The sequence below is a fragment of the Eschscholzia californica genome, unplaced genomic scaffold (assembly GCF_041429995.1).
Source record: "Eschscholzia californica isolate CP2 unplaced genomic scaffold, dmEscCali1.0.p SCAF_3, whole genome shotgun sequence".
Lineage (NCBI taxonomy): Eukaryota > Viridiplantae > Streptophyta > Magnoliopsida > Ranunculales > Papaveraceae > Eschscholzia > Eschscholzia californica.
Window position 1 is genome coordinate 28,091,085 of NW_028238420.1, and position 72,089 is coordinate 28,163,173.

Consider the following 72,089-nt stretch of genomic DNA (forward strand, 5'->3'; position numbering starts at 1 on the left):
TATAATATTAGTCTTCATGCTGCTCATTAAGTCTTTAGCTGGAATCGTGGAATGCTGAACCATGAGAGAATTGAGAAGTTTTGAGACTCATTTGTGGGTCCTGATTGTGGAGAGAATATAGGAAGAAAATATATCTTAAGTGGACCGAATTGATAGGTGGTCCTGAATGTGGAAGTAAGTTCTAAACTTAACTATTGTGACTATTTTATACTGCATTTGGAGAGAATGGTTTTGTCCATGCCATACCACAATGTCTTGCTTATTAGTTAATCTATATCCATTTCGGCTACGGAACCGTTATAATCTTACTGTTCCTCCAGAAAGATTGATTCAAATTCATGATTACGTCTAAGAGTACTAATTGCTATAGTTGTTTTTTTATTTTGATATAATTGCTATAGTTGTTGTTTGGTGAACTTTGAATCAAACTCAATGTTAAGCCATTCGATACTAAGATATGTGTTGTTTCTTTTTCATTGTAGGGATTGAAATCGATGACGAAAAGTATGAATTTTGAAGAAAGGAGTTTTGCTATATATATATGAATCCTTTGTGAATGATTTTGATGTTGGACGGTTGAAGAAAGGAGTTTTGTTATATATATGAATGCTTTGTGAATGATTTTGATGTTGGACGGTTGAAGAAAGGAGTTTTGTTATATATATGAATGCTTTAGGTTATTTTGTTATGAATTTCTTTCGAATTTATGTTTATCAGGTAATTGTTCATTATGTTGCTGCAGTTTATGGATCACATACTGCAGCAACGGGTGACAAAAATCGATTTTTAAAAACAGTTAAGAAAATTATTGCCGACGGTATAAATTCCGTCGACAAAATTGGTGGCGACGGCTAACAGGAGTCGGCAGAATAAGGGCAGCTATAAAGGGCGCAAAAAAAATTTGGCGCAAAAATCTATTGCCGACAGTGATTTTAAAAGGAAACACCGTCGGCAATAAAAATTAGTTACGAATCCCTACGAATCCTGCCGACGACAGGGAGAAGTTATGATTCCGTCGGTAATATAAGGACCGACAACCTCTGTACCGTCGGCAGTGTCGTCGGCAGTATTATTGCCTACCGCTTTAAAGCCGACACTCTTTCGCCGTCGGCAAAGTATACTGCCGACGGTATTTCTAATGTTACCGACAGTTTTTAGCCGTCGGCAATGTCCTTCATTTTTGTAGTGATTGGAAAGTAGATTACCAAAATTATTAAAAACATAATAAGTGGCGTTGTCTGGACCTTCACCCCCTGTATGAGGACTTGATCCCTGAATCGGGGTCTGCGTGGAAGACGAACAATCAAAACCGAAAGAACCCATTTCACGCCCCAAGTGTTTGGCCGAAAAAGGAACTTTGAAATTATCCAGGTACTTCGGTCCCATAACCCTAAGAACAAGGATCTTTTATTCCTCAGAAAAATTATGTTTCAACCGATCATTAAAAGCAAGAACGGTAAGGAAAAACTTAATGGTGTGACCTAAACGTCCACAAGACATGCAAAACTTAGGTAGTTTCTCCAATCGAATTTCAATACATATTAATTCAGATTTCGATAATTTAAAAAAAAAAATAGAGTTATTTCATTCTTGACCCCCTACTTTGTGACCAACTTCCTTTTTGGCCCTCCATTTTTTATAAATTCAAATTAGACCCCCTTTTTTTATGTAAATGCCATAATTACCCTTCCTATAAATATCTTTTCAAAATAAAATAGAATATGTTTTAAAAGATTAAAGACACCTGATTACTCCTCCATTTCATCACCTCTCTCATCCACATCCTCTCGCCACCTCATCATCTTCTCCAGTGAAAGTGGTCTGCCGACCAATTTTTCCGGCGATTTTTAAACTTTTTTTTTTTTTAATCTCCCTCCCTCTCTAATACTCAATTATGAGATAACAAGATCATTTGTAATTCAAAATACAAGGTTCAAATGAATAGATCTACCTCCAAATTGAAAAAGTGTAATTCTCGCTTCATCATAAGAAGACGAATAGATGACAGTTGACATTACAGAAGAAAAATAGGCATATCACCTTAAAACTGAAACAAATCATTACAAGAAGTAAGTTGGTGAATAGAAATCACATAAAATTTAAAATCAAAACACATACGCAAGAAACAACAACCAAATAGTCGTTGAAATATGAAATCAACCAAAACCTATTGGTGTAATCTGAATTAAGAGAGACAAAATTAGATCTTAAGAAGAAGAAGAAAATTCATACCTTGGTGTGAAAGTAGCGGAGAAATCTAGAGAAAGAAAGAGGAGTGAGAAACTAATAAGTAGCTGAGATGATGAAGAGCTCGTCTCATTTTGAAGTTGAAAAGAGAAAATCTTCCCTAACATACCTAAACTCATGATATCCATCATCTTCTTCATCCTCATGAGTTGTTCTCCTGATGGCAAGTGCTCGTCTCCTCGTAATATCAGCATCCTTATCAACATTATTCCTCCAAGCAGTAACTATCGGCCACCATTTCCGACCTTGACTACTAATCACAAGTTCTTGCTTTTCATCATCATCCTTACTTGATTTTTCATCCATTGAAATGCAGCGATTCCTATTTCGTCCCTGGAATGGAAGAAGGAAGAGCAGAATAAACGCATTAATAAACATAACTACTGACGTGATCAAAACTACTGTATTTGTTCTTGATGTTGCAGAAATTGCCTCCATCACTCCTACTACTTCAAATCGAAGATAACTTCCTCAAGATGAACTCGAACTTAATTCGATTCAAAATTGGCGTTTTTCCTGACAATTTGATACAAAATTGGTTGAACTAAGTAACCAAGACGAAAAATTGAAAGAAACTTTGTTGATTTTGGTTGATTGAAAGATCAGTAACAGTTGATTATGATTATGTATATAAAATGGGTTAAAATTAAGGTTTTTTTGGTTGAAGGACGCGCCCCTTTTCTCTCTCTAGCATCGTTCACTCCATAGAGATGGAGTTTTAAAAAAGAAGAAAAAGAAAGTCGGGAAAACGGGTTGGTTTTCCTCCTTTCCGAACTCAAATCTGTTGAACCAGACCTCCGGAGTGTTTAGAGAGAGAGGAGAGAAATTTTTTTTTTGAATGTCGCCGGTCAGAAAAATTTTCGGTCGGCGACCTCGTCGGAGAAGAGAGAGGTGAGGTGGAGAGATGTTTTTAATTTTTTTTATTTTGAAAATATATTTAGTGGAAGGGTAATTATGGCATTTATCTTAAAAAAGGGAGCCAAGTTTAAATTTATGAAAAATAGGGGCCCAATAAGGAAGCTGGTTACAAAGTAGGGGGCCAAAAAAACATAACTCAAAAAACTATTAAGTAGAGGAGCGGTGAGAGAAAACTCTATTTTGAACCTTCCAAACAAACTCCATTTGGACACAATAAACATTTGTTCGACTGACAAGCGCGCAATAAACTCGAAAGTCGATTGACAGTGGTGTTGTTGAGATGACCTAGTGGGATTCATGAAACTGGGTCAAAAAACTCTCCGACTCAAGAGTGCGATCCCCTGGTGAAACATTTGTTCGACACGCCTGGAGGAATGTTAATTGCTCTTGAACAACCGAAGGAGAACTCTCCAAAGCCAAATTTAATTTAGTAGTTGTCATAAACTTAAGTAGGAAAACATTATCTTTGAATTCTGTTAATGAGAATTTGTTCGGACCATGAATGACCCTCGACAATCGCATCATAATTTGACCAATATCTATCCTCTTAGTACTTTGAATCCACACAACTCTTGTTTTAATAACATGGACTTCAGAAATCAAGTCGTTACCATCAACTTTGTTTGGAGGTCGGCCCTCTGTAGTGAGATAGGCAAATTGCCGTAGAAAAAAAAGACTTGGTGATGCCATAAGGAACGAAATAGCAAATGCAAGAAGAAAAGCATAAATAAATTGAGAACGAAATGAGACCTAATCTCGTGAATCAAAATCCCCTAAACGGAAATAAAGGAAAACAGACTAAAAGAGTCTGAATTGGTGCGCATGTTGATGGGAGAGAAAAAGCATGTTGGTGGGAGAGAATACGTAAAAGAATTCAAACAATAGAGAGGGTAGACATCAACATGGTATAAGGATAGCAACTAAAAGCGAAAAATTATATGCACATATGCAGGGTCAGATTCAGGATTTCGACGTAAAGTGTACATCAACGATTACAAACACAATTGACCTTACTAGAGTTCATGTTATAGACCTCCCTTCTCTGCTCTAAGACCGAAGCAGAGCTCTTAGCAGAACTAGTTCGGAATGCTCGTTCGTAGTCTTGGTCAATTAGTTGATTTCCTGATTCGGTCAAAGCTGGCAAATATTTGGCTCAACACCTGTGAAATTTTTCGAGCCAATATCCCACGTAACAAACAGATCTTGCGATATAAATCCATTCTTAAGTAAATGTGAATTAATTCTTGTACATATAATTTTTGTACAAACCACCCTTGGGCTATAAATCCATCCCACAAAATGGGCAGAAGATCATGGCTTGGGAAAAAACAAGATAAAGGAGCATGGGAACAGTTCCGAGATTGCTACAAAAAAATGAAAAAGGTAGGGGATTAGTTCCAAACTATATATTTAGCAAATAAACCCGTTAGCCATTTTTTTACATGTGCAACAGTGCAAGTGTATGTGAAATAACGTATTACGAACAACTATTTAGGTTGTTGAATAGTTCATAATTTGTTATGAAAAATACGAGATATCTAGAAAGATAAAGAAAATCTTACAAATGAATATGATCGTTTCGATTAAAAGGGAACCATTTTCTGTGAAACTACATACCAAAAGAGATATCCAATTAAGATTGCTTCTGTAATACTTTAAAAGGAAAACTGAATTATCCGAAGTAAAATAATAATTTAGTTTTGTACGTGTAACAATTATGTTTCAAGAGAGAGAAACTACACATGAAGCTTAACCGATGGCGATATGCTTGATTTCTTTCTCGATACGATCTCTCTCTAGCTGGAACGACATTAGTGATGAAATAATAATGATAAAATCTTACCTATAATGGATAATCGAAACATTGAAAGCTAGCCAACTTGGAATGGAGCACAGATATATTGTGATACATCGAAATAATTTTCTGCTTATAACCTATTATGAACTATATTATGTTTTACTTTTTTTTTCTGAAATACATTATGTTGTACTTCACAATATATTTTTTTTTTTTTTTTTACATAACTCATTATGGCGTGAAACAAAACAGAGTTATTTCTTTTTGGCCCTTTGTTTTTCGTAAATTCCAAACTGACCCTTTTTTGTTAACACCGTCAGTTAAGTTTAAAGGTTAATTTTTTTGTTTCCATAATTGCCCTTCTTATAAAAGTGATAATTTCAATTCAAAATTGGCCCCCTTTTGATATGGATCAATTCCCAAAAAATTTCAACCATTTTAGACCAAACTAGGGGCCAAAACGGAATTCACTTTGAAAACACTAAAGACGCCTCATCTTTCCCTTTCTCTCATCCATTTCATCATCTCTCTCATCCACATCATCAAAACCAGCCACCTCGTCATCTTCTCCGTCGAAGGTCGTCGGCTGGCCAAATTTTCCGGCGACCTTCAAACTTTTAAAAAAAGAAATCTTAAACTTTCTCTCTCTTCTTCATCTTTCTCTCACTTGTTCTTTCATCTCTCTCTCTTCTTCTTTCTCTCTATCTCTCTTTCTCTTTCCATCCCTTCTTTCTGTTCTCTCTCTCTAGACCTCCGACTAAGTGGAGTCTTCGCCGGAGGTCTGGTTCACTAGACCAAAGAAGGTATGGTTTGCTGGTTCACCTGACCTTCTTTGGTTTGGTGAACCCGACCCCCGGCGAATACTCCACTTCGTCGGAGGTCTAGAGAAAGAGAGAAAGAAGAAGAAAGAAAAAGATGAAGAAGAGAGAGATGGAAGAACAAAAGAGGGAAAGATGAAGAAGAGAGAGAAATTTAAGATTTAAAGTTTGAAGGTCGCCGGAATATTTGGCCGGTCGGCGATCTTCGACGGAGAAGATGATGAGGTGGCTGGTTTTGATGATGTGGATGAGAGAGGTGATGAAATGGATGAGAGAGAAAGAAAGATGAGGTGTATTTAGTGTTTTTAAAGTGAATTCCATTTTGGCTCCCTACTTTGGTCTAAGATGGTCGAAACTTTCTGGGAATTGATCCATATAAAAAGGGGGTCAATTTTGAATTAAAATTATCACTTTTATAAGAAGGGCAACTATGGAAACAAAAAAATTAACCTTTAAAATTAAATGACGGTGTTAACAAAAGGAGGCCCATTTTGAATTTACAAAAACAGGGAGCCAAAAAGGAAGCTGATCACAAAGTAGCGGGCCAAAAAAAAATAACTCAACAAAAAGTTAGTTCACGAATAAAATGATTTTGTATTCGAATCGAAGAACAAATAAGATTTTGTCACACTATGATGGTTCAACATAATATACCATTATGAAAATTCACGAAAATTAGAAATTTCACAGAAAAAATTGTTGGGTACTTGGGTGGTCTTGGGCCTCTCTCACTCCAAAAGCTAGCTCAAGAGGTAAGACTTCTCCCACACTTGTTAACACACCCTGCCCCTTCCACAACCAATGTGGGATTAACCTAACAAAAATAATATACCGGTCTGAAAAAATTGATTTTAGACCTCGTCATGAAAAAATGATAATTTAAAATTGGATTTTTGAGTCAACGGTCCAAAATCTGGGGGGTAAACCCAAAAAAAATTCACTCTTGCCCAAAAATTAGTTGCAGGTCCAAATGTCAGTTTTTTTTTTATCCTCCTCTTGCCCTTGGATGGGACATGCTGACGTTTTCCTGAAAAAAACTGACTGGTAAATAAAATAATTTACCAGTACACGAAAAATTCAAATTTTCAAAATTTTTTAGAAATTTGAAATTTTCAAACGAAATTTCAAATTCCCGCCCAGCAAACCATCTCTTCCCCGTAAATAAAATAATTTCCCGTACACAAAAAATTCTAATTTTCAATTTTTTTGAAATTTCAAATTTCCGTCTAAAATTTCAAATTTTTTTGGACGAAATTTCAAATTCCCGCCCAGCAAAAGCGTCTAGTACAGAAAAAAATTTCCAGTAAATAAAATAATTTTCCGGTCACAAAATCTTTTTTTTGAAATTTTCAAACGAAATTTCAAATTCCCGCCCAAATTTTCCAAAAAATTTCAAATTCCAGCCCAATAAAAGTGTCTAGTACAGAAAAAAATTTCTAGTAAATAAAAAAATTTCGCTTGTCGGGAATTTTTCGGTGGCAGTTCCGTAAATTTCTGAACAGTACAGATTCTGATGGACGGATTGTCAGATTCTTTTTCAGAAAAAAATCGTTTCCCGAGAAATTTCGATGGCAATTTTGTAATTTTCAGTGGCAATTTTGTAATTTTCGATGGCATGAACGGTAAATACTTTATTTTCCAAGGACCCTTTACGTAATTTTGAACCCTAAACTGACACATTGGACCTCTCTTTCATTTTTAGGCAACCGTGGGTGAGATTTTCATTTTGGGCCCCTTTTTGGACCAAGGGCCCAATCCCCCTTTAAAATTAGATTATTATAGCATCTCCAATGCAAAACTCAAAAAAAATCTCTACTCGTCCTATTTGTCAAGTTCCAATTGAGATTCTCACTCCTAGATGTCGAAAATAGAGATCTTTAATTCTTGTATGTCTCCAATGCAACACTCTAAACTCTTTTATTTTACTTATGTGTCATGGTTATTTTCGTAAAAAAATAATTAGTTATTTTGAAAATATACGAAGACTTGATTTCTGTTGGATGAAATTTAAATATTTATGAGTTGGACAATTAGAGATATCTCAAGAGGACACTCTGAAAATAGAGTGTCCTCTTGAGATATCTTTATTCCACTCTCGACACATCATCTTTGAGATCTTAGTTGAGTTTTGCATTGGAGATGATTTTTTAAGAAAAACTCAGAAAGTCTTAGGTGGCACTCCGAGTTTGTAAGATTGAGTTTTGCATTGGAGATGCTCTTAGTCCTCTTTTTCATTTTTTTTTTTTCGAAAGGAGTCCTCTTTTTCATTGATTTTAGAGTTAATTCCTATTTGGCCCTCTACTTTGTGACCAGCTTCTTATTTGGCCCCCTTTTTTCTGTAAATTCAAATATGGCCCCCTTTTGTTAACACTGTCAGTTAAGTTTAGTAGTTAACTCTTCTGTTTCCATTATTGCCCTTGTAATAAAAGAGATTTTGGAAATTCAGATTTGGCCCACTTTTGATATGGGTCAATTAAAAAAAAATCAATAATTTTGGACAAAATTAAGGGGCCAAAATAGAATTCAATCTAAAAACACTTAAGATACCTCATCCTTCCCTCTCTCTCATCCACATCATCAAAACCAGACACCTCATCATCTTCTCCGATGAAGGTCGCCGGCCGGCCAATATTCCCGGCGACCTTCAAACTCAAAAAAAAAAAAAAAATTATCTCTCTTCTTCTTCTCTCCTTTCTTTTCTCTCTCTTCTTTCTTCTCTCTCTCTTTCTTCTCTCTCTCTCTCTCTATGCTCTCTCTCTCTCTCTCTATTCTCTCTATCTCCGGCGAAGGGGAGTTCCCCTTTGCCGGAGGGTCTGGTTTTCCAGACCTTCAAGGTCTGGTCGACCAGACCTTCCCGGTCTGGAAAACCAGACCCTCCGGCGAAGGGGAACTCCCCTTCGCCGGAGATAGATAGAAATAGAGAGAGAGAGAGAGAATATATAGATAGAGAGAGAAGAAAGATAAAGAGAGAAGAAAGAAGAGAGAGAAAAGAAAGGAGAGAAGAAGAAGAGAATAGAGAGAGAGTGAATTTTTTTTTTTTTAGTTTGAAGGTCGCCGGAAATATTGGCCGGCCGGCGACCTTCACCGGAGAAGATGATGAGGTGTCTAGTTTTGATGATGTGGATGAGAGAGAGGGAAGGATGAGGTATCCTAAGTGTTTAGATTGAATTCTATTTTGGCCACTTAATTTTATCCAAAATGATTGATTTTTTTTTAATTGACCCATATTAAAAAGGGGCCAAATCTGAATTTCCAAAATCTCTTTTATTACAAGGGCAATAATGGAAACAAAAGAGTTAACTACTAAACTTAACTGACGGTGTTAACAAAAGGGGGTCATATTTGAATTTACAGAAAAAAGGGGGCCAAATAGGAAGCTGGTCACAAAGTAGGGGGCCAAATAGGAATTAACTCTTGATTTTATTATCCTCATAACTCATGAAAAAGGGATCCAACAACAAAAGTGATGGGGTTTTTCTGGATAACAAAAATGGATCGAGAACAAAAAAAAATCCTACACATAATTGCAGATATCAGATTTCATCTTGTTACCATCATGTACACGGATAGTCCAGATTTTCATTAGGGTTTTGATCGAAACAGATTGAATGTTAGATTGATCTAGAAGATTGCAGATCTACTCGTTTCTGCTTCTTGGATAATTTCCGGTGATGAGACAGTTTTTATTATGGTGGTGGCGGTTTTCCGGTTATGAAGGCGGTTTTCCGACGACGGTTTTTCCGACGACGGTTTTCCGGTGGCAATGGCGGTTTTCCGGCGAAAGTGATGGAGATGTTTGATTAGTATTTTCTTAATTTGTATTATCAGTTTTTGTCTGCTTCTTAGTTTTATTATTTCGTTTTTGTCAGACCTTTAGGGTCTCCTTTCACGGATCTTTAGGATCCTTTTGTCAGACCTTTAGGGTTTCTTTTCTCGGATCTTTAGGGTCTTTTGCGTCTGTGTCTAGTCCAATTTCTTTCCCTGGAAGGCATTTGTAGTTACATGTAAGTAACTAGAAATAGGTATCCAGAAGCAAGAAATAACAATTATCATCCTGTATCATTGTGATTTTATCACTTATTTATGGATATATGTTTCCCTTACATTCAAAAAAAAAAAAAAAACTCATGAAAAAGGGCTATTTAGTTAGAACAACTTTTACTTCATGCGGTTCCCGCCAAATCACTTGTTCGTTTGACACGTTTCACTGTATTTCTCCGATCCCTGCCACGCACCTCTCTCTCTCTCTCGTCATGTTTTTCTCTCCCTCTTTCTTTGCCATATTACTTTCAGAGTTTCCTAATCAGTTGAACTTCTCTATCAAAGTTACTTCATGGAGGTCCCTATAGGGTTTCTAGCGAAGCTTTGGAGCTTCATATCCTTTCTCCCATTTTTTCTCTTGTTATTAATTCTTGGAGTTTTAAAAGGTAATCAAATCTAACCACCGTGAATTTTGTTTTTAATCTGAATTTAATCATTCATAGATTATAATTTCTTCTTCAAATATCAACCGTTCAATGTATGATTATCATCTCTGAAACTGGTTTCAGTCGGTTCTAGGTTTACAAGAACCACCCAATTCTTATGTTTTAACCTAACTTTGTTTATCTCACCACCAAACTCAATCTTAAAATTAGGTCATTCTTTATCACTAATGTTATGACGAAGAACAAGTTAACCCGAGAGCAAATAGATTTGCGTGGTTCGGTTTATTAGACCTGCTTCAGGGGGAGCCGGGTTGAATATCGACCCATATTCAACGCACTTTCAACAAACCTAGTGTTAGAATGAAGAACAGACCTAGTGTGAGAATAGTCCCACATGGGATAAGTGTGAGAATGAAGAACAGACCTAGTGTGAGAATAGTCCCACATGGGATAAGTGTGAGAATGAAGAACAGACCTAGTGTGAGAATAGTCCCACATGGGATAAGACCTATCCAATAAATCCAGTAACTAAGACTATAATGTCTACGTCCTCTCCACTCATTGCCAATTGGTTTTTTTAGTTGGATTTACAACTTAGATATTCCGTCAATTGTTCAGTTTTGATACATCACTTTCACTTCAAAGTTTAGATTCAAATATGATAATGTGTACATGAGTGATGAAATTGTCTTCTTCTTTTTTTGTTTGCAGCGATATTGTTCGGTCCGATTGTTACTATCATTATCTTTGCTGGGAATTCAGCTGTAATAATTGGATTATGGCCTGCACATTTCATTTGGACTTACTACTGTGTAACCAAGTATAAAATTCTCTTCATATCTTTACCCTTTTTTGAACTGAAATTTATTGCTTTTTGATATCCCTTTTTGTGTTATCAGAGCCAAGAGGCTTGGCCTCACCTTAAAGATTCTTGTATTGGTGGTTTTGCCTTTACCTTTGGTACTCTGGCCAGTTCTTGGAGTTTCTGGAAGTCTTCTTGTCGGTGTCGGATACGGGTTTTTTACTCCCTTGATTGCAACTTTTGAGGCCTCTGGAGAACATTTCAAGGATAAAGTTATCCATTATTTTGTGGTAAGCTTCTTTCGTATATATACTATGGGGAGAAACTTCATAAAGGAAATAGATTACTGCACAATATTAGCAGAAGATACCCATCTTTTTGCAAGAATGTCTGCGCTAGGCGGTCTAGGCTGAACCCTTGAACTTATTTATCGAGAGTCAATATGCATAAACCATTGTTACCTGCAATATGAATTTTAAGTGCCTATGACCAAAATGATTCAGATATAACGCTCGTTGTCTCCTTGTATTGATGGTTGAACTTGGGGGTAATAAGTTTACTCAGAAAACCACAACTATAAATATTTTCAGGATGGCACCTGGAGCACAGTTAAAGGTGGATGCACGGTTGTGGAAGACTTTGTTGATGTTTGCTTCCATTCCTACTTCTCGTTCATGGATGAACTGAGTGATCAAATAGCCGAGGATGAAAAACCGATGGATATCAAGTATAGAGCTAGTTTTCAGATCGTTTTGCAAGTTAAATGAACTACGAGTTAAGCACAATTAGCTTTTCGTGCTTATCCCATTTGTTTCTCTTTGAAGGTTATTGATGCTGCCAGCTTGTTTGTTGGTGAGCCTACTTGCAATTCCTATAGATGTTCTACTGATTACGGCTGTTGCATTATGGAAAAGCCCTTACATGTTGTTTAAAGGATGGAAGAGACTACTGGAGGACTTGATCGGAAGAGCAGGACCATTTTTGGAGACGGTATGCGTCCCCTTTGCTGCTCTTGCAATCTTATTGTGGCCACTAGCAGTACTGGCAGGTGTGATAAGTGCTTTCGTGAGCAGCTTCTTTCTAGGGTTTTATGCCGGAGTTATTGTCCACCAGGTTCGTAGCACGTAGATTTCCATTTGAAGCTTCTCAATAGATTCCATTGAGACATAATGAGTTCAAGTAGGCATATATCCATCTGAACCCTCAAATTCATATTTTCTTACCAGGAAAATTCTCTATGGATGGGACTCTCTTACATTGTATCAGTGGTTTCACTATTCGATGAATATACGAATGACCTTCTTTATTTCAGGGAAGGATCTTGCCTTCCCAGGTAACATCTTGGTTCTCCGTTCTTTTTTTCAGTTGCTAAAACATTTCTTACATCCCAAGTGATCCTAGTAACCTAAACCATTTTTCAATAACTCACAACCCCATTGTGCCACATCAGTATCCACATTTCCATCCGTGGGACGGTTGAGATGTGATCTAGCATGGTCCAGGACTCCAAGCAGTTAAACTGTTAAGGTTTTTCTGTCAGAAGCATGGATCTTACATACAGATAGATTACTTGGGTTTAGAACCCTTTGTGGTCTGGCACATCACACGTTGAATCCCTGATTGCCCTCATCTAATTAACGTGTGATCTTCAGAATTCATCTTCCATGTCTATTTCTATTTCACGATTTCAAAGATGTTTGTTAGTTTAATGCTGAGTTACAATCTTATGACAGCCAGGCCGAAATACCGTAGAAACATGATAGTTAGTTCCAGTCTCCATGGGAGAACAATGTCTATTGAGAAAGAAAGCATTCATCAAAATAACGAGAGACTGATATCGTATGGTTCAAAGTTAGTTTCTGAAAAATCCAAGTTGAAGTGGGCTATCCAACAGTTAAGACCTATGCAGGTACAAAGCTTCAAAATTGAAGAATTCTTCTAACAAGTAATGTGTTTGTGAAATCTCACTGGATTCTGTTATAGGTATGGGACTGGTTATTCCGATCTTGTGACGTAAACGGTAGGATTCTCCTCCGTGAAGGTTTGATTGATGTTAAAGACTTGGAAGAATGCATTTTGAAGGGTAATTGCAAAAAGTTGGGAATCAAGCTACCTGCTTGGTGTATTTTGCAGTGTTTACTTCAATCAGTAAAGTCTAATTCAGCTGGATTGCTTATATGTAAGTTTTACTTCAACGGTTTAACTTATACGTTTTTGCATTTGTTCTTAGTATTTGAGGTAGTCTGAATTAACTATGTCTATGCCGATCCATGTTGAATTGATTTTCTAGCTGATGACATGGAGATGACCAGATTTAATGGTCCAAAAGATAGAGTGTTTGAATGGTTTATTGGACCATTACTGATTATGAAGGAGCAGATAAAAGGGCTAGAATTGAACGAGAATGAAGAGGCCTGCTTGAGGAACTTGATTATGATCTGCAACAACGATAGACCACAAGACTGGGACCACACTGGATTTCCATCTGATGATAGCGTCAGGAGAGCACAGTTGCAAGCTATAATTAGAAGGTATTTCAGATGATTATTTCGTTCTATAAGTATTACTGCTCCAAGTCTCTTAGCCGTGTACGATAGGTATGAGATTGACCCACATGAACAAAGAGCATCCTCATATTCAAGGTCCTCTTCCCATTGGTTTTGAGTTGAATGACCACAAACTTAATATGGTATCAGAGCTAGGCCTGTAGGAATAGTCCCACATGGACAGGGAATACTCTTACAACCAAGAATGTAATATCGAGGTCGTCTACTGGTTTTCCCGAACTGAATAATAGTTTTATGCATTTTCCTTATTAAATGCCTTCACCAGGGGCGTGGGTGAGGGGGTGCGGGAGGTGCGGTCGCACCGGGCCTCCCTCACCAAAGGGGCCCCATATTCTGAAAAGTTTATACATCGCAGTATGTTTAAGGAGAAACAGCGTATAAGTGACATCAAATTGATTTGGCTCAGTTGGTTCATTCCTTGCATAAGACCATACAGGTCGCGTGGTCGAGACCTCTAAGCCACTTTTTTTCTTTTCTTTTACGAGGAGGCAAGGAGTTCATTTCTATGATGTTTTAAGGCAACGATATTATTTGATATTGTTTCGTAGCCCCCAACCAATAACTTCTAAATAGTTAGTAAGTACTCTGGATGACTTATTTTTGTTATCTCATAAGTCAAATATGAAGCTAAATATAAAAGAACAAAATCAAACATTTGACGTTTCAATTTTTCTTCCTCTCCATTCTCTAATCTTTCTTTCTCTTTTACTCCTCCTTTAATTTAACAGGTTCAAAATTTTCTTTACAAAATTAATGTTGTTTTCTTTTGTTTTTATATTAATCTTTAAACAAAAATAATTAATGCCTATTTTTGATGAAAATTCTGTAATTATATGTTTAGTTTGTTGTATGGATGCATTTATATTAATGTTTATAGTTTTGGGTGTATGATATTTTTATTGGCTTATTGCGATATAAAGGGCCCCGATTAAAACTTCGCACCGGGCCTCCAAATATTCAGCCACGCCACTGGCCTTCACCTCTGGTCGATACAACAGGGAGCATACTTCGTTGATATCAATCCTTTAAAATGGGTCACTGATCTTGTTTGAATTGCCTTGCAAGATGTAGAATCTTTCATCTTTTCTCTAGTGTGAAAAGTTCTACTATCTAGTGATATAGAGAACTTGTTTCTTAATTATTAAGGTTTCACTAGGGCTCAGCTTGAATTTCCTTTAGTGACTGATTGGTGTTCCTTTTTATGGAAGATTACAGGGAATAGTAGCTTCCATGACCAGAATACCAACATTTCGACGGCGTTTCAAGAACTTGGTGAAAGTTCTGTACATAGAGGCAGTTAAAAATACAGCTTCAGAAATAGATGGAGGAAGATCAAGATCAATTCCCAATTCTATTAGATCTGTTTTGGCAAATCAAGAAGCACAAGGAAAGCGAGAAGGTGAAGCAGCACAAGTTGTTGCAATAGACGACCAGAATAACGGTAGCAACATTGTGTGAGTGTGTGGGGTTTCTATGAGTAAGGTTCAATTACAGCTTATAATCTTGAACTTCAGCTATAGCTTTTTAGTGTGTTATTATAGTTAGAGATAGTCCCTTCTCTGTTGAGAAATTTGTGTTTTTTCGACAAAAGTATGTAGTTAGTGTACCCAAGTACCTTTGTGCTGTAGCCAGGACCGACAATCCCAGGCTTCAATGGAGTTTCTTCATGAACGAGACTAGCTGCAAACATTCCTACGGTTTCGATCAATTTAAAATTTACCGCATTTGTGTACTTCTCTGCTGATGCTCGACGTTAATGAAAATGTGTGATCTTGTCAATAGTATAATTGTAATTTAAGGTCACTTTACGAATGTTTCGAAAAACCATTCTTGCATGTCTCAAACCCTAAGAAAACACAATAGCCACTAGTCGATCGACGATCAGCAGGGTCACCTGTCCAATCAACATCTGTATATGCTGAGAAAGATAATTGCAATGATGATGTTGGTTGGAGAAGAATACCGTATGTAGAGGTTTGATGGAGATAACGAAGAAAACGTTTGACCATAGTAAAATGAGCCTCAATTGGTTCATGCATAAACTGACAAACCTTATTAACAGCGTATGGTAACTCGGGTCGAGTGAATGTGAGATATTGTAAGCCCCCAACTAAACTGCAATAGATAGTGGGATCAGCTAGTCTTGGACTTTGTTGATTCAATGAGAGCATTAGTGTTGATAGGGGTCCCAACAGGTTTGGCTCTTTGCACATTTGCATTTATTAGTAACTCTTCTATGTATCGCTCTTGAGAAAGAAAAAGACCATTAGGAACACGAGTAACTTCAATACCCAAAAAAAATGAGAGGTTGCCGATATCCTTTATGGTAAACTCCTTCTAAAGAAGAGAGACAATATTTGAAATACAAATAGAAGTTTAAGTTGTCAAAATAATATCATCAACATAAACTAAAGACTTAAGAAGATCGTCAAATAAAAAGTGATGTATCTGATTTTAAAATAAGCAAATCCAATACTTTGAAGAAAAACACTTAGGCGGTGATACCAAGCCCGAGGTGTCTGTTTAAGGCCATAAAGTGAGCGATGGAGTTTGCACACATGGTAGGGATAACATGAGTCAACATATCTCGGTGGTTGTTTCATAAAGACATCCTCTTCTAAAAATTCATGTAAGAATGTGATGTGAAATCGCCACATTTATGTGGTGTCTTCTAGTATTCTAAGCGGAATCTCAGACATCTTATGTCTAGCACTAGTATTCCCAGGATCTCATGCGTAAGAAAACTAGTTGCATAAATACCTTTATCGCTAATTTTCCCTCGAACCTTTCCAATTTTTTTTTTTTTATGAGAGCGAACCTTTCCAATTGCTTTTGAGAAGACCAAGAGCTCCAATTGTAGCTCCTTTACTTGGGACACCGAGCAATCACCTTGATCTCCCACCTTGTTGCTAGCTAGAGGTGGTTAGATGAAGAACATCTTCTTCTTTGACTAGATAGATAGTCGGTAGGGGTGGCAATGGGTACCCGTTTACCCGAGAACCGAACCGACCCCGAGTCTTAATGGGTAGGTACTGGGTATAGGTTTTAGATCCATTAAGGAAATCGGGTCTTAAATGGGTATACCCGAAAGGACCCGACTAGGAGGAGGGTCCTTATCGGGTATATCCGCCGGGTACCCGAAGGGTAATGGGTACCCGAGATAATACGAAAAAATACCCTAGATTATATAGTATTCTTGTACGTCAGGGTTTTTCTCACCAAGTTACCAACTCACCAAGTTATGAAATTTCTCAAATCCTCTTTTCCTTGGTTGAAAACTAATTTATAAAATACAAAAGTGAGCGAGTTAATATAACATAAAGGTTCATTTCTTCTTTCTTGATTCTCCTAATCTCTAATCTCTTATACTCATCAACTATTGTACCCGAGATATTTGCTTATTTAAGGATCTATGTCGTTTATGATATTTCTTTTCACTAGATTCATGCAAATTCTTCTACTTTAAGAAATATTTGATATACTTTTGTGAATACCCAATGGGTACCCGATACCCGATGGGTACCCGAGAATTTTAAAGGTTCCGGTTCTGGATCCTTTGATTGAGGTACCGGTACCGGAACCGTCAAGAACCGAAACCGTTACGATTTATAGGTTCCGGTTCTGGATAGTTAAATACCCGAACCGGAACCGACCCGTTGACACCCCTAATAGTCGGGAATTTTCTCTCTTTCTTTCTCTACTTGATGTTGTAGAGGTTAAAAGCTTCTTGAGAATTTTCCACACCTTATTCAAGTCCCAAAGAGACATTATATAGAACCCCAAGTTAGAGTCTCACCCTAATTAGGTTTCCCAAAAAGTCCTTTTGAATAAGATTAAGGAAATAGTCAAAAATAGAAACTACTTTCTATTTTCTCTCTTTCCTCTATTGTGGCTGCCCCATGCATACCTTTATGGACTTATCTGGCCGACCCCTTATGGGCAACCTATTATGCATGGTCGGCCCTCTCTTGGGCCCAAACCATCCCTTTGGTGTCTCGACCAAAAATCCCTCCATTCGGGTCTTTTGTACTATCTTGGTCTAAACTTCTTTTAGGCCTTTTGGACATATCTTATGGGTCTCCCCATATATATATGCCTTATCCCTCTATTCATATCTTCCGATCAAGTTGACACTCTTTGTGTAACCCGTTGTAGGATCCGGACGAAGTTAGTCGCGAATCACTTCGTGATTCGACGATCGTAGTTGGTTTCTAGCTAAACACTACGATCCCTAAATCATCCGGACTTGATGATCTTCCTCATCCATTGCCCTATCTAAAAAATTGCTTGCATTGCATCCTTGGTCGAAGGACGTCTCCTTCAGACTCCCATTTGTACTTAGAACAAGTGCAATGCTCGATTCCCATGTCACTTAGTGTCCCATCTGATACATCACGTCATTCAGATTTTCTTGATTCCGAGTACAACTGTTAATACAAATCAAATTAGCATTTAATCTATTTAAGCGCAGCCATCCATTTTCAGTTGTTACTCATCAAGTGGCCTGAAGACACTTTGTCCTAATTTAATTAGGAGGGCATGATCCATTCTTGTACTCTCACTCAACTTCATGTCTATCTTGTCATTCCTGGTGTTCGCTTTTATAACCTACTTTTACGACGTGGCGTTTGGCAAAACTGAAGTCAAACATTCCTTACATAAGATGAGCGGAGCACTCATGATTTGAGGATCTCTCCAATCTTGTCAATGGGAGGTATTTGACGTTCATCACTTTAATGTACTCTCATTTGTGGTTTATTCAGTGTATAATCTCTATTACACACCCACGTAGTCGAGTCAAATACACTATTCTTATAGCCCATGAAACTGCGCTATCTCGTCGACCTCACATGTTAGTCTTCATAAGTCATTGTTGTCCATGCAATGACCTGGACTAGTGAGATGATAATGAAATAATTCCAAGTTCACTTAATAGGGTTTCATTCATCATATCACTTTTCTGATAAGCCTATTCGGAATATTTCTTTATCAATGGACTGTCTTTTAAATACTAAACCAAATTTAAGTGACAAAATAAAACTCTTTTATTTTAGATATCGAATGTAACTTATTAGGTACATAAACTCCTTTATGAATCCCAATTACATTTGTTGTCATTCCCCAATCCTTTTTATACCAATGTCCCTCATGTGCGAGTTGTGTTTGGATTGAGGTAACGATTTAGTAAACGGATCAGCTACGTTGTCATCCGTATTAGACTTTGCAAATGACTACATCTTTTCTTTATGTGATTTCCTTAATCACGTGGTACTTCCTTTAGATATGTTTGGATTTCTGGTGTGCTCTAGGTTCCTTGGCTTGAGCGATTGCTTCATTGTTGTCACAATACAGAGCTATTCCTTCCTCTAAGCCAGGTACGACACCAAGTTCCATTATGAACTTCTTAATCCAAACTCCTTCCTTGGCTGCTTTCGAAGCTGCTAGGTATTCTGCTTCAATGGTAGAGTCTGCAACAGTGCTCTATTTGGAACTCTTCCAGCTTACTGCTCCTCCATTCAGATAGAAGACGTAACCAGACTGTGATCTGAAATCGTCTTTATCTGTCTGAAAGCTTGCATCCACATGGCCTACAACCGTGAGTGTTTCTTCCTCGCCGTACACCAAGAAGTGATCCTTAGTCCTTCTCAGGTACTTTAGAATATTCTTGGTAGCGGTTTAGTGTGATGCGTCTGGATTCGATTGGTGACGACTACACATGCTCAAGGCATACGAGACGTCTGGGCGAGTAGTTAGATTTATTGATGAGACTAAAGATATGATTGGTAATTTGGTTGGATTCCCGTGTCAGGAAGTCAGTCATAAATGTATACTGATGGATCGGGTCTAGAAACATAAGGTGTTGATTAAATTTGTCATCAAAGCGCTGTTTCCAACAGTCTTGAGCTTTGTGATATGGTTTGTCACAAAATTCACAAACAATAGGAGATCGAGTCATCTTTTTGTTGAAGAGATAATGAATTGAAGTTACCATTTTTTAGATGAGTAGATTGACCATTGGATGTTTGATTTGTTTTCCCATATCGTGCTACATGACCCTGTGGATGAGAAGGTACACTATTTTGTGCTTCTATACGAAACTCAAAAGTTAGCAAAAATGGTTCAAAATCTACCAAAGAGTAAGCCTGCATAGTAGTTGTTAGAGAATCAACAATAGGATCATAAGCAGTATCTAAACCATCAAGTATACAATGTTGAAGTTCAACATTTGAAATTGCATAATCAGATGTTGCTAGAGTGTCAGCCAATTGTTTTGCATGGTTGAGATACTCCCTCATAGAACGAGATCATTTTTTGATACCTTAAAGTTCAGGTTTGATGTGAAGCGAATTGGCTTGTGATTTGGATGCAAAAAGTTGATCGAGTGTCTTCCAAACTTCAGCTGAAGATTGGCAATGAACAACTTGTGATAAAATTGGATCAGAGAGTGATGCCAAAAGCATGCTTAGAAGAATCTTATCTTGTCGATTCCACGAAATATAAGATGGATTTACAGATCCATCCATTGAAAATTTAGTAAGAGTCTTGTTATTAGTGATAAAAACTTCAAGATTGTAAATGCATTAATTGAGCACGCCATAAGAAAAAATATGAACGATTGAGTTTAACCGTAACATTAGAAGTTGGTAAACTAATTTCGAGATTTGAATTGGTTATAGGTGAAAAAGTAAATTGATTAATGATTCCAACAATGGATCGTTTGGCTCTGAAGATACCATGTTAAGAATACAATTTGGGGGTTTTCTCGATGAGAAACCCAGAACAAATTGATTTGAATTTATAGATAATTCTTTGTAGTACAACATGAAAACATTACAAAGATAAAATAGTATACAAGGTAAATATATCTAGTATAATGGTAACTATTTCAAACCAGCATATTCTCCACATCTAGATCATAACAAATCTTGTAATAGAGAATATTTCAAATCTGTATATTCTCCTTATAAAAATGATTGTAATATAATTTATTCAATCAACATTAAGATTTTCGTTGATTGAATCAATCAAATCGTTCCTAATAACAAAGTTAACACTAGAGAAACAATGGTTATAAGTCATGTTTAAATACAATCTTAATCTATAAAAGTAATCCATTGTTTTGTTTACAACTACACAAAAGAGTTGTGATAAAAGACTTGTTATTCATCAACGAGCGACCGCTGTACCTTCTCGTGGAAGATAACAAATCCGAAAAAGTATATTATATTCTCGATTTCGGTGCAAAAGATATAAGTGGTTGAGTGTTAGGTTCAGTGGGTGGTTGTAAATGAAATTAATATTTAACATTGAAACATGAAGACATTAACCGCACGTACCTTAAGATGATGAAGACTTTATATAATGTTATTTATATATCTTTAAAAATATATTAATCTCTATTGTATTTATGAAAGATATATTGCAATATTGAGAATATTGAGAAGATATTTTAATTAGTCTGCCTACTAAATAAAGTGAATGTGAGACTTTATATATTTTAGTTGTAATCAACAATGATTATTGAATAAGAATTATCTTTTATCTCTAATTCTATCATGGTATTTGAAGCATAAAAATTTCAACAAGTAAATTTTCTCATACATGTTATAGAACAAAAAAGGTTACTGTTCAGTACTGACACACGTACCATACATTTGAGTTAATAAGGGTTCTGAAAACTCATGTCGTAGATTACAAATATGAGTATAAATCTATCCTCTTAAGTTAAAGCATCAACAAGATTCAAGAATTAAAGCATAGCAGATAAACTCAATTGGTTTACTATTGATTATTAGGATAGGTTGGTGTATTTGATATCCTTACAAAAATTCAAAAACTAGACTTGTTAACTCATTATGGTCCAGCTCTTTTCAGCCTTAAGATTTTCTAAGCTGAGTTGATAAACATGAAAATAATTTATATTACTTCTCCAAGCTTTCCCAATACTACTTAATGTATCTTATTCATCGAAATTGAAAATTCAGAATTTCTACCGAGAATATTGTTTTCGACTTCTCACACTAAACATGTATATATAGTCAGATTGATATAGAAAGCATATTTCCTACCACGACCTAACTCGGCCATATAGAAAGTGCAAACCAACTCGAACCACATAATCATATTGAGAAGTGAGAAATTAACATCTAATAATACACTTAATATGACATGTAGTCAACTGGTGGATCTTTCAGACATTTTCTCCAACAAGTATTGAACATTAATGACATATGTTGTTAACTATATCAAAACTTACCATAATCACCAAAAAGGAAACAATTTACATGGGTGTATGTAACTTCAACAAAGCAAGAGTTCTGGTTAGGGCCTTGGATCATCAATTTTTCATTAAGTCAGTAACGTGGCAATTGTGGAGATGAGAACCATATTAGCATTATTTTCAATAGTTTTTATTGTGTTAAACATAGTAATAGGCATAATAGGATTGAACACCGAAATTTTCCCCACCAATTAGGTTTATGAACTTGATTGTAGCTTTAGTACGAAGGAATTAGTTAGGTTTTGAAATACTGATGGTTAATCCAACAATTTTTTCAAAATATAAAACACAAACTGAAGTGGAGGATCGAAACACAGACATTCTTCAATTCTGGATGTATGATTGAGGGGGATTCAGCATAATAACTCATACCTGCTTTGATTTGTAATAATTGAATGACGGATGTTCAATACCTGATCATCAATTAAAGGCTTCAATTCTGAAATCTTTCTCTTTCATTTTCCTGAATTGTTTCTTCCATATCTAATATCTAATTGGTTACAATTTCTCTCTAATCTTTATGTGGTTATGAGAGTTGTGACGGGAATTTGAGTATGGTTTTTTTTTTTTTGCATTTTCCAATGTGTCTGAGCTTTAAGAAGACGGTGAATTTTATGGTCTCCTACCCTTTCAGAAACAATTAAAATCGTGAAAGCTTGGGTGCAACTGCAGAATTTCGTAATGAAAATTGTCAATATGAGATTCGAGGCGTCAAATCGTTTGGGATTTGCTGGAGGCATGCCCTACTTCTAGAGACAATTTCTAATGTCAAAAAACGTCAGCCCCGGTTATCAGTCAAAAAATAGAGACTCGATGTTGAATCATGTCTGATTTTCCGTCTGAATGAATAATACTGTTCCTTCAACTCCCGCTCTTGCTCCTGGAAACCTGAGGAAAACCTGCAAAGAGTTCGGAAACATCTCTGACCCTTAAGACAATCAGATTGCCCTTTCCAGATAAAGTATTAAGTATTGATTGATCTCTTGGGAATGTACCGTGTTGAAGGTGATGAAATGCCCTTTTATAAGCTTATTTGGACCGACTGTGATAGATGGTAAGATTGAGGCGGTTCGGATCCAACTTATTGTACTGAAATTACTATTTTGTAGTTAGGGTTTCCTTTTGAGTTTATCTCGTATTAGGGGTGTCAACGGGTCGGTTCCGGTTCGGGTATTTAACTATCCAGAACCGGAACCTATAAATCGTAACGGTTTCGGTTCTTGACGGTTCCGGTACCGGTACCTCAATCAAAGGATCCAGAACCGGAACCTTTAAAATTCTCGGGTACCCATCGGGTATCGGGTACCCATTGGGTATTCACAAAAGTATATCAAATATTTCTTAAAGTAGAAGAATTTGCATGAATCTAGTGAAAAGAAATATCATAAACGACATAGATCCTTAAATAAGCAAATATCTCGGGTACAATAGTTGATGAGTATAAGAGATTAGAGATTAGGAGAATCAAGAAAGAAGAAATGAACCTTTATGTTATATTAACTCGCTCACTTTTGTATTTTATAAATTAGTTTTCAACCAAGGAAAAGAGGATTTGAGAAATTTCATAACTTGGTGAGTTGGTAACTTGGTGAGAAAAACCCTGACGTACAAGAATACTATATAATCTAGGGTATTTTTTCGTATTATCTCGGGTACCCATTACCCTTCGGGTACCCGGCGGATATACCCGATAAGGACCCTCCTCCTAGTCGGGTCCTTTCGGGTATACCCATTTAAGACCCGATTTCCTTAATGGATCTAAAACCTATACCCAGTACCTACCCATTAAGACTCGGGGTCGGTTCGGTTCTCGGGTAAACGGGTACCCATTGCCACCCCTATCTCGTATCTAGAATAATTAAAAGTTCCTCTGTTTGAGGATCATTCTTAGATATCCTGCTGAGATGATAGATCTTTTGGGAGATGTTTCCTCCTTTGAGACTCTTCAAGCCTAGGTTAACCAAACACTTAAGATTGTTGCCAACTGAGATCTTTAGGAAGATTCGGGATTAAGTCGATAAGTGTGCGACGCGCTTCCGTCTTCCCATATTTAGGGAGTAAGGTATCGGCCTGACTGACGTGGACCCCCTACACTTCTTGCGAATCCCAGAGCGGACCTAGTTGTGTTTGAGGTGGGGAAGGGTTGGAGCTCCTTAGATGATCTCGCCGGCCTCCCGATTTCGGGCTTAGGTGGTCGACCTCTTCGAGCTCAACTGTCTTGTTGCCTTAAGATGGGTTGCCCCGTTGAGCTTTTGGTATTTTCTTAACTTCTTGGCGTCAGTCAACGAGTGGCCTTTTATGTATAATCAACTTGGACACGGGTTGACCCGTTTTATTCTTGATCTTTTGTTGACTTACTGACTTGGTCAGTTGATGACCAATATATAGATCATCAATTTATATTCAACATATGACATCCTTAATATATCTTGAGATTGACATTACAAGGATTGACAGAGTAAACTAGTGATCTCCATAATCAATTTCATTGGATACAGTATAAAGATATTCAAACATCGTCATACTTTCATAGGTTACCTCTTCTTTAGATATTTCAGACAAAATATTTACATCCTCTATAATACCCAATAGAACCACACATTTTGTACTAAACATTTTTTATCAAGTTTGAAACTGATTTCAAATGTGAACTCCACCTAGTATCTCCTCCGTTGTAAAGTACCAATTTTGTTTAATCTTGTTTCCATCTCAAGTTCAATAACAGAGATCAAATGTTCAATTTCAACAGCTTGAGCATTTTTCAATTCATCATTGTGTTTACAAGAAATTCTAACAATTATTAATATGGACAATAGAAGATAGTTTGGTAAAAAAAATCAATTGGTATAGTTTCTTTTGAAGTTGTAACTAATGGTAATTGCAAACAATGTGCTAAACAATGAACATAATAAGCAAATGGACAATCTTTCAAAATTAAAGTGTGAAACTAATTCAACTCACCTCGCATATTACTTACACAGCCACATCTTTGGCTCGAATATTTTGTTTCAAGATTATGATGCGATAATACCCAACATATTTCTTTTTCAATGTCAGTGCATCGGTATTAGATACGTGAACAGTCCCAAAAAAATAACTTTACTATTGTTCACAAATCTTAACCTTGTACTCAGTTGCTCCTTTTCTGACTCATCAAGAGATTCATCAAATATAGTCCAAAATATTGTTTCTCGATTTCATCTCGAATAGCTCGCTTAACTTTAGTTGCAAAAACGTGTAAAAAAATGGATAAATGGTGAGGTGTAAGAATCATTTTGGAGCTTTATCTAACACAACTTCTGAGAATTTGCCAACAACCCTTGGTTGGGGTGGTAAAAGGTATAATCTTCCACCTTAGAAGTCAGGGGTTCGAGGCACACGCTGAACAATTAAAAAAAAACTTCAGAGAATTATCATTATATTCAGTTAATATATATTTACCATATGAAGAAAATTTCCATAATGTATTGATCATTCACTTTCACCTCTAAAAGCAGGACCTTGAAACACTAATCAACGGATTGTCCATTGATGTTTTGAGCCTTAACTGACTTCCTACCATTTGATGAGCGATATAATTATGAATTACTTGTTGTATGTGTTGAGATTTATTTATTAATTCCACCAAAGACCGCATAAAAACTTTATAACAAGAGAGTGAATCTTTCTCAACATGATTAAAAATGCACAGTTTTGTCCATCTCTAACTTTTTTTCACTTCTTAAATCCATCAATAGTGAAAGTTTTTTGTCCAGAACTCCATGATGGCTTGTTAAATAGATAACATAGTAGACAAAAGGTTGCATCTTTGAAGGAAAATATTCTAACCATAACGGAAACAATTTAAACCACGAATATTGAAAACTACATCGATGACTGGCATGTCCAGATTTTGGATAGCTTGAGAGTAGAGGTTGGTATGAATCGGCTTTGTTATAGGCTCTCCCAACTTAATCTTATTGGTTAATATTATATTATATTCTCATATTTGGGGATGTATCCCTAAGTCACACTCTAAGCATCAATGTCAACCACATTGACTTCAATTATTGCCCCATCAATATGTCTTCTTTAAAAAATTGATTGTAGGAGATTTTTTAGGCTGTAAATTAAGAAAATGGCATACGAATGCCACACATAATAATAGTACAAAGTAAGTTAATAAGTAGACTAATAAAATAAGGGCTACCTTTTTCGATGCCACTTTTGGATCGTCATTAGTAGTTCGACTGCTCCTGCTAGCCATTTGAATTGTACCTACTTAAAATACATTTATTGACATTAGTTGAAATGTTTACTTACATAAATATACTAGGTTTGCGCCGCGTCCTACGGACGCGACATTCCCTCTTGGCTTCGCCGGTAAATCCCATTTTATGTGAAGGAAGTACACATAAAAAATATTAACAGGAAAGATTTGATATGTTTTTTTTTTAATAAAATTTTTGTGGTTGAGAGAGAGAAAGCATGAGAGAATTTTAATTTTAAGTCAAATAATTTGGGAGTGGAGAGAGAAATTAGGAAGGTATGAGAGAGTGGGTTAGTCATTTTCTCCCACGATTTTCTACTGTAAAGTGGAGAAAATTGGTAGTTTCTAAGATGTAATCCGTGGGAGAAAAAAAAGAGGGAGAGAAATATGTGGGTAGTGGTTATTCTAACCAATTTTGACTGATTTACATAGATACCCTTCTTTTTTTAGTCTATTTACATAAAAAGATTTTAAATCATCCGTCGGATGTGTTCCCAACCGAATCTCAAAAATAAAATGGACAGTCAGACTTATCCCCTGGATAACCGACTGAGCTGTTTTAATATAATAGATATAATTATGTAATTAACTTGTAATTGCAGAGAAGAGAGAGGGAGAGAGATATCAAAGATACAAACGAAAAGGGAATATAGAGATCGGGGGAGAAATACTATTTCTTAAATAAACTTACTAGGTCTCGAATTACAATTTGATAGACAATCGGTTTTGGTTAATGAGATATCAAAGTTTAGATGACCTGAATTGACTTCTCTTTACAATCGAAATCAATATAAGTTAACAAATAGAAAAGCAATTAAAACTTGAAATGAACGAAACTTAGAATTAGAAATAAATGGGTGGCGGAACTTAAGGCCATACAAATTGCAACTTAAAATAATAGAAACTTCAAATAAAAGCAATTAAAACTTAAAATAATAGAAACTTGAATTCTGGGATGTGGAAGTTAAAAAGTTAGATTAGGTCATTGTGTGGTAGGAATTTAAGTTGGGCTTAAGTTTTGGGGTAGATTTAGGCGGAGGGGGGATAAAGTTTAAAGGATATAGGGGACATGGACTATTAGGTCATTGCCTGGCAGGTCATGACACCTCTTGGCCCTTACATAGATACGTTGCTGACCACACATCGTTTTACCTTCGTTATACGACTGAAATTTAACTTGGAATCTCTCAGCCATAGACGATACATATAACCGTTCATTACATATACTAGCAATCTCATATCATTTTAGATGTATGGTACACATTAATTTTAAACATATTACAACCCTAACATATATACATGTTCAATGCATTCCCTAGAGTGGTAAGCTAGTCATGTATGATTTGTAACCGTAATAACTCATCTTCAAGTGGAAAGTGACAATCTCAATCTCATATCACATCTCAGGGATCATAAACATGATATTCAATGGCAATCTAGAAATCACATGGATAACATCAGGCTTATCTGCAGACGCTTCTCCGAGATTCAATTTCTTTTCAGCCCCCGATCCACAAATACATTAGCGGACCAGCTTGCCAAATGGGGTAGAAGTCATAAAGAGAGGCGCATTTGGAACTCCAGAGCGGATCTGAGGAGCGACCTGAAGTTGTAGTTCTTTGTTCTTTTGTTTTGTCAACAAAAAAAAAAAAAAATACTCAATAATCACATGAACGTGGCCACATCACTTCTCATAGAATATTAGCTATCCGTTGCATACTCAATGTATGTAGTTCATGATATCATTATTAGTCGTTACAGTAAGTGTCTTGTGTATTAAATCTATATGTAAGTATTTTTGGATTAACATCAGTTTTTGACTAATTTCACATACATATAATTAGTTTGCAGCAACCAGGTTATCTCATGCGAGTTTCAATACGTTATTTAGATTAGTCATGGTAGTTGAAGGTTATCATCCTGCGCCTTGAAATCAACTATAATCATTATACCTAGTTATCATGATATAAATTGGGTCTAATAACATATTTAGCAACAATCTAGCGTACCTTAATCTGCACAGTTATTCGATGGTTTGGCTACATACAAAGTATTCTACATCAAAACAGACAAAATTTTAATGACGCAAATGCAAACTAGCACTTTGACTTTTTAACCTTCTCTAACCTGATATTTAAGTTTGTCTCCAATTGAATTCTGACCTTGGACTCCCACTTCATTAATCTCTCACTTTTAGACTTTTCGCCCATTCCCTATATTTGGTTGGGCTGTCTATCATTTAATCTATGCTTTTACTTAGACATAGTTGGAGTTTTTCACTTTTTAGAGCAAGTCTAACGTAGGGGCTCGGGCTCCCAATTTCGAGAGCTCTTGAATTTTTTCAAGGAAGATTTGTAGTTTAGACTCCCTTTTTTATAATTGACTTGTTGTTAGGACCCCATTTTTCCAGGGTTGCACTTTGGACTCTCTTTTTCCAAAATAAAGTTAAATATAACATTCCCAAAACATATGAAAGAGGAAAAAAAAAATACTATTATGCCCTCTACTTGAGCTAACTCAACCTAAGTAGTTAACCCCATTGAGTTAACCTTCCTTCTTCTTCTATAAGATTGAAACTTTGGAAGAAAATATTTCTGGGTCTGGTTGGATTTAAGTTGGTTAACTTTGAAAAAAATCCCCTTTCTGTTCTATACATATAAAGTACAAACAATACCCTCAAGCATCACTCATCCCAATCCTCTTTATCAGTACAATGTTTGTTATTTACTTCTTTTCTCACTCTAAACGATCTTTCACCATGATCAATCTTCACCCCTACTCATGTTCATCATCACAATCATCAAGTAAATTTCCATTAACATTCATTTTCCTCAATCAAAACCCAAATTACTACTTGCAATGATCTTCTTTACCAGACTGCTCCCAATAGATTTTGTATGTGCAGAATGTTCATGTGATCCAAAAGACAATCAAGGAAAAATAAAAATGAAGCTATGAAGTATAAATTGGGAGCATTAGGATCAATTTTGATATCAAGTTTAAGAGGGCTTGAAAGAGGATCCATGAGGGCTTTTTCTTCTAGGTTTACAACAATGATGTCAACAATTGGTACATTAATGGTGGATACATTTGCTAGCAGTTATTTTAAAAGATCACATTTTTGTAAGACTTTACCTGAAAATATAGATGACGAAGAAGAAAGTGGTGAACAAGTTGGTGATCATGTTCGCGTTACTCATGGCACTCGTGGTCATGGATCTTCTTCTAAGTTCCTCTGATCTCATCCGCTACAGAGTTATTTCATTTTCATCTCTGGGTAATTCATTCTTTTTTCCTTTTCTTAGGAGGTAGATTAATTTGATATGATTTTTAATTGTTTCAATACTTCTTATGTTAATTATATTAATGGTTAGCAGAATGAATTTGGGTTATTGTTTGTGTGTGTGAGTTGTTAAATAGAGGAAGAAGATGAGTTAAATAAATTAGTGGGAGGGGGGGGGGTCGGGGGGCCAAACTGTAATATTACGTCCAATGAAGAATAAGAGGAGAGCAAAGCGCCAATGGCGCGCGAAGCGCATGCGGAACGGGCACGGAGAAAAATCAGTGTGGAGGAGAAGCAGCCGAGCTCATTCCCTTCGCTTCCTGGGCCAAAGCAGTGCAGTGTTTCCTGGCCAAATCAAGGATTTGGGGCTTCTTGCTACGCTACATATATATATAAATCCATTTAATTTTTTAGTCATCTATATGAATCGAAAGATAGATCCATCCATCTATCCTATCCGATTTTTATTTGGATATCTAAAAAATAATCGATTTCATTCAACGTTTGATTCAAAGAACTGCGCTTAGCCCCCCCGCTCATGAAACGGCTCTGCTGCAATGGATGGCAGAGGGTCCGTAGTACCCGAAGCACTGGAGTGATCCAGTAGCCGGGAAGGGGCCTAGAAGTGCCTACTACTACACCACACTACACTTGGCTCTACACATTTACAGAGCTAACCCCTGTCCAGTGTCTGGCAGAGCTAAGGGGGGCTTCAATCCTTACTCCTTATCCCCATCTCAGCCCAGGCTAACTATGTAAGGGTAAAGTGACAATTTTTTTAAGTATAACTTTACAGACAAAATATTCTTGGATGATTCCGTCAAAAGGGAGTCCAAACAACAAGTCAATTATATGAAAGTTGGTCTAAACAACAAATCTCCCTTTTTTTCAACTTCTATGTTGGGCTCCCAATAGGGACTCCAAAATCCAAATTATGCGCATGTGTGAAACTTTGATTTCAATTTGTAACTATAAATTATTAGTTCCAAATATAAAATCTAAATTTGATATTATTTTTGGAGAGAGAGTTTTTTTTCAAAAGAGAAGTCTCGAATGGTAACATTTGTAGTTGGGAACCCCTCAGCCTGGGTTCCTAGTCCCATGGAGAGCCCACCCCCCTGGACTCACCCGATTGAAAGGGGCGCGGGTTGGGTTCCCAAATTCAAATTGGGGAGCCCAGCCAACCCTACTTAGGATGTGCTCGTAGCCAAACTTAATAGTAAGTTCTAAACCATGAATTTATTTATAGTTTATCATAATGGAATTGCCAAAATTGGAATCTTTGTTAACTCATTAGCCTGGTCAGAAAAAAGAAAAAAAAGTCTATCAAATTGGCCCCGGGACCCCGAACCACTTTAATTCAAAGGGGGAGTAGGAGGAAGGTTGCTTTAGTAACTTCCCAATTAGAAGGATCTAGAACCCTAAAAACCCCTACAAATATAAACTTCGCCTTCCCTAATGATGCCTCTCAAACCCTAGCAGTCTCCGTCATTAGTTTCTCTCTCTTTCCATCTCTCGTTTTTTCTTCATAGACGAGATTTAGCTTGCGAGATCTTAATCAATGGCGTCCGATACTGAAACCTTTGCCTTCCAGGCTGAGATTAACCAGCTTTTGAGTTTGATCATCAATACTTTCTACAGTAACAAGGAGATCTTTCTTCGTGAACTTATCAGTAATGCTTCCGATGTAAGTTTTTCATCTACTTCTCAAGTTTTATTTAGGGTTTCAATATTATCTACGATTACATATTTTCTGTATAAGTTATAGTCTTTATATGATGATCTGAACAAAGTTAATGAGATCCGTTTCAATGATTTAGACTTTGCGTTTTCCAGTATCTAGATGAAAACCATAACTATGATTAGTAGTATGACTTAACGAATCTTACTAATTACTAATTAGACTAGATCTGGTTCTCTGGAACTATACACTCTTACCAAACTGCTGTAGTGTAGAGACTGGATTTTTAGGGTTTCAACTCTTTCTTAATGTGTGTGTGTGTGTGTTAGATCTTTAAACGTATATTAGTGGTAGAACAGAGATTAGAAATCATATTATAATCCATCCCACTTTTGTGGGAAGGGTTGATATTGAAAAACAAAACCCTGATTTATCTGTTTCTGTGTCTTGAGTTGAATTCTTTTGAGTTGAAGTTCATGTTAGTTGCCAGTTTTTCCAGTAATTGCTGTTGAGAATGATGTTAGAAACAATGGTTTATGAATCTGTTGTTTATTTAATTTGTTTCTTGTTATGATTTGATGATAGGCTTTGGACAAGATTAGATTTGAGAGCTTGACTGACAAAAGCAAGCTTGATTCTCAACCAGAGCTCTACATCCACATTATCCCTGATAAGGCCAGTAACACTCTTACCATCATTGACAGTGGTATTGGAATGACCAAGTCTGGTGCGTATTCTATTCACTTCTGCTTCCTAGTCTGATTTCAAGTCTTAATTAAAATTGTTGTTCTAACTTTATCTTTTGTGTTTAATTCAGATCTTGTGAACAATCTTGGAACCATTGCAAGGTCTGGAACCAAGGAGTTTATGGAAGCCTTGGCTGCTGGAGCCGATGTTAGCATGATTGGGCAATTTGGAGTTGGGTTTTACTCAGCTTACCTTGTAGCTGAGAAGGTTATTGTTACCACCAAGCACAATGATGATGAACAGTACGTCTGGGAATCCCAGGCTGGTGGGTCCTTCACTGTTACCAGAGACACTTCCGGTGAGAACCTTGGTAGAGGTACCAAGATTGTCCTTCACCTTAAGGACGATCAGTTGGAGTACCAAGAAGAGCGTAGGCTCAAGGATTTGGTCAAGAAGCACTCTGAATTCATCAGCTACCCAATTTCCCTTTGGACTGAGAAAACCAACGAGAAGGAAATCACAGATGATGAAGACGAAGAGGAAGAGAAAAAGGATGAGGAGGGCAAAGTAGAGGAAGTTGACGAGGAGAAGGAAAAGGAGGAAAAGAAGAAAAAGACTATTAAGGAAGTTTCACATGAATGGGAAGTCATGAACAAGCAGAAACCCATCTGGATGAGAAAGCCAGAGGAGATTAACAAAGAAGAATACGCTGCCTTCTACAAGAGTCTCACCAATGACTGGGAAGAGCACTTGTCTGTGAAGCACTTCTCAGTTGAGGGTCAGCTTGAGTTCAAGGCTGTTCTCTTTGTACCCAAGAGGGCACCCTTCGATCTCTTTGACAACAAGAAGAAACCCAACAACATAAAGCTCTACGTTCGCCGTGTCTTCATCATGGACAACTGTGAAGATATCATCCCTGAGTACTTGAGCTTCGTGAAAGGTATTGTTGATTCAGAGGATCTTCCCCTTAACATTTCCAGAGAGATGCTTCAACAAAACAAGATCCTCAAGGTCATCCGTAAGAACTTGGTGAAGAAGTGCCTTGAGATGTTCTTTGAAATTGCTGAGAACAAGGAAGACTACAACAAGTTTTACGAGGCATTCTCAAAGAATCTCAAGCTTGGAATCCACGAGGACACACAGAACAAGACCAAGCTAGCTGAACTACTCCGATACCACTCCACCAAGAGTGGTGATGAGATGACCAGCTTGAAGGATTACGTGACCAGGATGAAGGAAGGTCAGAGTGACATTTTCTACATCACTGGTGAGAGCAAGAAAGCAGTTGAAAACTCACCTTTCCTGGAGAAGCTTAAGAAGAAGGGTTATGAAGTACTTTTCATGGTTGACGCCATTGATGAGTACGCAGTTGGACAGTTGAAGGAATTTGAGGGAAAGAAGCTCGTCTCAGCAACAAAAGAAGGATTGAAATTGGAGGAAAGTGAAGACGAGAAAAAGAAGAAAGAAAGTCAGAAGGAGAAGTTTGAGGGTCTGTGCAAGGTGATCAAGGATGTTCTTGGTGACAAGGTAGAGAAGGTCATTGTTTCAGACCGTGTGGTGGACTCACCTTGCTGTTTGGTGACTGGAGAATACGGATGGACAGCAAACATGGAGCGAATCATGAAAGCCCAAGCACTGAGGGATTCAAGCATGGCTGGTTACATGTCAAGCAAGAAAACCATGGAAATCAACCCAGAGAACTCAATCATGGAGGAACTGAGAAAGAGGGCGGATGCTGACAAGAACGACAAGTCAGTGAAGGATTTGGTTCTGTTGCTGTTTGAGACTGCTCTTTTGACATCCGGTTTCAGCTTGGACGAGCCCAACACTTTTGGAAACAGAATTCACAGGATGTTGAAGTTGGGACTCAGCATTGATGAAGATGAAACTGGTGCTGAAGCAGATGCTGATATGCCTGTATTGGAGGAAGCCGATGCTGATGCTGAAGGTAGCAAGATGGAGGAAGTCGACTAAGCTATAGCCATCCCAAGATGTTGAAGTAACAGGGTTCTTAATTACTCTCTTTTTTCTTATGTCTGCTAGTAGTTTTCCTTTTTCTTTTGAGGCCGTTTCTATTACTGTTTTGAGTAATGGCTTTTTTTTAATTTTTAGTGGATTTATGGTTGAGGTAGGTTTGTATTTTGATGAACAAATTTTGGAACAACCTTTAATGGTGATGCATGGTGGTTTAGAATCTATTTCATTGTTTTAGTCTTTTACTTTATGGGCACCTATGCTTGTTTTTCGTATTGAAGTTTTTAGAGGTTTTCCAAGATGAAGTTAGCCTCTGCCTCTAGTGAGGCTAGATCCAAGCAAGAGCTTTCTAACAATGGCATCTGCCTCTTGAAACTGGTATATAAATTGTATTACTTTATCTTTGATAAAAATTTATATACATCGAAGTAATTGTATTACTTTATCTTTGATAAAAATTTATATACATCGAAGTAATTTAGTCACAACATGCCCTCAAAGGTGTTTGATTCGACAATCTTAGTGACTTGAAATGCAGGCAACAGGCCCTCAAAGGTGGTTGACTTCGACAATCTTAGTGACTTGAAATGTAGGCCTTTGAAGCTGAAAAACTTTTCATTTGGTCAAATATATACCACGGAAGTCTATGAAGTTGAGATAGTTTCTAAAGCCGATCTGTTTCTTTATCTAGCTAATAATCAACGTAGTTTTTCTATAATCACGGTAGTTTTTTTATTCAGTCTTTGATCGAAATCAATTGAAGATTATTTAATGGGTTGAAAGATGTTAATGGGTTGAAAGATGTTATGTATAATTATTTGATTTGATTTTGGTTGAAATATGCTTTTTGTAAGCTCTGATGATTTGATTGATTTCAAGAAGTGTGGAATGATTGATCAAGGCTGAAGGAATGGGTGGCCTGATTTCAACCCTATAGCACTCAAGTTGAAAGCGATGAATTCGAATCAATTTAATGAGCTATCTCAATATAACCAGCAAGTTCTGAATTATTACCTAGAAGTGACTCTAGTTGTTTCATGGGGCCAAACACAATAATTGGTCCGAACTTAGGCTTTGTTAAGCTTGTAAGCTTGTTCATCCGCAGAATTGTTTAGGATGCATGAACTACAGATGGGACGGCAACCTGATCTCGCTAAATGTTGATCTTCATCCAAACTTGGAAGTTTCTATCACTCTAATTAATCCGACTTTACTTCTTCGCTGAGACCTCAAAAATTACTCCAGGACTTGCCAGACAATCAACATGATCACTAGGTCAAACTGAAAGCCATGATAATACAATAGATATTCTGATTAATGTTTACACAAACTCAAGCTGAAACTCTCATGTATTAAACAAAGAGTGGTTGAAGGTAAAAGAACGGAAGAAACGATCACAGCAACCATCTCCAAACTTGGAAATTTGATTTTTAAAGCTTTCCTTCAGTTTTATTCCCCCTTTCAGCTCTTTAAAACCATTATTCAGAGAATCCCTCAACGTTGAACTAGCAAAACCTCAAGTGTCGTCTACTTGTGAGTGAAACACAAAACTTGGGAATGTAGTGGTGATGTCCCTGTCGAACAAAATCAAACAAATCATCACCTCAGTACTCAGTATAAATCTATTTAGAGTGGAAACACAATTTCAACAAATAGAAATGTACTTTCAGAATAGTTGAAATAGAATAAGAGTTCAAAATCACTTGAGGTATTGAAGGGTCATATTCTTCAAAAGAGAAGGATGTCGCAAAACAAGGTTTCGCCACTCCTCTTTGTCGATCTTGCCATCGTGCTTTGTATCAGCTTCCTCAAAGGTCTGACATATTTACAAAACAAGAAATAAGCATTACAAGATATTAAGAGACGAAAATTGAAAAGTTGACAAAGGGGACAAGCATTAAAGATGTTTTAGGGAAACAGTTTAAGAGCTATTACAATTGTTAAGTTCTTAAAGTGACACATTATTATTAATGGTCATCAAGTGTCGTACCAGCATTATGAGTAAGTACCATCTTGATCAACTTAAAGTTCAATTGGCATAGCACCTGGCGCAATTACATATACATGGTATTAATCGCAAGAACTACAAGCCCAGAAAAAAATCGCCGGTCATATTGGTGGAAGCATATGTGTAACATTTTTATATACAATCCCGCTTGTCTATATTTTTTATATATATCTGTTATTTGGTACAAATATATATGTCCTAGTGGCTTAATATCCAAATGTTCCCGTTTTGTTTGTTTTACCATCTAACTGTCACGGCCTAAACATATTTTGTACATAAGTCTCGTTTCACTAATTATTTGCTCCCGTCTATAGCTTTCATTAAGTCCTTTGTGTCATCAAACTCAATTCTGTGACTGTATGGTCCCTACTCACTAGACTTATGATCACAAGGACTCGTAAATAAAACCTAGTGATGGAATTTAATCTTTACCAAATGTGCGGTAATTGTGGCTCGGCTTTCTAAAAGTTCAAATACCTAAAGCCCCAGACAACCAACATATACCAATCAGTTCACCACTTACGAACTTGATGCATGACCAATCCTATGGTATTCGTTTTAGAAATCTGTCTATATGTAATATATATTGAGTTGTGGCATGAAATCACCCCAAACGTTTATAGAAAGATTGGGTGACCCAGACGGATGTCAAAACTTTACATTGCATGGTCAGGGACTAGACGTGAAGCCTTCACATCCTTAGAGACGTAATGAATCTATATGGAATTTGGAGAATAAATTGATATGAAACAGAACCAAAGCCATAAATTTCGAGTTAGAAAAATGGAGCACCTTGTCTATGATATTTTCTATTATGTCATCTGAAAGATTCATTCCAGATTCAGCAAGTGTGGCGACTACCATTTGTTTCACCTAGATAACAAAAAAAGAAAAAAAAAATCAAATTTCTTTGGAAACATTTTACACAGTCGAACAGAGAATAGAACAAAAAAAAATCTGTATGAAGATTAGAGGTCTAAAAACAATCTCTATTTGAATATAAAAGGTTTCTAAGAGTAGAAAATGTCCTCCCCCCCCCCCCAAATCTTAGTCTTTGAGAATAACAGTGAAGTACATCACCGAAGTCAGTTTACAAGTGAACTGGCGTGAATTGTATGTAGTGAGTAAGGTTGGCAAGTGAGTATGATCTCCACCTTGTTAGAGTGGTTTAAGTGCGATGACCTGATTTACTCAAGTCCTAAATAGGGTTTTAATTCATGCCTTGTATCCATCATTTAGTTATCCTGGTAAATGTGATCAAACTTAAAATCGGTTGGTTACCTCCTGTCTCTCAATGAATCCTTGCTGCTTGAGATCATAAAGCTGAAAAGAAACTGACAGTGAGGAATATGTAAGTTAAACTCCACTATATAAGCATAATTAGGTGAAGTAGCTAAGCCGGAAAGATACTAACGATAATAGCATTCCATTTTCTAAGGTTTTGTAGTGGGGCAAACCTTTCAGACAAATCTAAATTACAAAAAGTTTACCACTTTCAGCTAGTAAAATGTCGTAAGTCTATTTATGTATTGCTTATTATTCAACTCGTAGAAATGTCAATAACTCCACTGAAAAAGAATATGTCTTTACTGAAGCTTACATTCGATCTTATCGTCAATAGGAGCATTGGGGTGAAAGACAGAGAGAGCACGCGCAAACTCTTCAAAGCCTAATATTCCATTGTGCTTTGTATCAAACAAATCAAACACCTGTAGATTTTAACCATCCAATTACATACTCAAAACTTACAATATCTGTTGAGAGCTGGAGAAGTGATCATACTAGAAATTTTTTTTATGAAATGAAAACTGGAGCATATTAACACTCAGCTCAAGATAATAAAGAAAACCAACTTACTAAATTGTTTACTACCAGATCAAGATGATATCGTTATTGGTACTAACAGAAAAGATGAATCAAGATGCTTACTAAAACAAACTATAGATGGTAATATGGTATAATGGAATTGAAGAAATACCCGATCAGCAAATAAGCTTTCCTTTTTGTTTGTTTTGAACAATGCCAATTGGAATTCTTCCTGTAAGATGGTAAAAAAACTAAAACCAGTCAAACAGGCAACGAGAACAGTAAGAACTTCAAGATTTCACAACCTCAGACAGAGAAAAGACGCAATGACATGATCTGTGAAATATAACTACCTTGTTAATAAGTCCATCATCAATAACAGCACTACTGATCTTCTTGAACAGCTCATAAAGTGCTTCTATTTCACTTACACTAACTGCAATTGGGATATCGTGGTAACATAACATCAAATTAGTGCCTTGGGTTTTTTTGTACAACGAGCATAAAAAATTGAAAAGATAATATAATTGAAGGTATCAGATGGAAAAACTTAAACCAGGGATGAACTAAAATACGGGTTTTTGGTAATGTCGAATGGAAGACATACAAACTGTCTCCCTTGCAAGAATCTCTGGATCTTCAAGGCCCTTTTGTGTCTTAAAATTGAGATTACAACAGTTAAGTAAAAAAGCACAGAAATGCTTATAACCCTCTAGGCACTTCAACATGATATTTTCCTCTCGTCAGCACAATCCATACCTGCGACACAAGAAAACTCTGACGATTTCACCAAGGGGAAAGGAAACGATATACAAATACGCACTGTAGGATGAGAACTTTTGCCTACTTGAATGCAACAATCAGTGATGTACCCAGAGAGGTAGAGGGAATCCAAGTAAACAAGATAACTAAGTCGAATTTTTACAGCTGGAACAAATTAACGAAATTTGTAGTTCACGAATCCAAATTGCCAGGACATGACATTTTCACAATAATGCGTGAAAGAACAAAAGTTGCATGTACTTCCCAAAGTGGTCGAAATCGACAATTCATACATGATGTAGGACAGAAATGGGTAAATGGAATTGAAGAAGAAAATAACTTGATTATATTATAGATATAAGAAATGAAGCACTAGCATCACACTAGAACAAACTAGGAATCACTCCTAGAGCCCTTAGGCATCACACCTTTGGGGTATTTGCATCACACAAACACATAAAGCTTAACTAGCTGCTGGAATACTCTCTGTCTTCTCAAACAGCAGAATACAACCCTTATATATAGCCTAAAACTGACCCTTAATATCCCATACTTCTAGACTGTTAAACTTCTAAACTCCTAGGACATAAAAGACATTAAAGAGACACTAGATGACATTAAAGACATTAAAGAGACACTAAAAGACATTAAAGACACTTAACCATCCTAATACTTAGAAACTAGTAGAATCTCCACAAAGACATGTGGATCAAGCCCGCATTATTCAAGGTTCTAAGTGGGCCATTCATGCAAGACACGCCAAATCAGAATTTGGGTCTGGCAATCCTTCTTTTGACGTCTCCCATATGCCTTAAACAGTTACTGCCATTCATCTCTATCAATACATGTCTGACTAACATTGAGCCCTTATCTACTACTATTTTATACAAAATTCATGTTCTTTCCATTTCCTTTTGTCTTCCTCATAGTTTTGTTTGCACCATTTAGCATAGCTTATAGGTTCCATCATTTCACATAATACGATAATTCTATACCATAAGACATTCCTATCCATCACAAAAAGACATCCTGATTCCTGATATATGATATCTTGCTGCCCCAACTATTAAATATAAATAACTAAGGACATTATTTCAAATAAAAGAAACTAAATTTTGAAATATTTCAGACGAAATCAAGGAATGAGATTTTGGTTTCAGTGAAAATTTGGTCGGTCCAAAAGTGGAAATGTCTCGTGGAAACGTTTAGGTCTGTGTGAAAATTTTACAAATTTGTGAAAATGATAGAAATATGATGCAATTGTGCATAACAAGTCTCTTTAACCATAATTCAGCATAAAAAGATGTAATCTCGACTCGAACAATAGTTGATTAAGATAGAAATATAAATTACTTCCATTTTGTTACATTAAACATTGAAACCAAATGATCTCCTATCCCCATCATCACCGTCTTGGTTTGGACGTTCAATAACATTGCAATTGTTCCTATGACATTCGATTTTGGAACCAATTCCGATATTGTTGAATGTGTAACATGTATTGCTCCTCACGAATATCGCTGAGTGGTTCTAGTAGGGGATATTCATTGTATACAACAAAACTTGGTACTCGAGGCATAAATATTGATGGTCGTTAATCAAGACTATTGCCCCACAACTTGAGACATTTATTTCAGCCAACTGGTTTTTCCTTCTACAAGAATACGATACAGGTTTAGTTGGTGTCCGTGGTACTCCATGAATATGATCTTGCGTCGCATGGTCAAAGTTGTGTCCCCCTGTGTAAGGGAAATAACTTCTATGCCCCGAAATTTCAATGCCTACCAAATTACTTAAATATTTCCATTTCCATGCCTACCGAAATTTCCATTGAAAGAGAAACTTAACTAAGTTACTCTTAACAATGCCTTGGCAATGAAGGACATAACTTCATTGCCTGCTTGGAAGGAGGTGAGTTTCGCATAATATAAGTACAACTTTTTAACCTACAAAGGTATATGATCCAACACTCCCATATTTGAATTTTGAACTAATCTATTGGGTCAAGCCGTGGAGTAAATGGTATTCTAGGAACTGACTTTTGTTAGATAATTCTTCTGTGCATGTTTTCTCCCAACTCTACCTGTAGGCAGTTTTCAATGTAATATGGATACTCACGTAATTTTTTACTGTGCCGGATATGGACACTCAAATACCTGTTGGAAACTCACACTCACTCCAAAGGGTATAATGAGTGATTTTGTATGCACATCTTGTTGTGTACTGGCACAAGATTGTATTTGGCTCGTGAAATACCACTCTAGGTCAATGTTGTTTGTGATAATTTAATAACTGCAGATAAAAATTAATATATTCCAAGTATAGATAAAGAACCTACTAACATAAGTATATATATAGTCGTGTTCCTTATGCGCATTTTTGGTTATCGTCTCCATATACCTCGTATAGATGCTGGAAACTGATACTTGTATCGTTGTTCATGCTACAAAGCTAGTTTCTTAAATAAATAAATGGACATTCATGTGCAATGTCCTCGTTGATTAATCTAGCAGAACAGAAACGACATCAAGTGTTCCTAGTGTATGCAAATTAATGCGAACAGAAACATCACAAGTAACTTGTCAAAATCACTAACAGGTCCATGGTCAGTTCGCAACATGTCACTCCTAAATCAAACCAAGCTCCCCTAGAAATAGAGGATTAGTTGCAGTCTCTAAAAAGAAGAAATTACAAGGGAAATTTGGTCAAAACTCCCTAAATTTTTTTGTTTTGGTGAAAAATGACCAGTCAATTTTTTTTAGTCTTCAGCTCCCTAGGTATTTTTTAATTTGCAACACTTAGCGATAGATTTGCAACATCTTTCAACAGCTTTGCAACACCTTGCGACAACCTTGCAACAGCTTTGCAAAAAATATTGGGTTTTTAACGAAACAAAATACAAACATTTGGGTTTTTAACAAAAAAAATATATAAAACTGTGTTTTTAACCAAAAAAAAATATAACTTGTCTTTTTAACTTGAAAAAGTTTAAAATTGGGTCTCCGACCCAATTTCCTGAAATTACAATGCATTTACATGGGATCAGCTGCTCCGAGTAGAGAATTCATCTTACACTCATACTATGTTGGAAAAGTCGGCAAGGAGGACAAGTCGGCGGACTCAGGACTAGGCTTAGTCGCTACTAGTCGTATTTACACGGGACTAGTCGTAGAATATAAATATATAGTCTATTTTGTATATATAATTATAGATTGGTATAAATATAAGTATTTGGACTTTGATGAAGTATAAACACTAAAAGTTTATCCCTAAAAAGAAGACATCTAATTATCAACAAGTTCTACAACATTAATGAAGTATAAAACACAAAAAAATAACATTTATTTGAGTTTTTAGAGAATAATAGTAGAATCTGGGTTCTAAAAAGAATTGAGAAGATAGAGAGAGAAACTTGGAATCTTGTCTGGAGAGGAAGAAACTTCAAAATTACTTCAATCTAGTTAGATTGATGTTTGGAGGGGAGAGGAAGGGTGAAGAAGCCGAATGAGCAAATCCTAAACCACCTTTGTTGATTTGAGCAAAAGAAAAAAAGGGCCAGCTAAATAATCCCGTCTGGCCTGACTAGTCGACTTGGTCCTAGTCGGACCAAGTCGGGGATTTAGTCGAATTCCATGGGACTAGAGTTTTGGCCTCTAGTCGAGTCGGCAAGATGGGGACTGAGGAGTAGTCGGGGAGTACTCGGGGATTAATCCCGACTTTTTCTTCATAGCACTCATATCTTCGAGCTCCCCAACTAGTACGGATCGTGCAGATTTGTGAAGTAAAAGTGCATGTTATCTTTTACAACAATAAAATGAGCATACCCTTGTCTACTTGCAATTATTACCATTATATAATCCAGACATTGCATACACACACACACACACACACACACATATATATATATATATATATATATATATAAGCACAATTAGACTCCACAATTGCTTCCTGGCTAGGTTATTTGCTAATCCTTGACACTAAAATTCACAAACACTACATCTTGGACAAATAGAAAAACCAGTATCTAGCAATTTGGGTATTGTAGAACTCAAAAAATTACTTCATCTACCAAAGCCCTAGAATTTCAAACCACACATGGTTCATAATTCAAAGACAAACTTATAAACATAATCAGATTATCCAAATCTTTATCTAAAATAAAGTAAAAAAGATCACATCTAAACTGAAAATTGAATGCTCTTAGATCTTAAAAATGCAAAAAGCCCAACTACAAAACTATATATAATTAACCAAATCTGAACCATTATTTCAATGGTCAAAAGAAGACGACTTTATGAGAATAGAATAACAACAAATAGAAGTGTTAAGAATAAAGAGGAACCAAGGAGGGAGAGAGAAAGAACCTCTAGAGAATCCATGGGAAGAGAAAACAGGATTCTTGAAAAATCTTCAACATGTTTACCTGTTTGTACTTCTTTTCTCCCCTATTTTATTTTTTAACTCTCTATCTGCACGTGTATATACACATTTGGGAGCTCTTATAAGCACCCGAAAATGTTCTGTTAGCACCCGGGGAGGGTCAATCTCCTTTGACCCCAAACATCTATTGGCGCCCGGGCGTGGATCCATCCATCTGAAACCCAAAACAAGGCTTCGGACTCGGATCAGTCTGAACTCTCCTTGGGTTTCGAACTGGTCAGTCAGAAACTTTGCTCAAGGTCTCGAACTAACCTATCTGAAACCTTAAGCAAGGTCTCGGGCTGACCAATCTGAAACCCCTAGGATTGGTCCGAGTCCGAGACCAATCCGAAAGTAAAGTTTTTGAGAGTATTTTTTATGGTGGTTTTGGATCAAGGGTTTGGAATCAAGGTTGTTGCTCTCTCTAACTCCTCATCATAGATTAAAGTTTATTTGGAATCAAAGTTCTTTCCATGATGGTTTTACTTTAATTTTCTCTTTAATTCAAGGTTCTTTATCTTTCTAACTCCTTATGTAGACCGATGATGATGGATTTGAAAACAAGGTTGTATCTATGATGGCGTGACGAAAGATGGTAAGAAGGAGAATAAGAAGAGAAGGAGAAAAAGGTGAAGGAGAAGTGGAGTAATCTTGTTGTAGCTCATCAATGGTCAGATTTTCCATCTCCATACAAAACACAAATCCCTATGATAGATATTTTATCCTAATACCCTTTATGACCTTCTATACATAGGATCAATCCTTCTTTTGAAAACCAATCTCAAAGAAAATCTTTCTATTTTTTCTCTCCCTTATTCTAACCGCCTAGAAGTTGACTTTCTCCCTCTTAAACGTTTTTTCTTGTAAATGGAAACCCTAAACTAAAAGGCTGCATCATCTTCATCTTCTTCATTCAAATACCAATCAAATACGAGTTTTCATTCAAAGATCTATAGTTGAGCTCCCTGTTGGGATTTACACCCTTCTACTAGTGTTTATAGCGGAAATAAGACATCTAATGTCTACACTAGTATTCCCAGGATCACATGCAAAACTAGTAATTAAACTAATGGAGATAGTAGATTACCTTAATCGCTTTCCCTCGAACTAGTTGAATTGATTAAAGAAGACCAAGAGCTTCAAACGTAGCTCCTCTACTTGGGACACCGAATAGTGTATTTAATCTCCCTCCTTGAAAGCTCGCTAGCACTCCAATGGTGGTTTGATAATAAGAAGACCTTCTTCTTGCTTGACTAGAAGATAGCTTGGGAATTACCTCACTTTCTCCTCTCTACTTGATGTGGTAGAGTAAGAAAGCTTAGAGAGAAATTCCACACCTTATTCTCTGCCCTAAGAGTGTTTATATAGAACCCTAATAAGAATCCACCTCCTTTTAGGTTTCCTAAAACACCCTTTAGAATAAGATTTAGGGAAATAGTCGAAAATAGTAACTATTGGTATTTTCTCAATTCCCTAAGGAGATGACGTCCAAACCCAGTCAAAATTGGCATATTTAATTTTCATAACATAAGGAAACGTCCCTCCAAAAATCAGCCCAATCCGAGCCCTAAAAGTGCCCAAATCGGCCTAGGCCCAAAACCCTTATTTCGAGCCTTTTTGCTATCTTTTGCCCAAATTCTATTTAGGCCTGTGAGATATGTTTATGGGACATTCCCAATGTTATATCACACTCCCACTAGTCATATCATCCGATTAAATACCCATTCTTATGTGTAACCCGATGTAGGATCCGATCGAAGTTAGCCGCGAATTACTTCGTAATTCGACGATCGTATTTGGTTTCTAGCTAAACGCTACGACCCCTAAATCAATCGGACTTGATGATCTTCTTCATCAATTGTCCTAGCCGACATATTGCTCGCATTGCCATCTTGGTCGAAGGACATCTCCTTCAGACCCCCACTTGGACTTAGAACAAGTGCAATGCCTCGATTCCCGTGTCAATTTAGTATCCCATCTGATACGTCACGTCATTCAGACTTTCTCGATATCCGAGTACAACTGTAAAATTCAAACGATTAACTCTTAATCCGTTTGAGCGTGGCCACGCATTTTCAGTTGCTACTCATCAAGTGGCCTTGAGACACTTTGTACCTAATGTGATTTAGGATGACACAATCCATTCTTGCGCTCCCACTTAACTTCATGTCTATCCTGTCCTTCCCAGTATCCGTCTTTATAACCTCTTTTTACGGCGCGGCGTTTGACGGAACCAAAGTCGGACATTCCTTTCATAAGATGAGTGGAGCACTCATGTTTTGTGGAATCTCTCCAATTGTCTTTATGAGAAGTATTGACGTTCATCACGAGTGATGTACTTCTCATTTGAGGGTTATCCAGTGTATAAACCTTTTACACACCCACGTAGTCGAATAGAATATACTATTCCTATAGCCCATGAAACTGCGCTATCCCATCGACTCCCGTGCTAGTCTTCGTGAGTCATTGTTGTCCATGCAATGACCTGGACCAGGGATTTGATAATAAATATTCCCAAGTTCACTTAATAGGGTTTCATTCATCAGATCACGTATCTGACAAACCTATTCGGAATGTTTTATCATTAATGGACTGTCGTTTAAACACTAAACCAAATTTAGACGACTTGTGAAATAACTCAATTATTTCTGATAACGAGAGTTGTAAATCTGAGCCTCTTCCGTAAAACTCTTTTTACCCACTCAGTTTTACTTGTCGATGTTTAAAATTATACCTCACGCCTTAGACTCGTGTATGACTCTCATACTTTGTCTTAGGTGACAGTTTAGTTTGACTACGGATGTAATCCGTTTAAACTTTGCTAATTATCAATTAATTTGAAGACCGTTATCTTCAACCTTGATAATTTCTAGTTAAGGCTTTTAATTCTTTATGTAGTATTTGCAACAGTTCCCGGCTTAAAACACTTTTAGCCTACTTTCCTTCCATGTCTGGAAGTTTGCTACGATGACATGTTCAACTTTTGTACTACTTCATCCTTTAGCCTTCTAGGATGTTTCTAAGTAGTGTTTCGGTTTTCAAATCCGAATTTGGATATTCAAATGCTAATCATATCCAATATGATTGACTTTATGTATTCGAACATAAATCTCCCTCTCATGCTTGTTTGCTACATCGGTGTCTTTTCAAACTCCGATTTAGCAACGCTCTTAGTCATGAGTTTTGGGTCGAAATTCTTTTAGACTTTCCGAGTCTTAGATTTTCTGTTTCGGATCTCAAGCATCTCAGCGTACTGAGTCTCTCTAATCCTATCATCCTTTTGATCTATGTTTATAGATCTTCAGATGCCCAAAATGGCATTTCATCCTTGTGTGTGGTCCTTTTATTGAGTCAGTGTGTTCACTGTTACACAACATCTTATGTCGTACTCAATCTTTTGTATGTACTCAGCATACGGACCCGGAAGGTTTGTTTCTCCCACTTACCTTCTTGAAACTCGTGATTCAAGATTATCTTCATTCCTCAGGAATCAAACTTCTTTGATTGCCTTTTTGAATCGAAGATTCTAACTCTTGCGTGCTTTTAATCCGTCGATAGATTTCTGAAGCATGCCTATGGACATAACTTGATTGGAAGAATCTTATTCTTCTTGTCTAGTTTCGGGAAACATGAATGTTTCCATCCTTCTCAGTTTTCTACTTTGGAAAACCAATTTAGGTCTTCTGTTGACTTAAATTATCAAGCTTCATGTCTTGACGAGATATGGATTCCACGATGATTTTGGCTTCTAGCCAAAATCTAGAGTCAGTTTCCGTTTCTGCGCAGGTCTTTTATCTCTTCAGAAATAACCTTTATTTTCTGAGTCTTTAAGATTTTATTTTGACCTTTCAGGGCTTTTGAACAACAATTTGGAATTTTCTCAACTACTTTGAGATATTCCTTTAGAGACACTTTCACTTGCTTTGAGAGTTCTCCTGCGAATGACATTCGCTTTTGTGCGGTGGGTTTACAAGATCATATCTTTAACCTTTCCTTTTCCGAGGAGCCGCAGTTTGTTGCACTTGGTCGAATTTAATCGTCTTGTACAAGTTTCATGTTTGTTCTTCATGACCCTCCATGATTTTTCTCATGATTGAATTAAATCGGCTTGTACTTTTCTCCCACTTATTCTTGTAATAATTAGTACTTTTCTCCCAGACTACTAGGTGTGCTAATTACTATAAGAATACTATCATGAGCAACAAACACTTTGTTCTCTTGATTGCTTGTGGAAAAAGCCCAAATTTTTCTTCTAAAGAAATTGCGTCAGACTTTAGCTAATTTTTGTAATGCTTTTACAAGCTTAGCTGTTAGACGGACTTTGGTAAGTGTGAAAACAATCGTTTCTAGAATATGACCAAAAATATTTGGAAGACTGGCTTAAACCCATCTTTGATTGAATTATGCATAGCAATGTTCGATTACTCCCACTGAATCCACCATCCCTCAGATGTGTTCCATGGAGCGAGTTGGGAAACGGTTTCTCAACTCCTTTGATGGTTATCAAGTATTTGACTCAAGTTTTTACCACTCCAATCTAATTGGATGACTTAAACTCTCTTGTCAAAATGATTCTTTTACTGCGGTTTGTACTTTGTTTGAACCTTTCAAACATTCCGACTTATACTTTATGATTTGTACGTTTCCATACTTCATGAAGTTGTCAGAGTACGTATTTGAAGTTTCTCTCGTTAGCTTCTGCAAGTAAACTTATAGGTCTGCATAACACTGTATGAGTCCTAATAGATTACCAGTCTCTATGCCTTTTGAAAAGGGTGACTTTGTCAATTCAGTCCTTAAGACCTAATTAATAATGTTGAAGTTTAATGAGTTTGAATCTCTTGATTTTAGCCATTATCAATGTTAACCTTCAGTTAATTTTACCACTGGTTTAAAACATCATATGTTTCTAAAAGAACAAAATAATCACTATTAAGTTCTAAGCTAGATCAGTGTCTAAAAGAAGACTTTGATCCCTTTCAGCATCCCTAGCATTACTGCTTCTGCTCCCTCTTGGATCTTTACTTCTTTTAGTCAAGTATGTAATTCCCTTAAGCTCCCACTGAGCCGCTCATCTGGTCTTAAATACCTGATGAAGGAATTTTACGATACTTGTTTTTAACTTTGTTAACAAGGATACGGAACCGGAATTCATAATTTCATTCCTTTTTGTCCTCCAGGTGCTAAAGGTAGTTTCCTCTTAAATGGTCTAGCCATTGTTTAGAAACATTCACACTAATGAGAAATACTCTTGATCATGTACTCGACAACTGCTTTTCTTTGATCAAATGTTTGTCTCACTTGACTGATCCTTTTGCCCTTTTGAATCTCAAGAGCTCTTTCTTAGATTCTTTGTACCAAATCTTAAGAACCTTTCTTAGATTAGATATTCCCGTTTGTTCGTAACAATCTGAGTGACTCATTTAAGGTCTTATCGATCTTTGTTCAATCGATATTGAATTTGGGTGGTAGATGTATTCTGTTGTCTTCCCTTAGGATGACTTTCAGATTGCCTTGGAGGTCTCGTACCTCCCCATTTATGACTTCTGTAGGAATTTCTTCCTTAGTTTGTCTTAATGGTCGTGCTAGCATCCATTGCTCTTTCAAAGAGAATGTTATACGATTGCTTGCAAAAGGCTTTTGACCTTCTCTTGTATGAGTCAACATTGGGATTGGGTATTCTAGTGACCTTCCTTTTGAATCTGAGAACTATTCTCGGATTCATTCTTCCATTCTAGGAAGTGGATCAACACCTCCCTTAGGTGTGATTCAATGTTGAAATCGTTTCTACGTGTCATCTTAAAAACTACATAAAGAAATGACAAAGTTTTAAAACTCGTTATCGTTTTGAAAAACATTAGTTTTCCCACATTATTCAATAAAATCGTCCCCGATTGAATAAGTGATTCCAAGATCCCACTTCTTCGGAGTGAAGCGGACTATGTCCCTGCGCTCCACTTCCGTCGTCCTAGGTGAGTGAACTACTTCACTGATCATACCCTTATGACTCTCGGTTGATAGATAGTCATTGATGAATGACTAATCTATCCTTTTGCCTCGAGTATCCAAGACTCTATTGCTGATCTCGTTGAGTAGAACCATTTAGACGTGTAGGCCTCTTCTATAGACCTACTCGCATTGTCCCAAGGTAGAGGAGGTACTCTGCTTTGGCCGACCCACCTTCCTCGAACAAGGGCGCAACGAGTGTCCTAATCTGGATTGGCGATTACTCAAGATTACTTTTGGGGACTTTTACGCTAGTCTGGCGTTTGTTATAGTGAACTATTTAGGCTAACTAACATCCACAACATAAAGCGTAAATAAGTAAGTAAATGCGCGCGAGAAAGTAAATCAAGCAGACATGGATCCTAGTATGGCCCCTAACCTAGAAGATCTAATCTCCTTTGGTTTTCTTCTTGTTTCGCCTTTTGGTTCATCTTAGATCGCCATCTTTGAACCTCCATTGATTTCTCCCACTCGCCTTTGGATTTCATCCTCGAGTTTCTTCAATGGACTCATAGACCCTAAACTCTAATTACAAGACTCACGATTCGCAGATCGTATAAACTTGAAATTAAAATTAATTACAAAGCATGCACCCATCCGTGCTTAAAACAAGAATAAGATATAAATCTATGGCCATACTAGTTTCCCGCATTCACATCACATGCAATCATATAATATATCAAGGCTAAGAATTATATATGCATGATTATCTTGGGAGATACTTTTGTTGACATCACATGTCACATTACGGACCTTAAGTCTAAATTCGAAGAATTCAACTAATGGTGCGTTCCGGTTTTATCTTTTATGATTTCTAAAATCATCTTTAAGAAAAAACTCTGTTTTGGGCTCGAGAAAGCCCGGGTCAATTTCGGGAAAAATATTGGTTCGATTCTTAATGATTTCATAAATCAATTTAAAGAGAAATCCGTTTTGGCCTTCTGGATGGCCCGGATTGATTTTGGAATTATTTGGTTGGAATCGGAAGAAATTTTGGCAAAAAACTCCCACTCGAATGATGGTCCCTTTTCGTGGTCCGAAAAGCCTCGAAAAAGCCCGGGACAAGTCCTAGACAAGTCCCGGCCCAAGCCCACAAAAGGGCTCGGACAAGGTCCAGACATAGCACGGCCCATAGGGCCGGCATGTCCTGGCCGAGGCCTATCAAGGCCTGGTCTCGTCCTGGCCGGAGCCAGGACGCTAGTCCATGCACCGGACGCGTCCTAGATGCGTCTGGTGCTGGACCAGACCAGCACTAGGTGTCTCGGACTAGTCCGAGACACCCAGAACCTCCCAGACGCGTCTTCAAGATGCGTCTGGTCGAGTGCTCTGGACGCGTCCTAGACGCGTCCAGGAAGCTCCCTCGCAGCTGCTGGTCGCGTCCTAGACACGACCTGGACGCGTCTCCAAGACGCGTCCCAACAGCTGCTCTGGACACGTCTCCAAGACGCGTCCAGAAGCTTCTGTTGCAGCTGCTGGTCGCGTCCTAGACGCGTCTCAGCAGCTGCTCTGGACGCGTCCACAGGACGCATCCAGGAGCTTCCTGGCCGGACACTAGGGTTTCTCCAAAAAACCCTAGTTTCCAATTTTTTTTTTCTTATGCAACTCTAAGTTGCTATTTTCCAATTTTAAAGCTATTCTAAAATTTTGAAATTCCTTTTAGAACACTTCTAAATTTTTTCAAAACTTTTAGAAACTTTTAAAATTTTCCAAATTTGTTTTGGGAGTTTCCTAAACTCAAAATAACACCTTTTAGAACACTTCTAAAATTCCAAATTTTTTGTTTTTCAAAAGTTTCCAAAACTTAAAAACAACTCTTAATCAAACCAATTTTGGATCAAAATCTAGGTTTTTGAAACTTTTTCAAAGAACAATTTTGAAATCAATTTGAAAAATCTTTGAATCTAATTCAAAATTAATCAAATTTTATGTTTAAAACCTTTTTAAACATAACTATCAACTTAATCAAGCATGGATTAGTTTGAAATTCAATCAAATTGAGTCTTTTAAAACACTTTTAATCATCAATTTGATTCTCAATTTGAAATTCATTGAATCCCATTCAATAATATCAAATTGTGAGTTTAAATAATTTTAAAACACTTTTAAAATACTTTTATAAACTCAATTTATCAAACTATCAATCATATCTAATATTAACTAGTTCGATTCTTAGCAAAAAACTAGTTCATTGCAAGAGGCTCTGATACCACTGTTGGGATTTACACCCTTCTACTAGTGTTTATAGCGGAAATAAGACATCTAATGTCTACACTAGTATTCCCAGGATCACATGCAAAACTAGTAATTAAACTAATGGAGATAGTAGATTACCTTAATCGCTTTCCCTCGAACTAGTTGAATTGATTAAAGAAGACCAAGAGCTTCAAACGTAGCTCCTCTACTTGGGACACTGAATAGTGTATTTAATCTCCCTCCTTGAAAGCTCGCTAGCACTCCAATGGTGATTTGATAATAAGAAGACCTTCTTCTTGCTTGACTAGAAGATAGCTTGGGAATTACCTCACTTTCTCCTCTCTACTTGATGTGGTAGAGTAAGAAAGCTTAGAGAGAAATTCCACACCTTATTCTCTGCCCTAAGAGTGTTTATATAGAACCCTAATAAGAATCCATCTCCTTTTAGGTTTCCTAAAACACCCTTTAGAATAAGATTTATTGAAATAGTCGAAAATAACAACTATTGGTATTTTCTCAATTTCCTAAGGGGATGACGTCCAAACCCAGCCAAAATTGTCAGATTTAATGTTCATAACATAAGGAAACGTCCCTCCAAAAATCAGCCCAATCCAAGCCCTAAAAGTGCCCGAATCGGCCTAGGCCCAAAACCCTTATTTCGGGCCTTTTTGCTATCTTTTGCCCAAATTCTATTTAGGCCTGTGAGATATGTTTATGGGACATTCCCAATGTTATATCACACTCCCATTAGTCATATCATCCGATTAAATACCCATTCTTATGTGTAACCCGATGTAGGATCCGATCGAAGTTAGCCGCGAATTACTTCGTAATTCGGCGATCGTATTTGGTTTCTAGCTAAACGCTACGACCCCTAAATCAATCGGACTTGATGATCTTCTTCATCAATTGTCCTAGCCGACATATTGCTCGCATTGCCATCTTGGTCGAAGGACATCTCCTTCAACTCCTTCACTCCCTACTTTCACTCTTTATAATTTTCAAGGGGTATACTCTCATCGTTTTCATCATCATCTTCTTCAATTTGCAGGTACGTTTCCATAATTTTGATCTGATTTTTTCATCTTATTCACCATCTCATCGTTTTCTTCATCGTCTTCTTGCAACATAATTCATTTTGTTTAGCAGAAAACAATTTATGTACCATAAAAATTGGACAATTAATTCAACATTGCCCATATTGCATAATTCATTTTGTATTCATCATAATAATTCATTTTTATATTGTCAATTAAAACAGTGCTCATGGATTATCCCACAGAATCATCAAAACTCAATAGAGTAAACGACTCTCAAATCTGAGGGTTGGGATAAAATTTTCACTCACGTTGGTCAGCTATTCCCTGGGGTGCGAAGGCATTCGGGTTGACCCTTCATCAATACAATATAAACACGGGTCACGATTTCAAGTTTGTAAAGAATTATTTAAAGCGATTCACTATCGTTTGTCGTATAGAAAACTGCAACTGACGTGTTCATGGTTGGGCACCATTGAAATGTAAAACCATGGTTGGGCACCATTAAAATGCAAAGGGAAAATTTCTTATTGCTATAGTAAAATACATTATATCCTAACTTATTCTCATTATTGTGTATGTTTTATATAACTTTCAGTAATCAATGTATGTTTGGGAGATGGAAATAATCATTTTGCTCAACAATATTTTTATTTTTCAACTTGAAGTTAATCCGTTGTTTGACTGAAAATATAACATAACAGTGTTTGGCTGTTTACAAAATCACATTTTATATGAAAAACATACTTAAGTAAATGAAACCACATTTTGCTCCAAACAAAATAGATAAATTTCAATAACAAATTGTATTTGTTAACAAAATTACATTGTTTGTTATTGAAAAAATATCAAAAGATTTTTCATTTTCGATTTGCATAAGCAAAATAAACTGGTAATCTATCATTTGCCCTCCCTCCCTCTCTCTAGAATCTAAGTGTTAATGATAGTCCAGGATTGGGGTTTATTATTGTTATCCTTCCCTCTCTAATAGTTATTGTAATTTGATTGTTATTCAGAATTGGAGTTTATGATAGTCCAGGATTGTGGATTATTATCGTTATTCAGAATTTGGTTTATAACTCAGTTGGTTTTATAATTCACGTTTTCATCTTCAATTTGATTGATTACGTTTGACCTAATAAGATGACTTTATGTTGTTTCAAGAAGAGTTCACGAACGAAGAAGTGGAGGAAGAAGAAGAAGCAATATATGTTATGACTGAGGAATGGATGGAGTTCTTCGCCAAATCCGAAGGTAAAAGAAAATTAGGTATCAATATCAAATCTTAAACTCCATTAGTTTGTAATCAATTAGTTTGCAGAAATTATTGGTAGTACTTCTTCAACTTCATTTTACATTTTAGTTGAAATGATTTCTGAGAATCGTAGATCCATAACCATCATCATTTTACATGAAATATTTTGCGTTTATTGGTAGTACCCTTCAACTTCATTATACGTTTTAGTTGAAATGATTTATAGGAATCGTGGATCCATAATCATCATCATTTTACATGAAATATTTTGTATTATAAGTTCAGATGCTGATTTTCTAATACTAAAGTCAAATGAACTTACTATTATCACTCCGACCAAAGGCTGAATAGCTTGGATTTGTTTCTTGCAGCATTTCGACCATTTGGAGCACCCATCCTTAGAGAAGCATTTGATTTCTCACTGGCCCGATACAGGTTTTAACATTACTATTGTAAATCCTTCCCTTTTTTACTAGAGAAGTAAGTGATATCGGTATAAGTAAGAAGAGCTAGAGAAACACATACATAACACTGATCTCAATAATGATAATATGGGGCTCTTAGTGAGAACCAATTTGTTCCTAAGAATGTATATACTGTGTTTTATGATCCCTTAGATGGTTCTTCGAAAATCAATCAGGGTGTTTCAATGAGAAATGTAAGAACACTGATTGCGACAATCTGGAAATACTATATGAGCAACAGGCTATTGCGTGTGAGAGAAGGGGAGTTCTTGGAAGGTATAATTAGTCACCTTCTCCATACTTCTTTTTTTTCTAATTTAACTTTGCAAGTATCACTATGGAGCTATGTTTTTCATCATGCTAATACATGCTTTACTCTAAAACTATGGTTCCTACTTAAAATTACTTACTAACATATATACATATAATTTTGTGCAGAGTGCTAAAAGTGGTGTGCATGGTTCCACACATGCCCAGTCTCTTTCTTGAAGATCTTATACGTGCAAGTATGTTAAAGATGGTTACTCTTTGAATTAGGATCCTAGATACATGGCAAGGTATCGAGTTCAGAATTATTCTTGGGATCTCATAAGCTTAGTCTGTAATGAAAATTTACATTATCAATCGAGAAAAAATGAATTTCTCTTTTATTATAATTTATTTAAAATTATTAATTCGATCCATTTTAGTCAATGAGAGAAATTTGTACTTATAATGGGTCGTAATCAATAATTTGATAGCTTTATTGGGTTTTTTTTTTAAGAATTCATTTTTGTGTCTTACTCATCCATATAGGATCTTCTTGAGGATATAAGAAGTGAGAGCTTCAATACCCATAACAATAAAACTCATAACATCAATGAGGATGATATTATCACTGCTCGGTAGGTGACGTTTTGGTTTGCCTTTTTGTTGTTTCGAGAATTGTGATCAGGTATATCCATGAAATAGTTTAAAATTTAAACTTTAACAGAACTTTTGATTTTGTGTAAATCCCTCACTGCCATTTCCACTGTGCAGGTGTTGTGCATGTTCAAGGAACTATGATGTGGAATGTGAAAATTATCTTTCTTTCATGTACTTCAGAGTTTTTGCTTAAAATGCATCAATTATTCTCCTTTAGATGCTTCTTAGAAGTTGTTGTCTTTAACTCACTTCATGTCATTTTATTCCAGAAACTTTACTTAGGTTGTGTTTGACACACGTTTTTCTTACAGAAAATAGAAAGTTTTTCTCTAAAATGTTGGGTTTCCAAGTGTTTGGTAAGCAATTGAGGGAAAGTGAAAAAAGTGACCACGTGACTTTTTTTTTCCAATTTTTCCTCAAAAGGAAGGAATCTCTTACTCACCTCCCACAAGAGAAACAGTTTCTCCTAAAAGATTTTTATTTCCTGTTTTTTTTTTGTACGTACAGTCTTTATTTATCTCTCTTCTTCCAACTGCTACTTGACTAAAGTGCTACAACTCCTTCTTACATCATCAAATCACCCGTGACAAACTCGTTTCTTTCTCTATTTCTCTGCAAGGTTTCAAATTACTAGTTAATCTTTCACACCATATCTTGTATTAACTCATTTATCTTTTTATCTCATATTAACATTTTATATAGATGTTGCTCATCATTTTATATAGATGTTGCTCAATAATGGTGGTTGCCATCTCTGATCAAATTCTTTCTTTCTCTAGCCTATTATGGTGCTTTCACCACTTCATGTTTTTACTATAATTTTCCTTCTGTTAACAAGTAATACATCTTTCTTTCTTCTTCTTCTTCTTATCTCTCTTTATATATAAATGTAAATATTTATTGATCAAAATCCACCTCACCTTGATATGTTTTAATCTCCTTCACTTATATATAAGTACTTCATTATGTTTAATCGGGTGCATGTATATATATATATATATTTCTATGTTGTTTTAGAATAACTTTTAGCTTTTGTTATGGATTAAAGTTATAGATAATATGATTCCTTTTGCATGTAGAATAGAACAATAATAAAATATTGTGAGAAGTCGTCACGACAAATATTTTTCTCTAATGCTAATCAAACGTCGAAAATAGAGAAACTAAAACAAATAAGATATGTTTTTCTAAGCAAACCAAACAAAAAAATACGGAAAATATTTTCGAGTAAATGTTTCTCGGGGTAAAAGTTTCTCGGAGTAAAAATTTCTCTATAACTTTTCCTTTCCCTAGATTGGTATCAAACACAACCTTAGTCTTTTAGGCATAAAATTTATTGACCTATTTCTCTCCAACAACGTAGATATTTTTTTGAGATTTCTTATTCTTTTCTCCTCTGTTTTCTTAATCATTTGTAAAATTTCCTCTAGAGGTTTAAGTTAAAGGCAAAGCTTGAAGCCCCTGCGAGTGTTTTGTTGTTTGTAGTTTTGTATGTTGAATATAGATTTCAACATATTTTTGCAAATTATCTTCCCAATAAAGCTACCTATCGTTGCAGATGCTTACGTATTTTTCACAATTTTGCGCAAGTTCAGGTACCCTGTTTCCTAAGATGGACATGTAATTGTGCAGAAAACTTTCCATGAGATTGTGTATAGATTGTTGGTACGTTGTCAGCGAAGCGAATTCACAAGATATAGCAGTCGTGCTTCTTGAAGAAAAGGTTAGGTTTGAGTTTAATTTCCATAATAAAGCCGTTGTAGCATGTTCTGCTATACTCTTAAGAAACACAAATTTTTCATTTATTAGTAGGAAAGCTGATTTAATAGTCTCATGTTTAGGCAATAATGCTTAGAGATACCAATATTGAGGAAGTTGGACAAAGTAGTGGTTGAAGCACGATTTTATTTGTATTTTTTACTTCAGTTTGTTGACGAAAACTACAATTCTTAACACGAATTAGGGACTCAAAAGATAGTAATGAAATCTTATTTGTATTTGTTTCTCTTCCCTAGATTCTTTTCTTATAGAACATTAGCAGGGACGTATCTATGTTGAGACCAAGAGGGGCCATGACCCCTCCTGACTCAACATAGGTATGTGTATATTGGGAGGCTATTTGTCTTTGGAGGGCAATATTGATAATGCAGGTTTGAGTATTGTGATTCATTAAGAGTGAATAATCCATTATTACCCTATTCCTAATTTGAACTGACATTTCAAATATTTAAAAATTTTGTGCATTACGTATAGATATGAAAGATTTTAATCATGAATGGATGCGAGTTTCACGTAGATATTGGAATTGTGTTCGACCTAATAAATTTTTCAATTAACCAAGTTTAGATTATATTCAATATCATGATCAAACAATAGTCAACATTGAATCCAATATAAAAGTTCGAGAATTTTACGTATAAGATTTAGTTCCCAATTGTATGTTCGGAAATTTTTTGTAAAGTGTAAAACAATTGCTCGTGGAAAATCCATTGAAGACTAATAACTTAATTAATATCTTGAAACTGTTAAATTTTAAGTGAATTGACGTAAGTAGTTTGTACCAATAACTTAGGTAGTTCCTGTTAAAAAAAATTAGAAAAAAAATAAATTTTTAAATGCTTATTGAAATTTTTTTTTTTTTGTTGAAATAAATGCTTATTGAAATTTGGCCCCTCTTGATTCTGATTTCTGGTTTCGTTTACATTAGTCAAACCAAAACAAGCAACATATATTAATAATTTGTTATCTATGCCACTCGATTTATGGTCCCAAAGTCGAATTCATTTGGTTGTTCCTAAGTATCTCCTTTTAGTCAGTATTTAGTTTTACTCTGTAGATTGGGTGGTTGTTAATCAATTATGTTGTTCTTTATATATGCAGATTTATATTCTCCATGTACTTAAGAAATATATAATTGATTTTTGAAGTCAGCAAAAACTTGTGTTTTGTTTGTGCTAAGGATTCCTAATTGATTCTTGAAGGTAGTATCTATTTTGTTGTCCTTCGAATGTGCAGGTTTATATTCTCCATTTACTTGAGAAATATCTAATGGATACTTAAAGTTAATTAGAACATTGTAAATAAAAAAAAAGTGTGTTTTGTTTGTTCCAAATAGTAAGTTCAAATGTGCAGGTCTTTATTCTATCGGACCCAACCAGTTTAAAATTTAGAATAAATTTTTATTTGTTTATATTTTATTAATTAATTTTGGAATAAAATTTTATTTGGTTTGTTTAGGCTACAAGTAGAATAATAAAAGGTCCATTTGTGCTAAGCGAAGGTTAATTTAGATAATAGAAAGTACACCACTATACAACGCTTAAAGTGTTCAACGATAACGTTTGTGCCCGAGGCACGGGCCATACCTAGTTACCATACAAAACGTATCTTGTAGTATTATATTCTGAAAATGTTTCAAGCAAATCATGTTTTTAATCATGAATAAAATCTTTTGTGATCATCTATTTTCTAGACAAGACAAACTATATTTTGTCGTGATATAGTATAGCAAAATCTATTTTGTATAGAGCAAAATACACACTGAAACAAAAAAAATAATATGACAAAAATACTGATGTGAACCACATATATATCAAATTACACATTATTATGAGTGGAAATATCGTTTTGTAAATCACAATATGGAAAATCATGATACAAAACACAATTTGAAATAACATGTTTATAAAACCACGTATATCAAATTGCACATTATTATGAGTGGAAATCTCGTTTTGTAAATCACAATAAGAAAAAGAGGTGATACAAAACATAATTTGAAACAACATGTTTATGAAGATAAAATATATGAAATGGATGATACAAAATATGCTTTGTAAGAAACAATTTGTGAAATGGTACAGACGCTAAAACATAAGTTTGAAGATGAAACCCTAAAAAAAAGATGAAGATGATGTAACATAACTTTGAAGATGGAATAGTACAAATGAAAGCATAAAGAAAGCAAGAAGATGAAGCTTCAATATTCTTCAAAGCTTCTCATGAGCATTACAAAACCTTAATGAAACATTATCAATCGTTAATGTAGCTTAAAGATGGAGATGAAACTTGAAAATGTAGATGATGAATCGTTCATGTCGTTTTGTTTCTGACTTTTAGGGTTCCAGTTGTACGTTACAGTTTGTTTGATGAAACTTCAGAAATGGACGGTGAGGAAACAAAAAATATTGAGAGGTCCAAAAAAGAGAGAAATGTTTTTCATGTGAGTGGAAGAACCTGTTTCTAGAGAGAGAAAGACTAATGAAGAAAATCCCTTTTATGTGGGGTATTGATTTGGGGGGAATTGATGAGGGATTAGGTCGGAATAGGTTTCATGTCTATGAGAGTAAGTGGATCGAAAGTGCTAAAGGACTAGAATCAATTTTTGTGGGAAATAAGACCCTAATCCATTTTTGGGTTTTGTTTGGGACTTTATCCCCATGGACCCTTTTTATGTGTAAGAATATCTAAAGTTTAAATAATATTTATAATTGTTATTGAGGTCATTTTTTTTTTCCAGTCCCAAAATACTTTACCCACTAAATCTCACACTTTCTGTACAAAATATATAAAACTTTTGGGTTCTTATTTCTTCTTCTTCTTGAGTCATGTGAGATTCTAGCAACAAAATGAAACTAGAACCAATAGATCAGCGATCACACTTCAAAGCAAGCTTTGTAACCGAATCATTATCGAGTAAAAAAGAAAAGGAATTGACGGTAGAAGATCAAATTTGTTCTATTAGGACTCGTTTTTTTTTTTATCATCTTTGACTTGAAAAATCCTATATTTTTATCATCTTAAATCTCTGATTTTTGTTCTTTGTTGCTATGGATATTTTTTTTCTTCTTTGGTTGCTTCTTCTTCTAGAATCAGGTTCACCTTCTTGTAATCACACCTTTTATTGTTCTTGTGATGTTGATGAACTTGAACAAATCTCTGGTCTTCTTTTCTCTCTCTTTCTCTTAAAACCAAAACCTCAATTTTGATGATGACGATGAATCTAATGTTGACGATGCATTTGATGTCGATGATTATGATGAACAAGAAATTTTTCAGATTTGAAGTAGAAACTTTGGTTATTTTTGTTATCGGTATGCAAATTGAGTTTGCAAAATATGCAAAATGAGTATGCAAAATTTCCAAATCTTGTTTGGAAGATCTGCAACCGATATTACATTCCGCGAAATTTGCAATCCAGTTTGCTCGAAAAAACGAAAAAATACGTCTTGTTTTCTGATTTTACTTTAGAAAAAAGATATTGAAAGTAAATCTTTTAGAAAGCTGATTAAATATCTTTTCTAAATATATTAATTTTAATAGAAATCTGACATCTCAAGAAAAAATTATGTAGATTTAAATTTAGAGAAAAAATAAAAAAAATATTTATACAAAATAATAATAAAAAATTAAGTTTTTTTTTTTTTTTTTTTTTTTTTTTTTTTTTTTTTTTTTATAAATTTTGACGTAAATAGTAATTATGAAAAGTTTTATACTTTTTTTTACTTATTCTTAATACATTACTTGTTCTTCTCTCTTTAATATGGATCACATATTCATTTCCTAAAGTTGCAAAAAATAAATTCGATGAAGGATTTAATCCATTTGTTGGTGATTTTATATGTTTAAGGAATGCAAGTATGGATAAAGATGCTAGTGAGAAAAAAAGATTTAATATCGCCGAATTCTACGATGAACAATTCAAGAAGATTGAAGATGAAATTATAAGTCAAGAGAAAAGAACTATCAAGATTTCACTTTTATTAGTTTAATATTATTGTTGTAATTTTATTTTCGACCTTTAGGGTCTTTAGTTCTCGATCTATAGGATCTTTTTGTCGACCTTTAGGGTCTTTAATTCTCGATCTATAGGATCTTTGTGTCTGTGTCTCGCCAATTCTTTCTTTCATGAGACACTTTATATTTGAATGTATGTAACTCTCATAAAATTATCAGAGTAGAGGAATAAGAAATTTACCATGTTCTTTGTGATGTTCACTGATGAATGTTTTGATAAAAAAAAAACATTAATTTGAGCAACTCAATTAATCTCAAAATATTTTATCCTTCCATATGGTGTCACCATATGTCCTAAAGAGAATATCAAGTGGGATTCTAAATCATCCACGTGGTGTGGCCCTTGACCTCATGGAAACGGACGCGTGTCACCTACGTGGCTATTACAATGTGGTGCATCTTTGTCCCCCAAATCATTCTTCAATCTCAAGATTGCAAAAGAGTATTTGACTGTAACTACTGACACGTGTCACGAGATATAAACACGTGTAAGAGTAGTAATGGCTGGCCATTTTATATACAGAGACTCGTACTTTTGTGATGTTGGTATTGCATCTCCTTCAATGTTTTTCACTCTCAATCTATTTGAACTTCCAAAATTCTGTGGTTAATTTGGATTATTTCTAGTTCAACGAAAAAAAAATTGGATTATTTCTCGGGCAGTGACTTGTCATTTGTATGTAGTATGACTAATTTGTGGATTCAAGTAGCTTGTATATTGTTCATCGAAAAAAAGAAAAAGTAGCTTGTATATTAGTTAATACGTTAGGTTGCTGATTTCTATCTACAAAAATATGAAATGTCACTTTCACTGCATAATGCTTCCAACTACAATAATTTTATCCAATATCTTGTTCCGGTTTAAAACCTAATCGATACAAACCTAATGTCAAACCTAAATGCAACTCGATACAAACCTAATGTGAAGGCATCGCGACTCAATGCAACCCATTACAACCCTATTGTAATCTTAATGCAACTCAATTGCAAGCGATTGCAATTCGTTGAAAGATTTTAAATGAAAAAATATATTATTTTGAAAATTTACGTAGCAACTACTCCTTTTTACTTTAAAGAGCCCTAATTTATTTAGGGAAAGTTAAACATCAAATTTGAATTCATACTAAGAGCATCTCCAATGCAAAACTCAATCTTAGAAATTTGGAGTGCCACATAGAATTTTCAGAGTTTTTCTTAACAAACCATCTCCAATGCAAAACTCAACTAAGAACTCAAAGATGATGTGTCAAGGGTGGAATAGAGATATCTCAAGAGGACACTCCAGAAATAGAGTGTCCTCTTGAGATATCTCTAATTGCCCAACTCATCAATATTAAAATTTCAACCAATAGATTTCTATTCTTTTACAAAAATAACCATGCCACATAAATAAAATAAAAAAGTTTAGAGTTTTGCATTGGAGACGTACATGAATTGAGGATCTTTATTTTCGCCACCTAAGAGTGAGAATCTCAATTGGAACTCGACAAATAGGACTAATAGAGATTTTTTTGAGTTTTGCATTGGAGATGCTCTAATATATTAGACTTTCAGAGTATTTACAGGGACATCTAATTATGGTTAGTTTTTTACTCGAATATAATAGTTTTGGATGGAACGTTTTTGACCGTTGGTATTTACAAAGCAATTAAGAGTAATTTACAGAGCTGGTTATTTAGATCGCGAACTTTTGATATTTATTGAGCTCTTTTAGTTATAATCCAAAAACTATTTTCTATCTAAAAGAAAGGCCGCGGCTTTGGGAAATACAAAAAATTCTCCGGAGAATAAAGATTTAGTCAATAAATATTGACTCACGGACAAATTTTTGGTGTTAGTCCAAAAATTGTCTTGATCAAACATTTGTTGGAATCGGAGCCGATTTTGGATTGGTTCAAGTCGTCAAACTCAGAAACGAAGCACACCATTGCGTTCGTCTCGTCGAGCTCTTAAGTTTAGACTCAAGAATCACTCAAATCCGATTCCGGATGAATGAGATATTCAAGTCTGAAGTTTGGACGGAAAATGGTTAAGTAAGGGACCAAAAGACAATACAGAAAAGTTTGTCTGGGGGCCATTCTCGCAAAGGGAACACGTCCAGATCTGACGGTTGGCGTTCTCTCCGCGCTAAAGGGCAGATCCAATGGATGGCGTTAGGTCCGTGTCGGGCACGGAGTGGGATAACTCGAAACTTCATCCAACGGCTGATCTTTTTAGATTTCGGGCTAATTTCGGTATAAGCCCATCAGATCTAACGGAGGGCGTTTCCTCCGCGCTTTTGAGAGCGATCTGATGGTCCAAATCTCAACCGACACGAACTGTAGGGAATGAAGTGATGCGTCACTTTATTTCTTAACAGATGCGTCCCTAAAACCCAACAGAAGTGTCCCTTATGAATGCATCTATTCGAAACCTATTTATAGGACCCAAATCAACTCCAAATTTCAATCCGTTTTTTCCAGAGTGTCAAGCATTGTTAGAAGATCATATTAGAGTATCTAAGAGAAAGATTTAGCAGAGTTTTCAAGGAGTTTCATAAGCAAGAAGTTTGGTCCATTTGCATTAAGTCAGAGGTTAGTATACTTTCAAGTTCGACTGCTTTCTGATTCGAAGTACCATTGAATCGAAAGGTTAATCGTTGTATCCTGGGAGACAAACGCCGGTAACTGTTTGGTACTATACAGGGCGTCAATTGTCTTAAGGAAAGAGGAATACCTCGCCTCGATTAAAAAAAAAATTATTCTTCTTCTTATCCTCCGATTTTTCTTTTTCTTTTTAGTCTATCTGATTTCTTAATCAAAGACATTCTGATTTTCCAAATCAGAAGTGTGTTGATTTTTAAAGTAATAAATCAGTAAACACAGAAGGATACAATTCCTCTTTTCGATCTTAAATCGATAGTGAGATTCGACTACGAATCATCTGTTCTAGATAACAGACATTATCGGTTAGAAATACGAAAGATATTGAGTTGTTCTATTCCTTAGTTTTTCTCCATTAATTTGGAAAGAAAGTGTTTTTGATTGATTTACAAATAAAATCAAAGTAGTAACCAGTTTCACCAGTGATTCGATTATAGACTCGCTGAGTCAACTCGTTGAATCGGACACCGAAAACAACAATCTTAAGACAATTGAATTACTTCGGTATACTGAACTAATTTTCTGTGTAAGACAGAAATAGAGATGGCAACAACTGGTGAAGCCATAACGAAGAGTGTTGGTCCTGTCCATGCCGAAAAACCGGAGAAGTTTAAGGGCATCGATTTTAAGCGATGGGCACAGAAGATGATGTTTTATCTAACCACTTTAGGGTTAGTAAAATATCTGACTGAAAACCAACCAGTCCTTCGAGAAGACGGAGATATCCAACATACTTCGGTCGTAGAGGCCTGGAATCATAGTAATTTTTTATGTAAGAATTACATTCTGAATTCGTTGGATGATGGGCTTTATAATGTGTATTGTGTTATTGATAGTGCAAAAGAATTGTGGAACACACTACACAATAAATATAAAGCCGAAACTGCAGGAGTGAAGAAATTTATCGTTGGAAGATTTCTGGACTTTAAAATGGTTGACTCTAAACCAGTCATAACCCAAGTTCAAGAATTCCAAATAATTCTTCAAGAATTAAAGGCCGAATCATTGGTAACAAATGAAGCCTTTCAAGTCCGAGCAATGATTGAAAAATTGCCTCCGGGTTGGAAAGACTTCAAAAATTACCTTCGTCATAAAAATAAAGATATGAGCCCCTCAAACTTCGAATAGAAGAGGATAGTCGTAATGCAGAGAAGAAGACAGAGAAGTCTTCAAATGCTCCAAAAGTAAACGTCATCGAAGGGGGACCAAAACTAAAGCGGAAACGCTCGGGCCGTGAAGTGGGCTCAGGAAAGCCGACGAAGAAGAGTTTCGACGGCAACTGCTTCAACTTTGGAAAGAAGGGGCATCTTGCCAAAGATTTTCGTTCTAAAAATGACAAGATCAACAAGAGAAAGAAAGCTAAGCATCAGGCTTCTCTTGTTGAAGATGAAGATGTCCAGAACCTGTGTGCAATGGTTACTGGAATCGAAGATGTGGCTGAAAAGTTTCAGAATATGAACCTCTGTGCGGTTATTTCTGAAGTTAACCTAGTTGGAAATCCGAAAGAATGGTGGATCGACATTGGGGCCACGAGGCACGTTTGTGCAGATAGAGCCATGTTCTCCACTTATACCAAACTTGAAGAAGGCGAGACACTGTTTATGGGAAACGCCGCAACAAGTCAAGTTCAGGGTAAAGGGAAAGTTATCCTGAAGTTCACTTCAGGAAAAGAAGTAACCCTAAATGACGTCCTGCATGCATCAGACATTCGAAAGAATCTTGTGTCTGGATCGCTCCTTAGCAAGAACGGATTCAAACTTGTATTTGTTTCCGATAATTTTGTTTTATCCAAAAACGGAATGTATGTGGGAAAAGGGTACTTATGTGGGGGGCTCTTTAAATTAAATGTTGCAACTGTAACTCCAAATATTACTAATAAAGAAAAAGCGTTAGCTTATGTTGTTGATTCTTGTAATATTTGGCATGAGAGACTAGGTCATGTTCATTATAACTCTTTGAGAAAGTTAATGCACATGGACTTAATCCCAAAGTTTGATATTAATTCTTCGGAAAAATGTCAAACGTGTGTAGAGTCTAAATTGACAAAGACCCCTTTTCATTCTGTGGAAAGAAATACAGAACCATTAGAGTTAATTCACAGTGACATATGTGATTTAAAAATGGTTCAGACTAGAGGAGGTAAAAAGTATTTTATCACCTTCATAGACGATAGTACAAGGTACTGTCACGTTTACTTGCTAAGAAGTAAAGATGAAGCAGTAGAGAAATTCAAAATCTATAAGAATGAAGTTGAAAATCAACTTAATCGAAAAATTAAGATTTTGAGAAGTGATAGAGGCGGAGAGTATGAATCTCCTTTCGCTGAAATTTGTGCCGAAAGTGGCATCATTCATCAGACTACTGCTCCTTATACACCTCAACAAAATGGTGTAGCAGAGCGAAAGAATCGAACTCTGAAAGAGATGATGAATGCATTATTACTCAGTTCTGGATTACCTCAGAACTTGTGGGGGGAGGCAATATTATCGGCCAACTACTTATTAAATAAGTTACCTCACAAGAAAACAGGTAAGATACCTTATGAGTTGTGGAACGGCAGAAAACCATCCTTTAAATTCATTAAAGTGTGGGGGTGTCTAGCCAAAGTCCTGGTGCCTTTACCTAAACGGGTCAAAATAGGACCAAGGACAATAGACTGTATTTTCGTTGGATATGCAGAAAACAGTAGTGCATACAGATTCTTGGTTCACAAGTCTGATATAGAAGATATACATGTGAATACAATCTTAGAATCACGGGACGCCGAATTCTTTGAAAATATATTTCCATGTAAATCTATATCAGAGGAAAAATCTCTGAAAAGAGTCAGAAACGAAGAAAATACAGAAATCTCTGAAAGAGAGAAAAATCTAGTAGAGGACAAGTCGGAAGAGCCTCGAAAGAGTAAAAGGGCAAGGGTAGAAAAAACCTTTGGTCCTGATTTTCTAACCTACATGTTCGAAAGTGAGCCTCTAACATATAAAGAAGCTATGTCAACTCCAGAAGCTCCTCTTTGGAAAGAGGCAGTGAACAGTGAGATTGAGTCCATTATGAATAACCATACATGGGAGTTAGTAGATCTCCCGATAGGTTGCAAACCTTTAGGTTGCAAATGGATCTTCAAAAGGAAATTGAAGACGGATGGATCAATCGACAAGTATAAAGCCAGACTTGTGGCACAAGGATTCAAATAGAGAGAAGGTCTAGATTATTTCGACACTTACTCTCCTGTTACTCGAATCACGTCAATAAGATTGCTAATCGCGATAGCATCTATCCACAATCTAGAAATACATCAGATGGATGTAAAGACAGCTTTCTTAAATGGACAACTGGAATAAGAGATCTATATGACTCAACCAGAAGGGTTTGTGGTACCCGGCCAAGAGAAGAAAGTGTGTAAGTTAGTAAAGTCGCTTTATGGTTTAAAGCAGGCTCCTAAGCAGTGGCACTTGAAATTTGATCAAGCAATGTTATCAAATGGGTTCAAAATAAATGAATGTGACAAGTGCGTCTACACTAAGGTCACTGCTAAAGGATGTGTAATCCTATGTCTGTACGTAGATGACATGCTTATTATGGGAGATAATATAGATGTCATAAAAACAACTAAGCAAATGTTGTCGAATAATTTCGACATGAAAGACTTAGGTAGGGACGAAGTCATTCTCGGAATAAAAATATCTAGAAGTTCTTCTGGGATAAAATTATCTCAGACTCACTACGTTGAGAAAATTCTAGAAAAATTCAGCAAGAATGATATGAGTTTAGCTCGGACACCGATAGATTCGACTGTGCATTTGATGAAAAATCGCGGTCAAGGAGTAAACCAGTTAAGGTACTCACAGATTATCGGAAGTCTGATGTACTTGACGAATTGTACACGTCCAGACATAGCTTATTCTGTTAGCAAATTGAGTAGGTTTACTAGCAATCCAAGTAAAGAACATTGGACGGCTATAGTAAGGGTACTCAGGTATTTGAGACAGACAAAAGAATATGGGCTATTATATACCAAATATCCAGAAGTATTAGAGGGATATGCGGATGCCAACTGGATCTCAGATACTGATGATACCAAGTCAACCAGTGGATACGTATTCACACTGGGTGGGGCTGCCATATCATGGAAATCCTCAAAGCAAACATGCATAGCTCGATCGACAATGGATTCAGAATTCATTGCTCTGGATAAAGCAGGAGAAGAGGCAGAGTGGCTGCGACACTTCCTGGAGGACATTCCTATATGGACTAAGCCGATGCCTGCAATAAAAATACACTGTGATAATCAGGCAGCTATTGCAAGTGCACATAGTAAAATGTATAACGGTAAGTCACGACATATTCGTCGACGACATAACACCGTAAAGCAATTACTCTCAGAAGGAGTCATAACAGTAGATTATGTCAAATCTAAGGATAACCTAGCGGATCCATTTACAAAAGGGTTACCTAGAGAGTTAGTAATTGCTTCATCAAGGGGAATGGGACTTTTGCCTAAAGTAAATGAGTAAAGTCATAACGGAAACCCAACCTATGTGACTGGAGATCCCAAGATGTAGGTTCAACGGGAAAACTGAAGTTATATACTGACTCGAACGGAACACTGAAAGAGATTTATCTCTTACCCATTCCTAGGATGACATCAGTGTTGTCTGCAATGAGAGGTTAAGCATTAAGCTTTTAATGAATCCGAAAACTTAGAACTTGAGTCTAACGTGAGGTATAGCAGAATACCTTATTACGGATAACCTATATGTGTGCGAACTGATGCCGGTTCTATGAGAAGGTCGTAATGGCCGACTTCTCTAGAGCACACATGAAAACCAGGTTGTTCAGAGCCGAAATGAACACAACCGAGAACTTTTGAAAGTAAGGAACTAGCTGTGTGATAGTTACTCGTTGGTTTACAACTCATGGGACCCAGTTCAAGACATAGTTCACTAAGGTCTTTGTAAACCCGATGGCTACTCACTACGGAAGATTCAAAACCGCAAACTATCTATCCCGATGCAGCGAAATTCCGCCTCTAACCTCTGTCAGTGTCAGTGTGTCAGTCTAGTAAGTCTGCATGATAGGAAATCTCGAATATTCATTCATGTGGGGGATTGTTGGAATCGGAGCCGATTTTGGATCGGTTCAAGTCGTTAAACTCAGAAACGAAGCACACCATTGTGTTCGTCTCGTCGAGCTCTTAAGTTTAGACTCAAGAATCACTCAAATCCGATTCCGGATGAATGAGATATTCAAGTCTGAAGTTTGGACGGAAAATGGTTAAGTTAGGGACCAAAAGACAATACAGAAAAGTTTGTCTGGGGGCCATTCTCGCAAAGGGAACACGTCCAGATCTGACGGTTGGCGTTCTCTCCGCGCTAAAGGGCAGATCCAATGGATGGCGTTAGGTCCGTGTCGGGCACGGAGTGGGATAACTCGAAACTTCATCCAACGGCTGATCTTTTTAGATTTCGGGCTAATTTCGGTATAAGCCCATCAGATCTAACGGAGGGCGTTTCCTCCGCGCTTTTGAGAGCGATCTGATGGTCCAAATCTCAACCGACACGAACTGTAGGGAATGAAGTGATGCGTCACTTTATTTCTTAACAGATGCGTCCCTAAAACCCAACAGAAGTGTCCCTTATGAATGCATCTATTCGAAACCTATTTATAGGACCCAAATCAACTCCAAATTTCAATCCGTTTTTTCCAGAGTGTCAAGCATTGTTAGAAGATCATATTAGAGTATCTAAGAGAAAGATTTAGCAGAGTTTTCAAGGAGTTTCATAAGCAAGAAGTTTGGTCCATTTGCATTAAGTCAGAGGTTAGTATACTTTCAAGTTCGACTGCTTTCTGATTCGAAGTACCATTGGATCGAAAGGTTAATCGTTGTATCCTGGGAGACAAACGCCGGTAACTGTTTGGTACTATACAGGGCGTCAATTGTCTTAAGGAAAGAGGAATACCTCGCCTCGATTAAAAAAAAAAATTATTCTTCTTCTTATCCTCCGATTTTTCTTTTTCTTTTTAGTCTATCTGATTTCTTAATCAAAGACATTCTGATTTTCCAAATCAGAAGTGTGTTGATTTTTAAAGTAATAAATCAGTAAACACAAAAGGATACAATTCCTCTTTTCGATCTTAAATCGATAGTGAGATTCGACTACGAATCATCTGTTCTAGATAACAGACATTATCGGTTAGAAATACGAAAGATATTGAGTTGTTATATTCCTTAGTTTTTCTCCATTAATTTGGAAAGAAAGTGTTTTTGATTGATTTACAAATAAAATCAAAGTAGTAACCAGTTTCACCAGTGATTCGGTTATAGACTTGCTGAGTCAACTCGTTGAATCGGTACACCGAAAACAACAACATTGCCACATAATCTTCATCTTCTCTCTCCCTCTCTCTCTCTCTATAGGTTATTTGTATTATCAAACTTATGTTTTCAGCTTTACTCCTGATGGATTTTTCATGTACCTTTGTAAGTTTGTTAGGAGAGATGAGAGGCAAGTAACATGTGAAGACAAAAAATTTACATGTCTTTATGTGAAGAACTTAGATCAGGATTTGACAAAAGAACTAGTTGAAGATGAGTCCTCGAAATTTGAAAAAATACAATATGTTTCTATTGTGAAGGATGATGAAGGGAAATCAAAGGCTTTTGGTTCATCAACTTTGAGTTACCTGAAGATATTGAAAAACATTACACTCCATGAATGGCTTAGAACTTGGTTAGTTCTCAGTAAATTTCTTTTCATTACCTTGTAGAACAAAAAAATAAAAAATAGATCGGAGACGATAGAATTCATTCGAAAATCTCTTCACGCTGGTTATCCGAAGCCCTAATTTCTGGAACGGAATTAGAACCCTATCAATTTCTGATTCCAGCTTCTCTGAAGAAGAATGTCGATTCCCTTTCTCTTAAACCAGGTAAAAATCCCAAACCTTAAATATGATCGTCAAATTTGTAATCTAATTTTTTTCACCCAAATTTGAACTTAGAGTTCACTCTTGTTCATTCTTTTAATTGTTGTAGCTTCATTTATTTGTTGTTAGGGTTAGGGTTTTGTGGGTGATTGAATCCAGAATCAAGTAAAGTTTTATTTTCTTTAATAAGGTGATGCATTTGTGTCATTATAGTATTCTTTTGATTTTTGAAGATTTGGGTTTTGTGGTGGCCGGAACAGAGGTGGTGGGAAGTTATGGTGGTGAAGGTGATAAAGAAGATGAAGATTAGGGCGCAATGGTTGATCAAGTTAGTTTTTGGCCTAAAATAAAATATGTCCGGAGAATGTATAGAAAAATATAGATTCCCTAGAGAATTTATTCCCGGAGATTATTTTTTATTCCCCAAAGCGGCGGCCAAAAGTAAAGACTTAAATTTAGAGAGAAGTCCTCGAAAATAACCTTCCTGATAAACAACCTCATCCTGAAACTAATCGTTATACCGTTGATGAAATCAAAATCACGGATTCTTGTTTAAAATATCAGTAAATCAAATTATTTGGTTTTTAAGGTTCTTTTTTGTTTTTATTGTACTGAGCAAGCCTTGAAATTTCTTGTCTTGGGAAATTATTGTTGTTATGATTACAACATGAAGTTTTGATCTCATGTCTCTTGAGATCGTGGATTATTCAAGACAAAAAGAACTATGATTTCTATATATGCAAGGTTTTGTTTGTTTTACTAGGGTGTTATTATTTTAGTTCAACAAAAAAAAAAAGGGTGTTATTATTTTAATGGGTGAAGTCTAAACTTTGGACAATGATGAAAAAATTGCTTGAAGGAGATGGGTAGATATGCCGTATAAAAGACGAGGTTTTTCGGCATATTCTGCCGAAGATCAATACTTTTTCGTTGCCTTATATTTTCCGTCTAATTTTTTTGTTGTTGTTTGTGGTCGATTTTGTATTTATTTCAAGCAAATTTCAATCAATTCATTGTGTTTTTTGACATGTAGTAAGTGCAAGCATTTACAAGTTATTAGAATACATACAAGTTGTAAGTGCTTCATATTGTTTTCCATAATTGAAAATCTAATTATATTTTAAAAAAATTATAAAAAGAAAAACTGGCTTTCACCGTATTTTTTTTGTAAGAAATTACATTATTGACAAATTTTTTTATAAGAAACGTCTGAAATTTTTCATCGATAAAAGCATCAACTGACCAAAATTTTGGATCAGTAACAGAAAATGAAGAAATTGTTATGTAGACGCATCCAAATTGGAACAAGTAATTAAACAAACGATAAACTAAACCAAATAACAACTAAATAACTGATAAAAGAGATGCAAACAAGATAGATTTTATTGATAATATTCAAAAATGTAAAACAAGACAGACATGACTCCCTTTTATAGGGATACCTGAAGATAGACTCAAACTAGACTTTTAGATAAACATAAACTAGGAAAGAAATATTTTCTAAACACTTAATTTCTTGTTTGCTACTAATCCTAATCTCATAAAGATAGAAACAAAATAATAATAATAATAATAATAATAATAATAATAATAATAATAATAATAATAAAATCATAAATCTGACTTGGCCATGTGGGCCTTCCCTATCATGGTCGTGATGCCCATTAGGCTTGGCTTAGAGGCCCATTATGATGTGCATCAAAGTGATTTTACTTTAAAAATATGACATTTTTTATTACCATTCGAGCGCGACAACGACAGATAGGGGAGAGAGAGAGAGATGAGAGAGAGAGAGAGAGAGAGAGAGAGAGAGAGATTTTAAGTTGAATACCAGGTCGATGAAACTTGAAGGAGGACTTTTGATGAAAGAAAGTTTCTAGTCTTCCATGAAGTGTAAAATTTTAATGTTTGATCTTATGTTAAGGCATAAGGCATGAGGAGATACTTTTACTTTGATTCTCTAGGGGTCACCACCCATTAATATTTCAGACTAGAGAACACTAATCACTCACATTCACATATTTGGGAGTTGGTTTCTTTAGTTGTCTAGAATTCCTTATTCCAAAGATTTCACTAATCACTCACATTCACATATTTGGGAGTTGGTTTCTTTAGTTGTCTAGAATTCCTTAT

At 36.0% G+C, this 72,089-nt stretch overlaps 3 protein-coding genes and 1 long non-coding RNA gene across 6 annotated transcripts in view; 3 read left to right on the plus strand and 1 right to left on the minus strand.

The window, feature by feature from the left end:
- LOC147549334 (uncharacterized) overlaps nucleotides 1-757 on the plus strand; it is a 1,623-nt gene extending 866 nt beyond the window's left edge. Inside the window, exon 3 of the long non-coding RNA XR_015238137.1 lies at nucleotides 483-757. This is a non-coding gene — a long non-coding RNA (uncharacterized LOC147549334). The remainder of the gene's footprint in view (nucleotides 1-482) is intronic.
- Nucleotides 758-9,916: 9,159 nt separating this feature from the next.
- LOC147549335 (putative membrane protein At3g27390) lies at nucleotides 9,917-15,356 on the plus strand. Of its 2 annotated transcripts, none has more exons than XM_086671496.1 (10): nucleotides 9,917-10,208; nucleotides 10,920-11,028; nucleotides 11,108-11,300; nucleotides 11,601-11,737; nucleotides 11,835-12,123; nucleotides 12,237-12,343; nucleotides 12,748-12,919; nucleotides 12,994-13,189; nucleotides 13,301-13,541; nucleotides 14,786-15,356. In XM_086671496.1, the coding sequence occupies exons 1-10, from the start codon at nucleotides 10,115-10,117 to the stop codon at nucleotides 15,033-15,035; spliced, it is 1,788 nt and encodes a 595-aa protein (XP_086527622.1). In that variant the 5' UTR covers nucleotides 9,917-10,114; the 3' UTR covers nucleotides 15,036-15,356. The 2 variants fall into 2 exon arrangements, with proteins under 2 accessions (XP_086527622.1, XP_086527623.1); XM_086671497.1 differs by having other exon boundaries at nucleotides 9,926-10,208; nucleotides 14,793-15,356.
- A 15,574-nt stretch (nucleotides 15,357-30,930) lies between these two features.
- LOC147549336 (heat shock protein 81-1) lies at nucleotides 30,931-33,954 on the plus strand. Its single transcript, XM_086670637.1, has 3 exons — nucleotides 30,931-31,077; nucleotides 31,657-31,798; nucleotides 31,889-33,954. Exons 1-3 carry the CDS (start codon nucleotides 30,952-30,954, stop codon nucleotides 33,730-33,732), a joined length of 2,112 nt encoding a protein of 703 aa, XP_086526763.1. The 5' UTR covers nucleotides 30,931-30,951; the 3' UTR covers nucleotides 33,733-33,954.
- A 1,050-nt stretch (nucleotides 33,955-35,004) lies between these two features.
- On the minus strand, nucleotides 35,005-42,786 carry LOC147549337 (calcineurin B-like protein 3). 2 transcript variants are annotated; one of them, XM_086670638.1, is made up of 9 exons: nucleotides 42,676-42,786; nucleotides 38,154-38,305; nucleotides 37,900-37,982; nucleotides 37,719-37,778; nucleotides 37,341-37,449; nucleotides 37,022-37,074; nucleotides 36,533-36,613; nucleotides 35,436-35,548; nucleotides 35,005-35,306 (listed from the first exon to the last, which is right to left on the minus strand). In XM_086670638.1, exons 2-9 carry the CDS (start codon nucleotides 38,272-38,274, stop codon nucleotides 35,249-35,251), a joined length of 678 nt encoding a protein of 225 aa, XP_086526764.1. In that variant the 5' UTR covers nucleotides 38,275-38,305; nucleotides 42,676-42,786; the 3' UTR covers nucleotides 35,005-35,248. The 2 variants fall into 2 exon arrangements, with proteins under 2 accessions (XP_086526764.1, XP_086526765.1); XM_086670639.1 differs by having other exon boundaries at nucleotides 38,256-38,305; nucleotides 42,676-42,763.
- Between the last annotated feature and the right edge of the window lie 29,303 nt (nucleotides 42,787-72,089).

Bases quoted from the DNA above. Each gene is read 5' to 3' on its own strand.
- LOC147549336 (XM_086670637.1), top strand. From the start codon at position 30,952: ATGGCGTCCGATACTGAAACCTTTGCCTTCCAGGCTGAGATTAACCAG. The intron at 31,078-31,656 runs GTAAGTTTTTCA...ATTTGATGATAG, and splicing joins TTATCAGTAATGCTTCCGAT to GCTTTGGACAAGATTAGATT. The intron at 31,799-31,888 runs GTGCGTATTCTA...TGTTTAATTCAG, and splicing joins TATTGGAATGACCAAGTCTG to ATCTTGTGAACAATCTTGGA.
- LOC147549335 (XM_086671496.1), top strand. From the start codon at position 10,115: ATGGAGGTCCCTATAGGGTTTCTAGCGAAGCTTTGGAGCTTCATATCC. The intron at 11,738-11,834 runs GTATAGAGCTAG...TTCTCTTTGAAG, and splicing joins GAAAAACCGATGGATATCAA to GTTATTGATGCTGCCAGCTT. The intron at 13,190-13,300 runs GTAAGTTTTACT...TTGATTTTCTAG, and splicing joins TTCAGCTGGATTGCTTATAT to CTGATGACATGGAGATGACC.
- LOC147549337 (XM_086670638.1), bottom strand. From the start codon at position 38,274: ATGTTGAAGTGCCTAGAGGGTTATAAGCATTTCTGTGCTTTTTTACTT. The intron at 37,450-37,718 runs GTATTTCTTCAA...TAAAATCTACAG, and splicing joins AAAGCTTATTTGCTGATCGG to GTGTTTGATTTGTTTGATAC. The intron at 35,307-35,435 runs GTGATTTTGAAC...TTTGTTCGACAG, and splicing joins ATGACCCTTCAATACCTCAA to GGACATCACCACTACATTCC.